The 71,323-nt window shown below is 41.8% G+C and overlaps 2 protein-coding genes, 2 long non-coding RNA genes and 1 other non-coding gene across 8 annotated transcripts; 2 read left to right on the forward strand and 3 right to left on the reverse strand.

The window, feature by feature from the left end:
- The first annotated feature begins 458 nt into the window (after positions 1-458).
- LOC125325931 lies at positions 459-11,290 on the forward strand. Its single transcript, XR_007203619.1, has 6 exons — positions 459-1,247; positions 1,515-1,609; positions 5,341-5,515; positions 5,620-5,717; positions 8,931-9,075; positions 10,784-11,290. It is a non-coding gene; the product is annotated as an uncharacterized LOC125325931 (long non-coding RNA).
- Positions 11,291-14,188: 2,898 nt separating this feature from the next.
- On the reverse strand, positions 14,189-23,684 carry LOC125325929. Of its 4 annotated transcripts, none has more exons than XR_007203616.1 (4): positions 23,393-23,684; positions 22,404-22,480; positions 18,092-18,127; positions 14,189-16,460 (listed from the first exon to the last, which is right to left on the reverse strand). It is a non-coding gene; the product is annotated as an uncharacterized LOC125325929 (long non-coding RNA). The 4 variants fall into 4 exon arrangements; XR_007203617.1 differs by having other exon boundaries at positions 14,189-16,543; XR_007203615.1 differs by having other exon boundaries at positions 14,189-17,616.
- On the reverse strand, positions 17,755-17,842 carry LOC125335655. The gene has a single exon (XR_007207511.1). It is a non-coding gene; the product is annotated as a small nucleolar RNA SNORD93 (small nucleolar RNA).
- TOMM7 (translocase of outer mitochondrial membrane 7) lies at positions 23,664-28,986 on the forward strand. Its single transcript, XM_048303565.1, has 3 exons — positions 23,664-23,859; positions 27,524-27,572; positions 28,768-28,986. Exons 1-3 carry the CDS (start codon positions 23,757-23,759, stop codon positions 28,781-28,783), a joined length of 168 nt encoding a protein of 55 aa, XP_048159522.1. The 5' UTR covers positions 23,664-23,756; the 3' UTR covers positions 28,784-28,986.
- Positions 28,987-36,646: 7,660 nt separating this feature from the next.
- Positions 36,647-40,385, reverse strand: IL6 (interleukin 6). The gene is made up of 4 exons (XM_048303552.1): positions 39,967-40,385; positions 39,750-39,863; positions 39,391-39,537; positions 36,647-37,228 (listed from the first exon to the last, which is right to left on the reverse strand). The coding sequence occupies exons 1-4, from the start codon at positions 40,228-40,230 to the stop codon at positions 37,037-37,039; spliced, it is 717 nt and encodes a 238-aa protein (XP_048159509.1). The 5' UTR covers positions 40,231-40,385; the 3' UTR covers positions 36,647-37,036.
- Positions 40,386-71,323: the final 30,938 nt, after the last annotated feature.

The following is a 71,323-nucleotide window of genomic DNA, read 5'->3' on the forward strand; positions in this document are numbered from 1 at the left end:
AAAATAAAACGTGCTTATGGATGAATAGGAAATTACTGAGCAATGGATTTCTCCAAGATCCACACTGTATGACCCACCTTTTTCATAAAACCTGGCATGTGTGATACGTACTGCAGCACGGTATGTGTGCCCCATTCTCGATGAATGTCAGGGTGTTACTGTACCTTAGGAGCAGTACTGGGTAAAAAAGGGTGATGGTTTGGAGCACAAAGAGTTTTGACGCATTCTGGTAATGGTGAGATGAGCAACTTCTTAAATACACCAACAAAATTAGTTACTAGGTAGATCTACTTATAAGGTACTCGATGCCGTAATTCAATTTCAGGCAGAAAAGCAGCCCCTTGGAAGAATCTTGATTTGCTCTTGAGATATTGAACAGTTTTAATAAGCCTTGACATTCAGTACCACGTTCATAATCCCTGTAATTATTCCTTCCTACTCCAATAAGAGTAGGCAGTGTACAGCACAAGTGCTGAGGGATAGTTCTGTTTCATGCTTGAAAGGAGGAATGTGTCATACAAAGCACACTTTGTACTGAGCTGTGGGAAAAGAGGTGAATGGGAGGCGAAACCAGAAGCTTTAAGAGCAGTTCAAAATGTCGCTTCCTCTCTGCCTGTCTCTGGGGGCACTTCTGAATGAATGAAGAAACTGCACAAAATGAGACACACACAAAGCTGGGAGAGCTTTTGGAAGAAATCTCTTCTCCTGTGGCTCCCACCTCACTGCAAGGGCAGGTATCTTCCCATCAGGCAGAGCTTGTGCTAGGCATTCTGCCCCTTCCCTGCCTCTGCTTCCTTCTTGGAGAGGAAGCGAAGTGCTGGAACTACCACAGTAACAAATACAGGGAATTTAGTCCTGAAAACAACCTACCACAGGACTAGGAGAACATTTGTGGGCAGCACTGGTGGCTGCACTCTTCTACATAGGTGTAAGTGCTGATGATTTTCTTCTTGTGCTTTGCTGTCAAGAAATGCGTAACTGGTACCTTTTGGAAAGCAAAAAATGAAATGCTCAAAGAAAAAGGACACAGTCTGTAGCATTTGCCACCTTAAGAAGGAGAGGAATCTTGTATGGAAAGTTGGCACTGAACATAAAATTAATTTAAGGAATATACTTGAGCACCCGTAAGGAACTGAATGAAGAGGGAGCAGAAGAGAAGGTCCAGTCTAGTGGGGTCAGAAAGTCTTTGTGGTGAACTACTGCTAGAAGAAAAAGCGGAATTCAACTTCTGTAAAGGAAATTAAAACGTAAGTACAGACTCCTTCACTATAATAAGAGAACAAGGGAAAAAACACGAAGTGGGAGGAGCAGGAAGCAAATGTAAGAAAGTATTTTCCAGAAGATTGACATTGCCACCCCGTGGCCTGTCAGTACAAGGATGGAGTGATGCACATCCAAAGGCCAAAGGTGTTCCTGCGGTCAGTGTCACTCACCGCTGCCTCTCGGAAATGCCAGTGGGAGGTTGGGCAGCCCGGGCAGTGCCCAGCCTGAGCTGTGCATCATTCCCTCCGCAGGCACCACGGTGACCCCACAGCTTCCCTTACGTGGCACCACGCTCTGAACAGAGGGGACTCCTTATGCCAGGAAGAACAATCTGGTGACTCACAAGGTCAGTGCTGGTCTGCTCTCAGTTATCACAGCACATAACATTTCCTTGAGGTTTAAGCAAATGTAATAGAAATCTCTATGTGGTTTGTGGGACTGTGCTACACAAAGTACTTGCATTAACCTTTTTCTGTGTGGCTTTCATTGCCTGAATGGATGACATGAAGCTCAGCAGGGTTACAGTCCTGAAGGCACTTTGTGGGTCCTTTTGTCAGAAGCCTGATCTGACTTGACCACTTTTGCTTTAGTTTCAGTATCTGCTCAGTAGGCAAATTAATAGCTAGCATAAACTCCTCTCCAGCCTTGCCAGTCACCTCCTCTAACCTCTACACTATTCTGGCAGCCAAATCAAAATGCAAGTCAAAAAAACCACCCTATTAGGGAATGTGAGCAGACCACCATATGGAAAACAGAAGAAAGTAAAAAAGGAGGTTCAGGGTGCCTTGGCATATATATGCAGTGCAAAGAAAAGGAAACAGCATGAGAGAAAATACTGACTTGTTCAACAGCAAATGTGAGACACCTGGATCATTTTTCACACAGGTACACATCTTCGTAGGTGTGCACATGACTGTCATCAACTGAACTCATCCCAACCATATTTCTTGGGAAAATTTTCTGCAGAGAAAGTTATCTAAAAGTTGACTGAATTATCTGAAAAACTACATGGAATTCTATGAGAACATGTGATAGAAGAGAAATACTGGTTAGCTAAATAATAAAACAGATAAACCCTAACTTTTTATAAGCTACTGCATTGTATAGATGAAATGAGAGTTTTGCTGTCATAGTTGATCTGTGCTAATTACAGCAATTATAATACTTGCAGAGAAGGAAATTTGTGAAAAGTATATTAAATGTTCAGCACTCAGCTGCTTGTCAGCTGAAAGGAAGGCAAGTTAATTGGATGTAACAGTCAATCCTCTTTCTGTTGTTAATCAGTGGTTAATTATAATGTGCAGCTACATGGCCATATGTCACTTGCTGTGGCACAAGAGTAATGTGTCACATTATTGATCACTGCACTGGAGGAGCTGAGAGCTGCTATACCCCTGTGCTAAATGCCTTACAGAGAGGTGAGTGCTTTCAATGTTGCATAAAATCAATCTTCATTCAAAGTGTAGGAATTAAAATTAGGCCATATATCCTACCAGAATCTAACATACATTCAGTACATTGTATTAGTCTGATTTTTGAATGGTAAATAGTTGTAAAAAAGTCATTTTTTTATCATTGAGGTTGGAAAGAACCTTTCAGATCATCGAATCCAACCACTGACCTAACACTGCCAAGCCCATCACCGAACCGCGTTCCCAGGTGCCACATCTACGTGTCTTAAGTACTTCCAGGGATAGTGACTCCAGCCCTTCCCTGGACAGCCTGTTCCAATGCTTGACAACCCTTTCAGGGAAGAAATTTTTTCTAATATCTGATCTAAACCTCCCCTGACACAACTTGAGGCCATTTCCTCTTGTCTTGTCACTTGTCACCTGAGAGAAGAGACTGGCCTCCACCTTTGCTCTGGAGAGCAATGAAGTTCCCTCTGAGCTTCATTTTCTCCAGGCTAAACACCCCAATGTTGCTCAGCTGCCCCTTCTAAGATTTGTGTTTTAGACCTCTTACCAGCTTCATTACCCTTCTTTGGACTGAAAACCAAAATAAAATAGATGAAGTGGCAGAAAGATCTAGGAGTAGGCACAATTACTGAGAAGAGAGCTATTGCCAAGTGCAATTTTTCTGTAGGCTTCTTGAAACTAGCACAGCTGTCCCAAACTGATTTAATGTTCCTGGGTATCTGGAAATTGACTACTTTTAATCTGTAACAGCTTTGTCCACTAAAAAATGCAGAGTTGTCTGAAGGACTGCTTTTCTTAAAAGTTTGTTGTCCATTTGATAGTTTACTTGTGCCTGCTCTAAAATACCGCTTAGAAACCAAGCATGGTTTTCAAATTAGCGTCCCATAGAAATCGATCCTCTGTCTCTCCTGTCCTGATGGATTTTCAGGCTCCAGGGCTGGCCTGTGTAGGTGCAGATACCACAAATGAGCGTGGGAATGAAGACAAAGCCTTAAACCTCAGAGGCCGAGTGTTGGGTACAGCAGAGTCCAAAACCATAACCTGCAGCTCCTGGAACTGGAGATAACGGCATAGTTATCACAATTAAAAAAAGATAGTAAGGAATATGCACTAGAATATACTGCCAGATATTACTCTAACTTTCCCCTGAGTAAGCACTTTTAATCTGTGAGGATCAAGCAGAATCCAACAATGTGTATGAGGTAAGAAGAGCAGTACAGCATGGGAGAGAAGGTGGCTTACTGAAGCTGGTCAGGCTAACAGTGAAAGGGAGGCACTTTCCAACACAGATCCATTATGTCTTCCATTCTGCTTCAGGTAGCTCAGTGCTGGACATGGGATGCAAAAATGTCATGTTTTCTGATGGCAGGAAAACCATTATTAGTCCAGTTCACTAGACCGTGCAGACTGTAGCCAGTGTGTTTAATCTTTCTCCTGTAATAACTAAATAAAAAAGTGAGAAACATGGTGAAAAGGGGAGTTGAGTATTTACAACATTTAATTGTTTGAAGGTGAGGAAGTATCCACCTACCCTTATTTATAGGAGAAAGGATGCTACTTAAACATTTATCTATCCACCTGTGTCTGGAAAACAGGGAGTTGGGTATCTACCTGAATATCTGCATGCACTTACACTGAGGACTCCGAAGCAGGGATAAAAAATTAAAGGAAGATTAAAGGGTAATTATTGCTTTGCCCATTTAGACTAGAGCCTTTGATGTCACATCCTCCTCATGACAGCTGCAGCCAGAAAGGCTTGCTCCAAAAGGAGAGCACAGCATTGTTCTGATTTCAATAGATCAGATACAGTGTTGCTTTCTTCTATCACTATTCACAGCACTTCATGGGAGGCTCCAGCATCCTTTCAAAATATTTCCACTTGCCTGGAATGAAGGTGGATGTTCTGTATTCTATCAGCAAACATCTTGACTTCTGAATTCAGTAAGAGTGGCAGTGTTGATGCCAGTGAGAGCAGAATGTCCTCCTTCATCTTAGACTGTTTTTTTATTGCACCCACTTTAAACTTCCTTTTTTAGGTCCACAGTTTCCTAAAAGAACATCACTTGCATGCAGATTATTATTTGAAAGTCAATGTCTTCCAAATTTGTTTTTTTCAGGCCAACATTGAGCTACCTCATGGAACCAGAGCTTTCGACACACAAGCTCTGAGCTTCTGTAGTGGCCTGCTGTTTGGTCCTACATCTTTAGTGCTGTGGCTCTGGTTTTGGAGCATCTCTGGAGGTCACCTTTCAGCCATATGATGTCTGCTCAAAAGGTGTATCAGTCATGTGTGCCTCTATGGTGTAAGAGCCCTCTCTAATTTGACTGAACTTTAGGTTGCTCCCCCTCACCTTGGGCCTCTTAGGAACACACGAGCAGAAAAGCAGAAAATTCTGGGCCTCTCTGCTCCAAACGGCCAAGGTGAATGGCATTTCTGAGAGGCACTTTTACTTCTCAAAGTGCAGAAATCTCTCCAAGAGCTGGGATTTACTCAAACACCAGACTGTCTGGGGCAGCATGCCCAGAAATGTTGGCATTTGAGTTGAAAATGTAAGTGTTTATACATCCCACTTCCTGCATTTGTCTGTGTAGTTATGGTATGGATCTGCTTTTTCAGGCAGAAACAAAAATACCATTCCACCTTTTCCCTTTTACTCAGATGGTGTTCTGCAATGTACGAAATAAGGAGTCCCTCTGCATAAGGAACCATAAACTACCATTTATGATGCCTGTGAAGGAGGGAAATGGAATATCTCTGTAGAAGAGTCAAAAAAGACACGACAGCACTGATACCACTGGCAGCCAACACAGACATCACAGTGTTACAGCTTGAGGTAAATGGAATTTGTCCTCTTTGCATGATGCACTGCATCTTTTCAGATAAGAGAGTCTTCTAACAGTGTTTATCAGACTTTTCACCTTTCCTCTGTCTTAACAGAAACTCAGCTGCCCTGAGGTGAGTGAGAACAAACCAGAGTTTCTGACAGTAGTGCAAACCTGCCTCTGGAGGAAGGGAACCTATCCCACTAATTAAAGGTATTCCATAGTTCAGGTGTCAAGGCATTTATTCCATAATTTCAGTTTCTTCTCACTGGGTTGGTCAGGGCAGATAGTGTTGCTTACTGAACAGCATTGTGTTTTTTCTAATGGTTTGTATTTCACCTGCCAGACCTAATCATGACCTTGCAATCAGAGAAACACTTGCCATCTATACAGGGCTGGGAGGAAGCATGATGTTTTCTTACACAGAAATGCCAGAATTTTAAAATGATCTGTTCCTAAATGGGACTCCTACAAGGAAAGCATGTCAGAAACCCTAGTATGTGCCTTTTTCATTGTTTGTCTATGTGTTGTATATAAAATATATAGAAGGAAATTATCTCAGGTTGGATGGGACTTTGAGGAGCCTGGTCTAGTGGAAGGTGTCCCTGCCTATGGCAGAGGGGTTGGAACTAGGAAATCTATAAAGTTCCTTCCAACCCAAACCGTTCTATGATTCTATGATCCTATTCCATCTCCTGTCCACTCCTGACAGCTTCCAAAGACTGTGCATGCACCTGCATTCTGCCCTCATGGTCAAAGATCTGCCCATGACTGTTTTTGTATCACCGTCACACAAACTTCACAAGACAGCTGTTAGAGGTGCCAGTCTCTTTCAGTCAGCTCCCTTCAGATTCCTCTCTTGCAATTAGTCAACAAAAGCAGTATTTAACATGTACCTATATCAGCAGATGATAGAGCACCCTTTCCCTCCATAGCCAGAATAACACACCAAACCTTTTCCTTGGCTTGTGCCTTATCTGGGAGATTTGATAGTCTGAGCTTCACTTGCAAGTGATGCCTGGGCCAGCCTCTTTGCATCGTACTTCTATGCAGGCAGGTTCACGGGGCTTTTTTTTAGGGTTTTCCAATGAGCTTCCTTATTTTTTAATGAAAATGTTTATGTGATGGCTTCAAAACAGCTGTTACACAGCTGAATGAGAGCTCAGTACATTTTGGCAGTGGCTCATGCACCTCTTTTTTCGAGCTCCTGGTTATTGCCTTGCTGCCTACTATGGAGCTGCAGCAGAACTGAGACTGAGCACTTGTGGTGTGGCTGAATTACTGTCAGTACCCAGTGCCCGGCTGCTTTCACTTATGAAACTTCTTAATCTTCACTTATGAAACAGCTTAATGAAACTTCAGCAGTGTAATTTTGAAGCTCTGTAATTTAGTAATGCCTGCATTAAGACTCTTTATCCTTGAAGATGATCTAGAAAGTGGATAATTCATTTGTGCTGGGTTCCTGTGACCTGTCTTGCCTGGCAAGTCAGAAGTTGATGTTGTTGGCTATGAGCATGGAAGTCCTGAGCACCTCCAGTGGAGCAGCTTTTGTTGTCACCACAGGCTAGGCTGGACATCTTCCAGTCAGGTCATTTCCTTCCTCCAGCAGGTCTTGGTAGTCAACATGACTGAGAGTATCCCTCAGGTCACCTACCCTGGTCCAGCTGTGTGAGGGAGCAAATTGGGTTTAAACCTATTTTTGCACATCACTTTTTTTACGCCCCAAATACATAACTTATTGCCTGGCAGATAAAATTCTTAGCAAACCAGGCTTTCCCCCTCTCCAGTGCTCATTTTTTGATTTGAGTGCCAAATATACATGAAGGCAGAAGCTTGGCAAGCCTTCTAGCATTGATTGTAAGAGAAAAAAAATACAGAGCGAATTTCTGTTCTTGAGCTCTATAAATCTAGAGGCACTCCAGAGAAGACACTTATGAGATTGTGCTGGATTGAAGACATTTTAGATAGAAAATCCAGTTCGTGATGTCAAAAATGATAAAACATTTGCATGTTTGGACACAAACTTAGTGTCTCAAAGACTTCACACTAATCAGGCCTTTGGTTAGCATTGCCAGGCACTGATCTCTAAGTACCATCAATTCCTTACAGCACCTGCTCTCTTTCCCTTCAGTTGCTGGGAGGGAGCAGCTCTGTTATTCAGTGCTGAGCATGTCACCAGTCCCTGCTAAATTAGCAAGTGTAACATTCTCAAGACATTTAGAAAGACTGGCTCAAGGTTACAGCAGAGGCCAACTGGTTGGGGAGCTACCAGTAGACATTCTGCAAAAGTCTGATCTGAATTTGAAAGAATAAATATATAATTGTGTCAGAACAAATGTGATACATGTCTAAGATTAAATACAGCCAGCTCCCAGGTAACATCTGATTAGAAAAGGCTTTTGCAGTACTTAACACAAGGACTTTGAGCCTCACTGGCATCTGTCTGACAAGGTAAATGGACATACATATTACAGCTTATTTTAGTGTTACTATGGTGAGGGAGAAGGACAAAGATATTTATTTCTCCATGAGGTTTTTACTGGGAAGTGCAAAGGGCCATACAGTCTGCTGCCCTAATCTCATCATTAATAGAAGTTGATATGTGAACCCTATCAAAGCTTGTGAAAGAAAACACATCCAAATCTCCCTTTCTGCATGCTACAGCCCAGCCTCATTGTAACTGAGCCCTTCTAGAAGTCTCCTTCTCTGGCACTACAGATCCAGAATAGTGCGGGGTGTTGGAAGGCATTATTCAAGTGTCCCACCAACTCTGACTCATACTGTGACTCTGGCTAAGTCCATATTGTCCTTGTATCAGGCTGACACATAATTTCCTCATTTTTATTGTTCCAGGACTTACAGCAGACTTTTTCAGCCTTCCTCCTTAATTTTCTTTCCAACCCTTTGTTTTTCATGTGGCTTTCCATGGAGTAATTTCTTTCTTATCAATAACTAATCAACTATGATTCGATAATTGCTTTAGTGCATGGGTTTCCTCAAAGATGTTTAAATTCCATGTCAAGAAATGCTGTACAAACTCCCTCTGTGTTGGGCAAACCAGCCATTTGGAAAAGCTATAGGAGGAAATGATCATCTATATACTCGTAGATAAATTGCCACAGAGTTTGTTACTACGCCACATCTAGGAAGGAATGCAAGAGTTAGAGCAAGTCATGAGCATCTCTGTCCCTCTGTCTGTGGGGGAGTTAAGATATGGTCCTCAACAAGAATGACTGTTCATTTGTGTAACAGTGGGAAATTGATGTAACAGAGGAATCAGGGTGAGAAAGCTCAGTGTGAGATCTTATGAAAGGGGAGAAGGTATTTATTTACAGAATCTTTAAGCAACTTGATTTCATGCACTCACACTCATTTTGCTGTAGTTAATTCTCTGACACTCGTATATTCTTAATCACCAAATTGTAGAGTTCCAGAGGCCTGACCAGGATTCCTTGAGCTTGACAGAAAGGAACAGGGATGCTGCTGCCACGCCCTCACTACAAGCCCTTGACTAGGGACAACAAAATGGTTTCTGGACCAATCTGTCATTTCCCTTAGGAGGCATCAGCTGGTATGTGGTCACCTTTTACCACAGAATCCTGTTTACTTTGTTCTCCATATACGATTGGAGAATGCTGCCCATTGCTTGTTTTTCCCTGTTTTCAACACATGTGTTTTCCAGGCAGGATAACAGGAAAGGCAAGGCATGCCTGACGCTGCAGCCTTGGTACCATCCTCCTGGGATCAGGATCCTGGGTCTGTTGCTGACAGGTCATCTGTGTCATGGCTGTTTTCAAAGTGCAGATCTTTGGCCTTGACATAAGCAGAGCAATTCCTTAATTTTTCCGCTGGGAATGGTTTTCTGTGTTAACAAGTGTCCATCCTGTTAACCCTCTGTTCTGCTGTTCCTGCTGGTGCTTTCACACATTTTCATTCATTCTTAATTCACATCATCCTTCGCTTTGCTGTTACAAATCTCTACAACTGCTGTAGACATTCCTGATGCCCTTTTATTAGAATTCATAATCTCTCTAAAATACCTAATTTAATGCCCCTCCCCAGTCTTTGACAGCACACAGATGAATGCTCTGCTGAAATGTAAATGGAGCTTGTAAATGTAATATATCATACTTGGTGAAAGAAACTCTAAAATTTGGGGACACACACACTATATGTGCTGAAGCACAGACTTCTTGAAATGCTGAAATATGTGTGAAATAATGAAAACACTGAGGTGGCCAATATAAACAGCTTTAAAAATAACAAAATTATGCCTGCCAAAATAGTAATGGAAAACTGATAGTCTGTATTTCCCATGACATGCTGGAAGATTTGAACACACTGCTCCCACTGATGTCATGAAGTTACTGCTCTAAATTTACTGTTAGTAGGAGAAAACCAAGCTGTTCCTGGTTTAATACCTTTTCGCTTGTTCCCAGCAATAGAAGGGTTATTGCTGACAGGAGGCAAAATGCTGACTCTACTTAAAACCTTGAAGCTGAGGTTTGCTACTCCTGACCAGTGCTGCGTATGAAGTTGAGTTAGCAGTCAGTGTTTGGCGTGCATGAGACCTTTTGAAATGTGGGATAGCACAGTGAAGTCACTAATTAGTCTTTTGCAGGTGGTTATTAAAAGCCAGTGCTAATCAACTGCAAACTGACCAGTAGGAGCTTGCATGCTCCTGGCTTTCAGCATTTTTTTAGCTACTCACTATTATTTGAAAGTAGAATCTTAAAGCCCGTTCTGTTAGTAACCTTGTTCTTCTTTCGTAACTCATTTAATTTGTGACACCGAGGCTAAAATGTGTTTCTGGTGTCAGTGACTTGTGACACGGATGCAGGTAAATGGGACAGCCTGAGAACTCCAGCTGCATTAAGGGGAGAACAAAATTGCAGATGTATGATACCGTACCTTAGAGAGAACAGAACTTTACTGATCTAGCAGTTTACTCTATGAGTTCTAATGCAGAGGAATGTTTTCTAGGGACAGGTATTTGGTCACCCGAGAGCACTGGAAGTTGCAATGCTGGATTTATTAGAGTTGGAGATAAACCAAATTTTGCACAAGCTGGAACTTGCAGGTTTTTTCCTAACGCTGCGATCCAATAAAAAAATGGAAGTTAAATGTCGTTAAGATGCCACAGAAGAATGCAGTAAGAGATGCCACACACTGTCCTATGTACAATCTTAATGCAGAATCCTTGTTCTTGATTTAGCATGCAAACATACAGCCACGGTCTGTGTCAGTTTTTGTAACCACACACTTTCTGTCTTTTTCAGAGCTTGGACTGGACTCTGGTACAGCACTCACCACAACTGTACATTGTACAGAATTACATAAAAACCATTTTTAAAAAAAATTTGTTGGGGAAATCGGAATCAGAAAATTCAGGACTATCTGTTCCTGCCTCTACTATAGAACTCCTATGTATCAACCTAATTACTCCAATCAAAGTGCTCCTAATTTTCTAATGTCAAATATTTGCTAGGTCATTCTAGGGAGCTGAAACACTGAGGACTTCCATGTGGCAGCTGAAGTTTGACTATATGTGTCTATACGTACTTCCTCAGAAATGGTGCTGGTATTGACATCCAAGCTGGCTCATTTTCAACTGATTCTGATAAACCTGCAGTGTTATGTACATTTATGTACAAATAATGTGTAAGTGTCTATACACATGTACATTGAATCATAGAATTGCCTGGGTAGAAAGGAACCTTAAAAGACCATCTCGTTCCAACCCCCTGCCATGTGCAGGGACACTTTTCACTAAACCAGGTTACTCAGAGCCCCATCCAACCTGGCCTTGAACACTTCCAGGGATGGGGCATCCACAACTTCTCTGGGCAAACTACTCCAGTGCCTCACCACCCTCACAGCAAAGAATTTTTTCCTAATATCTGATATATGCTGTCAGTTTGAATCCATTCCCTCTTGTTCTGTCACTACATGCTCATGTATTAAGTCCCTCTCCATCTTTCCTGTAGGCTCCCTTCAGGTGCTGAAAGGCCACCATTAGGTCACCCTGAAGCTTTCTCTTCTCCAGGCTGAACAATCCCAATTCTCTCAATCTTTCCTTGTAAGAGATGTGTTATATCCCTCTAAATTATCTTGGTGGACTCCCCTGGACTTGCTCCAACAGGTTCATGTCCTTCCTGCACTGATGACCCCAGAGCTGGATGCTGTACACATATGTGTGTGAGCTGCAGGATTTTCAGAATGAAAACAAGCTAGTTTGGGTACCAATAGCATTCCTGTGGTAAGCACAATCTTCCTTGTCAGTTATAAACCAATTCTTTCATGACAGGGGCACTAGAACTTGCCAGGTAGCTAGTGAGAAATATTTATGCCTTAGTGTTTTCTTCAGCCTTCAGAAGTGCTGGTTACTATGCAAGTGCTGAAGGCTTCCTCTGTCAACTGAGTATGACCTACTGAGAAGGAAGAATACAACCTTATCAGAAAATTGATTAAATGTGTTTGCCTAGGACTCCTATGTTACAGTAAGATGCCCATGAAATGACCATGGAAAAACAGTTTTATTCAGTGCACTTAAAGTGAAACAAACAGTAGTTTAGAAAAGGCACTGTAGCCATTGGGCCATTACACAGCAAACATGGCAAGTACTGAATTTAGTATAAAAGCATCCACCAACCAGAGAAGCAGAAAGAAGAAAAATATGAACAGCCCTCCCCACCAGCCCCCAGTGTGAACAAGGTTAAGAAGCATTTGTGCAAATGGATATATTTCTGGCTTGGAGCCAACTGGGGAGAGAAAGCAATTGCTATAGATAGAATCCCAGAAAGTGTAACAGAAGTTGCAGCAGGCTGTTGGAGGCTGAAGTATGTCAAGAATGAGATTAGCAATTAGTAATTCCAGGGACCTTTAAGTGCAGTCTGCTCACAGGTAGCAGACTTCACAGAATTCTAAACATGGAAGCAATTGCTGGTGTTCTTCTACTACTTGTAAGTAAGTAAGTATAAACATTTTTGATTTATTAAGAGAAGGATACTTCAACACACATTTAAGGGTCCTGGCCACTTGAGAGCAGCAGGCTTTAAATTCCACAGATGTAGAAGTATCTTTTCCCTGTCATTAGAACTCTTGCCTCTGAAGGAACATTACCAGAGGAACTGATCTTGATCAAATACAAATTTTATACATGGCATATTCCAATTTTTTTAATCCAGAACTAAGTTCACTTTTCCAATAAAATACTATTGTATTTTTTTTTTTTTTTTGCACAGGCACACAACAGCATCATGTTCTCTATTCAGACAGTACATACATCTATCTCTTTGTTTCCATGTAAAGAAATATAGGGACAGGCTTTTGGCCAATCTGCCTATAGCAACAGCTGCTGCTCTAATACAGTTATTTTGCGTTATCTGTAACGCCCTCTGTAACTCAGTTGGGCCTGCTCAGCACAACAAACACAACTGTACATAACAATGATGTGTTTCTGAGGTAGTAATATCTTCACTGCTCTTAAATCACTAATTTTTTGAACATTTCACACATCTATTACAAATAAAAGGGGAAGTTGGGTACAAACAAAATATACACCATCTAGGATTAGTTAAAGAGAAGATCATTACGGAGGTAGAGGTGTAAATCTGTGAAGCTAACAGGAGGCCAAACCTATCATACCCCCAAACCTCAGATTTATTTGCCCCTAATAATGGTTAACAGTTTTCAGCAATGTATAATTAGGGATGAATAAAATAAGTTTGACACTGGAAACCACATTTCTCAAAGCAGCAGTTTCAGTTAATTGAATCGTTATCTTTCTTGCTTCGTCTTGAGCTAAGGCTATAGTGGTTTACTATAAAATGAGCCTGTATACGAATGCCTTCAATTAGTGGAGAGGAGAGTTAATGTTCTGCAAAAAAGCAAATAACCCTTTTCCCTTTTGAGATAATTGCATATTCAGGCCTCTGTGAATTATGAAAAGTGATGACTATTTGGAAGTGACAACTTTTTGTGAGGTGTACAATTACACGAGGTATAAAGAGAAATCACCAAGAAGCTTCAAGTGGCCTTTTGTATAATATATTCTTACAAACCTTCACGCTGCACTTAAAAATGTGTGAAGACAACACATTACACATAACAAGAGTCAGACACAGGCTATCACAAAGGTTTTGGAAAGACTACAACCTAACTTAATGACTAACAAGTGTACCTAAAACTGCAGAGTACTTGTTTTAATAATCAAAAACTTTAATAATCAAAAATAATCAAAAATCAATAATCAAAAATTAAAAATCAAAAATTAAAGCAGATCTTCAGGCATTTGATCTGACTGCCACTCATCTTCTTGGGAAGAATATTCTTCTAAAGATCTACAACCTGACTGTCATGTTGCCAGCTATTTCATCAGTGTAAGCTCCTCAGTCTCCACAATTTGGGCCGCTAGCAATCATTTCCATAATGTTTGCAAGAGTTCAAATAGTTTATGTGTGCAAAGCACTGGATTAGATCTCAGAAATCTGGATTTTGTTTCTGTAAATCACCCAGATGGGTAGTCTGCAAGGTTACCACTTTATTCCTCAGTTTCTTCATCTGTAAAATGGGGATAATTATATTCCCTAGCTTTCAAAAAACATTTCAAGATATACATGGTTAATGATTAAGCAGTGTGGATAATCCCTGATGAGTAACACACAGCTGCTCATACACACTTATTCACTTTCGTATTAACGTCTTTATTTAAATTTTCGCAAAACACTCATTTTGTCAAACAGTAACTGCAAAGAAGCTTTTATCCAGCACAAGTGTAATTAGAATAGTAAAGTAGTGATGAGACTTTGAGCTCAAGGGACTATCTGGTATTTTAAGTTCAAGTAACTGCAGTAGCAAAAAGGGTTTCCAATTCAAGTCTGCCCTCTGCTGGCTTTAGCAGAACACTCCTAATAAATTTTGGATCAATAGTGTCTTTCTGTAATGAAGTGAAGGAACTAAATTAATAGAGGCTGAAACATTTATTAATTGACACCCTTATTCAGCATTTATAAAATTTTTGTAATAGTAGTTGAATGATTTGTAATTTTTTTTTTAAGTCCCACCTAGGCTCCCTGTCAGATTCATGTTCTTCAGGATTTCAGAAGTCCATCACCATATCATCCATGTTAGAGTTGCTGGAACTAAAATACAACATGGGAAGTAACATCCTGCATGTGGCTTTAAAGAAATTTAATAAAAAAACTGCAGAAAAAATATTTTGCTTGATACAATTAATGACTCTAATAGATAGTGCTGTATGTATTAGTCAAGTACTAATGCCCTAAAAGAGACCAGGATCAGTCCAGTCTAGTACTCCGTCACTAAAAGCAACCTGTCCCCTTAAAATATGAGAGGAAAAAAGCAGACCATTTACTACTGTGTTTATTTTAGAAAGAATCTTCCATCACAAATACCACACACAAACAACTCATGTCTTAACTCAGGACGACTCATTTTCCTTTCTATTTTTAAAATAGGAAGGTAATTGGGGTGTGGGGAGCTATCTTACTCATACTTACTCACACAGATTCATCTAGAGTGATTTCAACCCCAAGGTGACACTGGTGTCTGAAATACAAAATCTGCATCATTACATGCTGGATGATGTGATGGAGCTGAAAAGCCCCAGGTTTATGTATCTTGTCATCTTCATGCTTTGTTACACGTAACGGCATTTAATCTCTTGTGACTGCTACCTAAATCTAAAATAAAGGAGTACAATATTGCTTCCTCAGATGTGTACTTAATATACACTTGAAAAAAAGGGAAAAAATAAAATTATTACAGAATGGCATTTTATTTGGACCCTTTAAATGCTTGGAAATCAGGGTTAGATTCACAGCCTGTGCCAAATTTGCCTAACAGACTTTATAAAGCAGAACATAAGGAACTTTCACAAGTTCCTTGAATGTCCTCTGCATCTGCTAAAATTCTTGCTTAGATGGTTCTCATTCAAAAACGAAACCTTTAGGAGGCCATTAACATTTTACAAGAAGCAGTGAAAGGCACACAACTAATCTGCCATTATGGGTTTGAAGTCGGTTTGTTTGTTTGTTGATTTTTCTTTCTTTTTTTTTTTTTTCTCCCTCTAGGCAGGAAGCTATGGAAAAAACTACTGAAATCTCATTAATCACTCTAGTACCTACTGCTACAAATCACCCTCTTAAACTGGACTCCAAAAAAACCAGCATCTAAAATGCAGTTGTTCTGCAGTTCTAGGAGATTAAGGTTTGAGATTTTTAATAATCCTAACTGAAAAGCAGCAGCATTGATTGAAACACTGATAGGTATTTCCCTGAAAGGTCATTTCTTTTCTGTGCAATAGTGGAAAGAGTCTTAGATGAACTTAGAGGCATGTGAATCAGGCTGTCAATATATAGAGAAGACACACTTGTGTGTCTACTTGACAATGTTTTGAAGTTAGTAAAATCTAAAAACATTTGTCTGGGCTAAATATGGCATACGAATACACTAAAATAGACAAAGTATGGACAGAAATTATGCATGAAAGGCAAAAGGGAAGCATTTTAAGAGACTAAATTTTATTTTAATAGAAGAGTAAAAACTTCATTAACCATGAGTTGCACTTCATTTAATCTTGATAGCACCAGATGAGACTTGGAAAGGAAGAAAAGAGCTTTGCTTGATCGCCTTCTGGTATCTAGGAAAGGCCTTAATTACTCCTCGTTATAATACTAAATTACTGATTCTAATCTTCCATGTGCTGAAGATCTCAAAGAATTTTCAGTGAAATCTGAACTACTGAAATGCAAAAACTAAAGACAGACATAAATGTTAATACTTTTGTCCATACTGGCTGAATTTCCAAATTCTGAAAGGCAGCTCTTGCTGCAGTGTCACCTTCAGCAGGAACCTCAGGCAGCACAGCCTGAAGGGGCTTGGCCGGAGGAGGTGTGAACTGCTCCTCACCTTGTTGGTCGTGGTTAGGCCGTGCTGAATTAGGAACGTGACAAAGGTTTGTCCTTAAGTTTCTGAAGTCAGTTCACCCAAAGTGAACAATGAAGATAAATTCATACCTATGTCCAGTTAAACTAAATAATTAGTTCTACGTTTAGATATACTACGAATTATTCAGTTTGTACATATACACGACACATTTCCTTTGTTGACTGGGCAATCCTATTCAAGATCTGAAAATACACATATTTTTACCTTTCCTTTTATGCTCTGGACTCTATAGTTTGTATTACAAATTGTTAAGAACTATTATAATTACAACACTAAAACCTAGACTATGCTATGCTTCAAATTCTATTGAAATGAAAGCTATACTAAATTAAAATTTATTTTACACGTTGAAAAAAATCTTAAGTTTCAACAAACACACTTCTTGTTTTGGAAGGTACAACAAAAAAGAATACTTAAGGATATACACAATAACTGAAACTACATATAATTTATTTAACTGGGACTGAAGTCAAAACTGGCAAACTGGCAAAAAACCCACATAGACCTGTTTCACATCCACCTGGCATATTTCAGCTCAGAGGTTCTTCTTTTTGCTTTACTACATGTTTTCTCTTAGCTTATAACCAGAGTTAATTAGTAACTTGTTGTATACATTTATCTTGCAAAATCTGAGAGTGCATCCAAAAGCTCAATTGTAAATCAGTGAAGCGAGTACTGTGCATCAATCAGTTCTATTTTCAAGTATTTCATTGTCAGAAAAAATTGTTTCAGCAGCATGTTTATTTTTTGTAGTTGGATGCTAAGGAAGACTATTACAACACTCATTGAAGAGAGAAAGAGGAATATGACTTATAGTTACAATTATAATTTTTCAAATGCTGCAATTCTATGTTCTGTATCAGAGAGAAGTATTTCATTTTCACATGCAATGCTGTCAACTGATTGCAAATACTTACATTATCAGTTTCACAGTTGTTTCACCACAATATAATTTACTAAGGTCAGAATTGGTATAAAGGCAAGTATACAAGCTTTTGAAAATTCAGAACATATTGTTTTCCTCATCTTGTTTAAATCATAGTAAAAATTTGCCTAAAATAAGCATCTTTTAAGTCCTTTAAAATCTTTATAGATGTGTGCTGTTAAAACAACATATTCTTCAGCAACAAAAATCTGAGATCTGTTGACAAAGGAAAGGTTTACATTAAAATATATTTAGAGGAATATCCTCCTAGAGTTACCAAAACTTTTGCTGCTCAGCTGCTAAAAAAAGAGCTTAATTTAAAAACAACAAATGAGTAAATATGGGTATTAGTTTTGGCCTCAGAAAATCCTTTTATCCATCAGATTTTTGCGTATCACTGAAAGTTTGTAAGGAATCAGATTATTGTTTTCATCCTTGGCCAAGTACTGCAATCATAAAAACATGAAGAACTGTTGTGTCTGTAGAAAAACTATCTAAGGTAAAAAGTAGCAGTATCTCTAAGTGTAGCACTTAATTTTCATTATTAAGTAAAGATGGGTAGAATGGGAAAGTCATGCTTCAAACAACACTACAGTTGTGAAGCAGGTAATATTCAATTTTTAAGCATCTCAACAGTTCTTCTCAGAGGTCTCTAAAAGCATTTAATGAGGTTCTTTCAATGCTGTCTCACCTCAGACTGCTGTTCCTCCTCCCCTGGCCTCAGAAGCTGTAATGAAAAATAATGAGATTATAACTTCATGTTACCACTCAGTTTTGGTTTATTTTAAAATAAATTGTACAGTTACTGTATTGAATATACAAAATTACTACACTTTGCTTTTTGTTCCTGCCACTCTGATCATTCCACTAATTTTCTAGACAGGCATCTGTTGTGGTTTAACCCCGGCCAGCACTCAAACCCCACACAGCTGCCTGCTCACTATGCCTCACAAACACTGGGATCAGGGAGAGAATCGGAAAGGTAAAAGCCAGAAAACTCGAGGGTTGAGATAAAGACAGTTTAATAGGGAAAGTAAAAGCTGTGCATGCAAGCAAAGCCAAACAAGGAATTCATTCACTGCTGCCCATGGGCAGGCAGGTGTTCAGCCACTTCCAGGAGAGCAGAGCCCCATCACATCTAACAGTTACTTGGGAAGACAAATACCATCACTCCATACATCCCTCCCTTCCTGCTTCTTCCCCCCACTTTATATACTGAGCATGATGCCACATGGTCTGGAATATCCCTTTGGTCAGTTGGGGTCACCTGTCCTGGCTGTGTCTCCTCCCAGCCTCTCATGCACCCCCAGTCCCCTCACCAGCGTTACAGTATGAAAAGCAGAAAAGGCCTGGGCCCTGTGCAAGCTCTGCTCAGCAATAACAAACACATCTCTGTGTCCTCAACCCTGTGTTCAGCACAAATCCAAAACACAGCCCCATACCAGCCACTGGGAAGAAAATTACTATTACCGCAGGCCTGGGCCCTAGGGTCTATCACCGTGTCCCGCAGCCATAGGGAGGAGGAGAGAGGATCCAGCAGGCAGGAATTGTGCAGCAAGATTGATCTATTTAATTATTTTACAAACTCTTTTATAGACTTTTTTCTTCATAGTCTAATTGGACAAAGGATCAGCCACCCCTTGGGGGTGATTGGCTAAAATCCTGAAACATCCATTGTCAAAATATTTTTCTACTATACCATAAACAAGACTTTTCAAGGTTGCAGGTATTTGGTTGTTTACATAACTCTGCTACCTCTTCTGTGAGAGAGAAAAGTCTCTCACGGACTTAGAAAATAGCAAGAAAATCCTTGCTAGCAGCATTTTTGTATCTACAAATTACCTCAGCTGAAACAAGCACAGCATCTGGCAATATCACTTTTCTTGGAAATATCCCGTATCAGACAGTGACCAGAATACATCCAACAAGTATCATACAGAAATTCATATGAAGAAGATTCTAATTTGGACAGAATTTTTTTATATGTATTACAACTCTGCATTCCAAGCATGTTTTGAAACTATGCTAAATGCAAGAACTCAAATATACTCACCCCCAAGGAATCTAGGTCTCAGTAACATTCAGGTGATATTTTCTAATTCTGGTTATTTTGCACATGACCTAATTGGATAGCCTAAGTCTTTTCTATTTTGAAAAGTTTCCATTTCTAGTAGTAGTTTCCATTTATCTTTGTCTCTTCTTGTCTTTGTGAAATGAAAAGGAGCATTTCCCAAATCAGTGGTACTGCAGAGGAGCAGGGATTTATTAGACTAAATGAATAGGAATACTAAAATGGAATGGAAGGATCATCATTATTAGGCGACAATAAAAATTGGAAGTTTAGTCGTAACAATGAAGTGAAATAGAATGCCTAGTCATAATATACTACCGTTTTTACTGACATTGTAAAGATACAGCCTGCAGTGGAAATCTGCTGAAGAGCTCTTCCTTATGTTCTTGTGCTATTTATACTGATTTATGGTATAATCCTAAAGTATGAAACTTCAATAAAGCTTTAGAGCTATGGAATTCTTTAACCTGAAAGGTACCCTTTGCACTCAAAAAGACAAATTAAAGCCATCTGACCAAGTGACATTATTTCCCTGAACCTGACACTTCAGTGATTCAGTCATGTCTATAAGAATTTCAGTTCTCTCATTTACCCATAAAAATGGAAATATTTTGCCATTGTACAATGAGTATTAGTGATATTTATTTGCTGTGAAAACACTTGTAGAATTACTGCTAATCGAGTTAACAGAACAGTAGGGATTCATGTTCTTGTTGTCCCGGTTGAAACCTCTGCAATTTTGTTTCTGATTTTATTGTTATTGCTGATCACATGAAGCTACAAGGCAAAAGAAATTCAAAGAGATTTGGTTTTTTGCAACAAAAGACTTTCAGCATCTATGGTATCACTAAATTTCTTTTGTCACTCCAGCAACTGCAGCTCTTGCTCTTCTTATTTAATGGATACACCATTCCAAGTGGTTTTGTCTTCATTATCAGCCACAAGAAAAAAATCAAATAAAATCAAAATCCTTCATGGAAGTGTTACCACAATAAATTGCAAACATGAATACTCATACCACACCCATAAAATCCCACTTCTGTTTCCTCCAGGCAGTCTCTACGCCATCTTACGGTACCCATTTCTTTGGGTATTAGGTTTTCTCCCTTCACGACAGCTCATTGTTTCATGCCCCATCACAGGCATCTTTGCTTTTAGGGGCTAGTTGTCAATATTTAAATTATGTGAATAGTGCTGTCCCATGAACTTCCAGGAAGGATGACTACTGCTCTCCTTCCCCCTTTGTCAGAGTCAGTAGATCACCAAAGGACTGCTAAGCTCTCAGACCCTCTAACATCCTAGGTGACACAGGAGCCAAATAAAGGCATGGAAAACTTCTGGAGTCAGTACAACCATTTACTGTTTTATGTTTTGTTGTGGAGGTTTTGTGGGTTTGTTGGTTGGTTGGTTGGTTGGTTAGTTGGGGTCTTCTGGTGCAAATATGATATGTTGGACAGTATGAGACTATGGATGTGTGTTACGATGAAATAAGTGCTCTTCTCCAGTCACTTTTCTTAGTTTACAGACATCCTTTCACAGCTTCAGTATGTAAGATAATGTAAATCTAGACCAGCAACTACACAGAATCAACACTGGTTTATCTGCATACCAAACACACACCTTTGGGCTCTTCTAGCACTGATTTTGTTTGTGAGAAAACAGGCAAAGAAATATTAACTTTCTTGCTATTAATTTCCTGGCTTCTGTAGTTAAATCAATGAAATAACCTACAAGCTTTTAGTCAAACATTCAAATTGGCAGACGTGAGAAAAAAAGGCTAATGTTCTGTGCTCTGAAAATTATTCATTGACTCAATGTGTGAAGGGAAGAAGAGAAAGATCTGGTACATGTGGCACACTTTGGTGAGTATCCTTTCTCAGGAACATCCACAATAATTATACGCAATGTGTCACACGTGATACTGCTAAACCAATTTTCAAAGGAGACAGAGCTGTTCAATCCTTCGGATCAGGCAATTTGTACATTTGACCTTCTGAATCCCACTACAATTACAGGAAGGAAAATACCTTTTGAATTTAATTCCACTACAGTGGGTCATTATTTTACTGCAATATTTTTGAGAGATTATTAACAAGCTGTGTGCTGTAATGAACAGTTGGCTTTGTATGTTTAGAAAGAACAAGCTGTAACAGAAACCACAGTGTGGAAACAGATCCTACATGGCCTCATCTACAAAAAAAACCAAAACAATTTAATACAAACTGCTAGAAAATAGGTTCTTTACTGCAAGTAAAAAAAGCAGGTTCAGTGGTTTGAGTTCTCTTCTGAGTATGACAAGCCATTACTGATTAATGAATGTGCCTCTTGCACTACACTGGCTCAGAGCAAGAGTAAATTTGTTATGTTGAATGTTTGTACAATTCTACTTATATGTACTAATTTGAAAACTTTGACAACAGTGATATACCAAAAAAATTGAAATCCATCACAAACTTGTGGATAGAAAGACTTGTTTTCTCAATTTCCAATTAGAATTCCCAGAATTTCCCCCCAAAAGGCATATTCCTTTGGGAAAGGTATAGGCTCAGAGTCCTGTGAACTTCATACTGATGTTCATGATTAATACAGACAGCACTGGTGCCTAACCTTTCCTCAGGGATAAGCTATTCAGTTTATAAAGGAGACACTCACAAACTCTATGCCTCTACTTTACTTGTCAGATATCACTAAATATGTGTCAGTCATATGACAAGAAATACTGGTGTACCCCACATTTAATGTGTACAGAAGCACAGGGCACTTGGAGTGGTGTACAACAGGAAAGGCTGTGCACTCTGTGACATGACTGCACGTTTGTGCCATGACATCACCAAAATATTCTTCCACCCCCTCCACTTTATTCACAGACTATGGCAAAAGCAAGCCATTGGGCTGCCAGAACGCCTCATGTTGCCTGCAGTTTGCTACCCACCTGTACCTGGAGAGCAAGCAGTGAGCTAAAAGCTCCATTTTTTATCATGCTGGAATGGCAGAGCAGGCATCCATACACTGGAAGAGGAAATAGGATATCTGCATAAGTGATATTTATTGTATCCCTGAATTCTTTCTCATCTCTAAAAAGCACAGACCTGCTGTTATTCTTAATGTGACAAAACGGCTACAGAACTTCAAGTAAATGCTGCAGGCAAACCAATATATAACATGCAGAACCTTGCTACAGGTAGCAGACATGATGTAGCCTGATGGTGTTAAATGCTGCAGCTGCATTAGTAAACCTGAAGACCTGCACATGGCCTGGATCTGGCATTACAGCAAAAGGCAGGAGGCTACCTAAGAAAGAATGAAAACATGGTAATAACTTGTTGAGTCAATGGCACAGAAACTATGCAGCAAGATGTCATGTAAGTTGTGTGAAACAAATAGTAGCTTGGTGGTTAGGGCTCTGCAAGGACAGAGACCACTCATTTATTAGTCAAAAAAGAAAGTGCCTCAGTGCTTATCCGGGCTCTGAGGTTTGTAAGGACAACAAGCTCCAAGCACTGTACTGGCAGTTTCTAGGTATCAGCTCTCTCCCCATATTTCTAGTCAAGTTTCCACTCCCTGAACTCCTTGTTTCCATGGACTGAATACATCACACAGCCTGGTATCAAAGATCAAAGAATATTCTGAGTTGAAAGGGACCCACAAGGATCATCGAAGTCCAACTCCTGGCCCTGCACAGGACACCCCAAGACTCACACCATGTGCCTGAGAGCATTGTCCAAACACTTCTTGAACTCTGTCAGGCTGGTGCTGTGACCACTTCCCTGGGGAGCCTGTTCCAGTGCCCAACCACCCTCTGGGTGAAGAACCTTTTCCTGATACCTAAACCTAAACCTTCCCTGACACGGCCTCATGGAGAGCTTCATTTAGAGGCATTTCCAGTTTCCTCCAGAAACACCATCTCTACCCTTCACTTACCAAAGGCACTTCCCACCCTCCAGAGGCGGCGTGCGCGCAACACCTCGAGAGCTCCGGGGAAGAAACAAGCACAAGAGTGCGGCAGAACCCAAGGCGGGCGAGGAAGACCCACAGCATTTGTAGCCCCCGCGCCCCCTCACAGCCCCGCTGGGCCGATCCCGCTGCCGACCCCTCAGCCTGCGGCGCTGGCAGGCGGGCGCAGGTCACCCCACGGCCGCCATTTCTCCGCCCGCCCGAGGGCACAGCCAGCCCGGGTCCCCGCCCCGCAGCCCAGCGATGGGTCCCGCCCAGCGCACGGCGCTGTTACGAGAGAGGCTGGGCTCCTCCTCCTTCTCCTCCTCTTCCTCTCTGCCCCGCCGCCGGGATGCCGAAGCTTAGCAAGGAGGCCAAGCAGCGGCTACAGCAGCTCTTCAAGGGCGGCCAGTTCGCCATCCGCTGGGGCTTCATCCCCGTAGTGCTCTATCTCGGTCAGTGCCGGGCGGGGGACGCGCGGGGGTCCTCGGCGGCCATTGCCGAGGCCGGGTCCGGGGCGGCCGGGTCCCATGGCCGCTCTCCGCCCCCCCGGCCCGTCCGGGCGCTGCCGGGGAGCGGGGGGGCCGAGGGAAGGGCCCGGGCGAGCAGGGCCGCCCCGCCGCGCTCCCCCCGCCGCCCGGCCCCCGCGGCCATCGCCGCGCATGTGCGGAAGGGAGGGCGCGGTTGCCCTTGGCAGAACTGCGAGACGGGGAGGCTTTTTGTTATTGTTGGGGTTTTTGTTTGTGTGTTTGTATGTTTTTGTTTGTTTGTTTGTTTTCCTTTCTTTGTAAGAAAGTAGCATGTGACCCTCCCACTCGGCCCTAGCGAGGCCACATCTGGAGTCGAGTTCTGGGCTCGTCAGTACAGGAAAGGCGAGGAGCTGCTGGAGAGGGTCCAGCACAGGGCCACGAAGATGATTAAGGGACTGAAGCATCTCTCTTATGGGGAGAGACTGCGGAAGCTGGGCCGGTTTAGTCCAGAGAAGAGTAGAGAAGACTGGGAGGGGATCTCATCAAAGCATACAAATAACTCAAACGCAGGTGCCAGCCAAGAGGTTGGTGCCAGCCTCTTAAGTGGTGCCCAGCAACAGGATGGGGAGCAGTGGCTATAAACCATAGCACAAGAAGTTTCACCTCAACATGAGGAAGAACTACTTTGCGTTGAGAGTGGCAGAGCACTGGAACAGGCTGCCCAGGGAGGTCGTGGAGTTTCCCTCTTTGGAGACATTCCAAACCCACCTGGATGAATTCCTGTGTAACCTGCTGTAGGTGATCCTTCCTTGGCAGGGGGGTTGGATTAAAGGATCTCCAGATGTCCCTTTCAACCTAACAATTCTGTCGTTCTGTAATAAAGAGTTTTTTGCCCTTTTTCTTGCCTGGAGGCCAATCTTGTGTGAGGGCCCCTCTGGGGAGTGGGCAGAGCACCGAAGTGGCCGAACAGCAAATGGGGCTGCGATTTCACCCTGTGTCAGGGACTGCCTGCTGTAGAAGTCAGGGCTGTGCTTTTTGCACCAGGGAGTCTGTGGTGAGGAGAACGCTGAGAGCATTGCTTTGTGGCACCGAGGGCATTGCCATCCTCTAGAGGGCTGAGGTTGAATTTGCAGCAACGTACAGGTCACAGTCTCTCTCCCACCAAAAATGATGTGGCTCCTGTTTCCAAGCTGCGTTGGAACGTTAAGGGGATGCCTTGGTGTTTTGCCTGGTGCCTGGGATATATTTTGCTTTCTGTCACTGGGCTGGCCAGGCATCACTACTACACGGTAGTTCTCCTGCTGAGTTAGAGCTGGATGCCATCAGCTGTCCTTGTTAAAGAGCTTGGCCCACTTAAAACAGGCACATGTGCCACAGGCCTGACACTTTCATTCACTTCTTTTATGGTGGGGGGCCCAGGAAGGCTGATCCCTGCAATTCATCTTACTTTGTGCCCAAGCTGTCGGGCCTTTTGGGAAAAGCACCTAAACCAGGCAGGCATCTCTGCATTGCATGCAAACATGAAGGAGGGCTGGGAGCTTGATGTGTTTATGGTCAAATCTGACAGGTTGTTTTGATTAATTGAGGGGAATGCAGTGTCCAGTTTGAAGGGCTTTGGCTGTTTATAGACAGCAACCAGGGAAACGTTTGTCTCTTCAGCTGTTACAGAAGTGCTTTAACAACAACTACAAGCAAAAGAAGTAACTTCAAAAACTATGGAAAAAACTAATTAGCATTATTAGGTCTGAACTTTAATTGCATTTCCATTTTTAGTTTATCAGTTATTTTAAATTAATAAGTTTTGGGTGGGAATTTCAGCAGTGTTTTGTGACCTAATTTGTTGTTGAAATTTTGTTTTGATTTTACTTCCGTGGCAGTGTCTGTGGATGTGGGAAAGATGCTCTTTGTTCTTAGTGACATCAGAGGACATGAAATAAGTTACTTCAAATTGTATAAAGCCGCCTTACTATATTTACAGTGGTACTAACACCAGGGTGCCTAGTATATTTTTGTTATGTAGCAGTGAGAAATTTTAGTAACTAAACTAAAGTAGTTTAGGTTCCTATCTTTAGAAAATAAATGTGCTGTTCCACATCTGCATTGCCTTCTTAATAAATTTATCTGCAGTAATGAAAGTATAAGCAGATGGGAAGGGGATGTGCAGATGCTACCTCGTTTGCCATAGACATTTATTTGGAGGTGGCATGTACCCAGAGTCTGCAGGATTGGAAGAACCTCTTCTCTACTGGGATTACTTTTGAATCTGGGAGGGACGGTGTGACCCCTGTGTGTATAAAATACATGCTAAACTAAACATAGGCAAGGAAATGGTCAGAAAATTTGAGCCTGTAACTTTCTCTGAAAGGCTTTCTAGCTCGGGGCATGTACAAGGAGCCCGGTATGTGAACGTGCAATTATAGGTCATTGGTGGGGTTTTGTTGTACTTTTTTAAGCTTGCTTTGAAGTGGCTACCCTGCTTTTAAGTCAGTAAATTAGACCAATGCAGTTTTGTTAAACCTGGTTTGCTTATTTAAAAATACTGAGGGTGAGGGGAGGAGCCAGAAACATTCACATGCATAGTGTGACTGCAATTTTAAGCTGTGTTGCTGGGCAGTATGGCAGCTAAAGAACTCAGGTCGGGATGTCTAATAGCATCAAATCAGTCAAGGTTATCTTCAAAGAGCTTTTCCAGTGCATGTGAAATTAATGGAAGTTTTTCCATTAACCTTTGTGGCCTGTGTTTCAGGCAAGATGACATTAATTATTTATTTTCTGTAAATGAGGGAAATAATATATTTTTCATGAAACATTCACTTCTAGATAGCCAGTAGTGTTGAATAGTGCCTGAATTGCATGATTCTGTTTCAAGACTTTTATTTTACAGTCCAGAGAGCAAAGATACTTCATACACTAAACCTTCATTTGCTTCCCTAGCATACATATACTTAATCGATTGGTTTATTTGAGTCATTGGCTGGAAATGAGCTCTTTGTAGTTAACTTTCATTTCATTTCCCTGGGCATTAGAAAACATCTTGTTTGTTTGCAAGCTTTAGTACTAAGTAACTTTTTCAAAAAAGTGCCAGTCAGAATAGAAGATTTGAGGTTTAATTGATTTAACATTTACCATTCTGCCGTGCTAAATTGAGTGAACTGTTACTGAAATACTGCTTTTAAGTTCTGTGTCAGATGTCATTGGAGAATTGCCTGTTAGGCCTCGAGGTGCTCACTCTACACCAGTTACAGGCTCTCTCTTGGTAGAGCCCTGCCAGGTTGTGTTCCGAAAAACATTTAAAATCTGTGGGTTTGTGTGTGTAAAGTTATGTGTGTATTGATCTCTGGGACAGATGACTTCCTTGATCTCACACAGTTAGTAGACCCTGAATATTAAGTCAGGTAAAGATGCAGGTAAGACTTCTTGAAAAAAGAAAAGTGTACACTTGTATTTATTTTCTTTGCTTTCTAACCCTCATAAGAATGGCAGTTTTTGTTCAGGTTAGTGCACAGCTTCACAAATCACAATTCTCTGTTCAGTAGTTTTCTTTTTTATTGCAATTTAATGGGCTGGAATATTTTGATAGAGATTTAACTATGTAGGAGTCTGCACATATTTATTTTTATGTATGTTTGTAATGTATGTTTCACTTCAGGTTTTAAAAGAGGTGCAGATCCTGGAATGCCTGAGCCAACTATCTGGAGGTATGTATTGGTTCCAGATGTACATAGAAACCCAGTGCAGATAGTTACTGGTGTGAGTGTTGTCTCCAGCCAGCAACAGTTGTGAATGATGCTTCCATCCCTTGTTTTTAATTGTTGTGGTTCTTGTTTCTTCAGAAATTCAAATGACAAGTCAGCAAAGTTCTAGTTCTTGGGAAGGCCTTTCTCTTAATCTGGCATGGTTTTTAAGATACGGAGCTTCCTGTGTCTTTTGCGTGCTAGCTGCTCTTCTAATCTGTTGTAGAGCTAGTTTGTGCAAGTTTCGGCACTGAAGAATAACTTCTCAGCTTTCTAGAACAATTTAAACCAAAACCCAGTCTCCTTCTGCCTTTGCAAGTGAAGGAATAGCACTTCATAACAGTTGCATGAAATAAAGGGTTATATCCTTCAATATTAGTCACTGACATGAAGCAAAGTGCATTTGGCTCATGTTGCCTCTTTCTTGTGGGGCTCTTTGTTATGCTGCAGTGTTATGGCATTAGTAATGCTTAAGTCATAGTGATATTTGAGTTTTATTGAAGGGCTTCCTTGGGTCAAACTAATTAAAGTTTTGAAGAAAGGGTGGGTCTTCTGTTTTTCAAGAAATACCTTTGATTACTGTGCAGGACCAGATATTCCTGAAACAAATAATTGATGGGCTGTATTGTTTGCAGTCATAGATTAATTCTTCTAGCTTCACATAGTTACAGTGTCTAGAAATCCCACTTTTAGGATTCAGTGATTCAGTAGAAAATATGGGAAAAGAAGTAGTAAGATCATATTACAATTTCAGTTGAATCTTCTGTTGTCTTAGTAACCAAATTGCTGCAGTTGTTTGCTTGTTCACAGTGTTTCTGTGATTAGCTTCACTAGTAGTTTGAGACTGCTTTTTTTGGTGTGTATCTGTACCGTGTAAAATACATGTTTTGTACCAGAAAATATATATATACATAGATACCCCAAGCAGATGTTTGGTCTAATCCAGAGCTTACAGATGCTCATTTTTGTGAGTGCATGTTGGTGCTCTGTAGGCTTAAATTTTACTTTAAAGTTGGCATTATTTCAGTATTTTGGGAGCTAGCATTTATTCTGTATGTTTATAGAGCTGTTCCTCCAGACTTGTGTTTTACAAATACCAATTTAAAGACAAGTACATGCTGCAAATCTGACTTTCATTTCCTCCCCCCTCCCCTTTCAGTCTACTTTGGGGATGAAGGCTGTGGTGGTCCTGTTCTAGATGCAGCTGATGGACAGAGTGTCAGAAGATGCGTACATTCCAGAGGATGAGGCCGACACTTAGACCAGCTGGCTCAATCAGCTTGCTAATGACATAGGTTGTACATACAACAAAATGAAGTTTATATGGACCTAACTTATTTGCATTACGGTGTAATTAAATAAATACAATTTGAATGGATGCACATTGTTTTTAAGTCTTTACATAAGTATCACGTAATAATTTATTTATTACAGAGACCCATGGTGGGCGTTTTGGATTTTTTGTGTTTTTTTCAAAATATGGTGGTATTCAACCCCCATGCTTATCTTTGTTAATGATTGTGTTTTGGGTAAAGATTCCTTTTTATCTTCACAGTAACCAGAAAATTGAGCTAAAGTTTTAAATACTTCAGTATTCTTCAAAGGTTCCTTGCCCAAGTGTTGGTAAGCCTCTGTGGCTGGTTACTGTGCTGATCCACTTGGGGTTTTTTTCCTCCTTGTTGGATTCTTTTATCTGTGGATACAGTAAGGATTGAGGGATGTGTATGTTTGTGTTTTCTAGCACAGTCACATACTAAAAAGTATAATTTTCTGCTAAACTGACCTTTAAATACTATCTATTTTTTCTGGGATATAGGATGGGGTGGGAGGACACAGCAGTTGAGTGCTCTGGGTCTGTGTGTATACATTGCTCTAACTGTAAGAGGAAGTTTCTAATGTATAACTGAAGGAAGAAAACAAGTACTCTAAACAAGGTATATGCTTCATTTTTATGCTGAAGTCTTGCTCTTTGGACCATGGTTGTTTTGGTTTCAGTTGGTTTTCTCTCTTCTAACACTGAAGTTCAAGCGCTAAAAAGGTGACTCCTTGGTTTCTGTTAAATAGAAGCTGTGTTGGGTAGTTTGCTCTCTCCCTTCCAGAACTGTGCAGGGTGGTTTGTATCTGTGGTGATTTTTAAAAAATAATGTTTATTGGCCCTGAATTGTCATTGCAACAAAGTTATTCTAGATTTTGGCATGGCCTTTTTTTTTTAACCCCACAGATTTTCAGGCAGTTTTTATATAAATTAAATGTTTAAGAATAGGAGATTCCTCAGTTTTTAATCTGCCATGAAAATTCATGATAAAATGTTACTATGTTTAAGGGCTGTGATTGGAAAAATAGAGAGAAATGAGCCAAGGGAGAAAACTTAAATTGAAAGACAAGAATTTGAAAGAAAAAAGTGAAAACATTTATGAGAGCTAGTGCAAACCAGCATGTTCCTTAAAATGCCATTAATCATGATAATCAAATGCCATGAAATACTGGCATGGCTAATGCTGATAGACTGCTTACAGTGGAACAGAGCAAGGACTGAACGCAGAACATTTTCTCATGACCGTATTTCCTTTTGTTAGTGCAGCCTTTTTAGTGCCTTTTCTCTTCTGGTAATTTAAGATTAATGTAACTGCTCATGTGTCTTAAATTATGAAGGGAATTAAAATTTTGATTCTTTTTCTTGACTGATACTAATGATAATAGTAATGAAATAATCTGTTGGTACTTGATAGTGGCTTTAATCATGATTAGGAACATTTTTCTTCTGTTGAATTTCATGCAGTAACCTGAAATACTCAGTACTAAGGGATACAGTATTCAGTGTGAAGTAACTTGTATTTCTCTGTCAGATTTTGCATTTCACAAGGGTGTACAATACCCAAAATGCAGCAGTGGGTAGATGGACCCAAACACCTGCAGAAGTGTATTTCATGTGCTCTGTTGTGTGTCTGACATTTGGGGATGTGGTTTGTGGGTCATAACCGCCACATGGTTGCTCTGGCTGCTTTCCAAGAATGATAAATTTGGCAAGAGGTAGAGAAATAGGGAAACGTTTCCTCTTTCATTAAAAGTTTTACAAAAGCATGGCTATGTCAAGCACAGGCCACATTCTGTGACGTCTCCATGCTGAAAGTTTGTCTTAAAAATAGTTGCATTTCAGTTTTTTTTGCAACTTGGAATTACAATTATGGGATAAATATTGCTTATGCAATTCTTAAGCATATTGGGTAGGAAATTTTTGGTAATTCACTGCTACTCAAGTGTGTTTCAGGAAAGTCATTAGCATGGAACTCTTGGGTTTTCGAATTGAGGAGGAAAAAGTCTTTCATAGTACCTTCAAATCAGGTTAAATTGAATGCCAGTATGTAGTATAATGTTTGTATAATGTTTTATTTGTATGTCCAGACTTTCATTCCATATAATGCTCTTTCTGTAATTAAAAGGTGAGTGAAACTTCTCCTTAAATAAACATTTATATTCTTCCCTGGGGAAAAAAGAATAGGTATTAATCATTAAGTCTTGGTAATTAATTGTAAGATAGCAAAAAAAAAATTGGAGATATTTTTTTCTTCAGGTTTAAAAATGAAGAAATCTTTGGTATGAGTGTTTTGAAGTTACTTCGCAGTTTTTGTCATTTTCACAAAACTTGGATGTGCTTGTAAGAGCAGATCAGTGGTTTGTGAAGTTGTACATTAAACAGATTCCTGTGTAAAATCTTAGTTCCCTTAAATATGGTCAGGAAGTATGCTAGTTTTAGCAAGACTGGTATTTTTTGGTGGTGCAAGGGAAAAGAGGGCAGGTCTGTGGAGTGAGGTGGAAGGACTCTCATGTTTGTCAAGGCTGGGGACTTAAATTGAGTGTTATTAATTTCAAGTGTTTTAATCTATGATTTTTTCCTTTCCATTTTTCTCCCAGTAGAACTTGAGAAAGTTTTATTTTACTGTCGGATGGGAGATGCTTAGAAAAGAACATATATGAGTTCCCTGCTTGACTGTATTGAGCTCTGTCACTGAATCAGTGCCTTCTGCAGCCAAGTGCAGATTCTTTTCTGTGGTGGGTTTGTGATGCAGTCCTGTGAACTCTCAGTGTTGGAATAAAGTCAGTGAGTATAGTTTACTGAAAAATGAGCTGTGACTTCTACAGCTGAGCTCAAGGCTACAGTCTAGATGGGTTAAATAAAATCATTGGTGCCTTCTTGTGTTTGATGGCGGTTGTACTGACTTTTAAGGTATCCCGTTGATCTTAACCTGGAGATAAGTAAGGATTGTTTGGCTTTGTACTTTGGTGTCTTCAAAGTGGAGGTGGATCGTGCCTGTGATTGCCTTAGTGTCAGGGAAATGCCAGCTGTCACTGGAGCTTGTTGTACCTGGTGACAACCAATTATGCAAGGGACCAAGGGGGAGTCTTGAGAGTTCGGTGGTTTTCTTGGTCTTGGTGTATGGGCTGTGGATCTCCTGGTAGCAGGGTATAAAAAGAATGGTCAGTTTAGTGTCATCACTAAAGGGAAAAAAGTCTGGCTTTCAGTATAATTTTGTTCTTAATAATTTAATCTACAAAGAAACCTACTTGTGTGCTCCATAAGCTCTTCAAGGCCTGGCCAGTTGTGAGGCAAAATTAAGGTGATAGGGAGTTTGTAACAGGTTTTTAATTCTGCTACAAATTCCTGGTGTAGACACGGCTGGTACAAAGTAACTGTGCTGTATCTCACCACAGTTATAAAACAGAGGCTGTGTGATTTTATTTTTTCCTTGGATGAATTCATCAGCAAAGCTCCTATTAGCTGAACTATAACATTTAAACACGTAAACTGTGCAGATCAAATCAATGTTCAGAATTTTGTTGCAACAGGCCCATGTTGGTGAAGTATAAAAGCTGTCCTTTGCTACTTTGTACAGCTGTCTTCCAAAATGGCTGTAGGTGACAAAGAGCTGCTTAAGATCTCATCTTCTTGCATTGTGTGGTAAATGAAACAGAGACCTGACATAATGGTTTTTTATCAGAAAAATTGCTACATCAAAGTATATATACCTTGGATATTTTTGGAAGTATTTTGTTACAGGCTTGGAATTTAAGCTATGATGATACTGATGATATTTGGAAATTAAAGCTCATTACATCTGTTTTCACCACAGGAGGAGAGACCACATCCTGTTAAATGTCATATGAGTAATTTAATTTTTACAAATAACCACTTAATTGCAATTTCTAAATACTTTTCCATGATGATGTGTGATGCAATAGCCATTTCTTGGTTAAGCTTGTGGGATACGTACATTGTTTCTTGGTTATGCTTAAGTTAATTCAGGATTAGAGGATGAGTTAGATGGAGGGAATGTTTATCTGCTAAGTGGAAAATTACATTGAAGGGCAAATCAAATCTCAGTGTTTTGATTCTGAAGGTGAATGTTTGTTTTTTTAAAACAGATTTTCTCAGGAAAGATTGAATCTTAAATTCTGGTCACCGAATAGAAATCCAGACTGCAGAATTTCTGTGGAGTGTTTTCTGATGACTGCCAAAGTCAGTCTTGAAAATATACCAGGACTCGGTTAAATATGTTTAGATTACAGAAATTGGTTGATAGTAATTCATGGAAGAAGTAGCACTTCAGGGTTGAAGCCTGCAGAGGTTGCATTTTTTTGGGAACAAGGGGATGGGTGGGTTTTGGTTTTCCTCTTATGAAGAAGAGGAAAGAAATTCACTGAGAGAGATCAGAAATTGTTATCTAATCATTTGACTTGAAAAGCAAGGACTTAGTCACAAAGTTTACTGTTATATAAATATATACATATAAATATATATTTATATATATTTGCCAGCACTTCTTGACTGTGGTGTCTTTGATGGATACTACTGCATACTTACCTGTCCATCATTTTATCTTTTAAATTGAAATTAGAAAAGATTATTATTTACAAATAACAGTGGCAAACATAGGGGAAGTTTCCCATCAAGCTAAGCCAACCTAATGGCTCATTACTGCTGAAAAGTGATGCTGCTCCCATGCTTTACTGGTGGTGTAACTCTTCCATATCTTGTAGCATCGGTGTGGTTTTGCTAATCTCACCATCAGCTGTTATAAAATCTGTGGAGGCACTAGAGATGCAGGCAGTCTCTTTCGAGTAGCTGTTGTTCTTTCTAAATTTTTTCCAAACTTAGTGTTTACACCAGTGCAGTTTTAGTGTTTACACCAGTGCTGGGTAGGGGATGGTACTGCAACCTGGGAAGTCAGTCAGGCTGAAATGTTTTCCACTTTTTTTTTTTTTTTAGAAGTTTCTTACACAATAAAGTGTGGTTAAAAAATAGAAAAATGGTACTTCAGAGACTATCACTTAAAAAAACCCCTCCTACTTTTTTATTAGATTACTTTAATACTAGCTTGCATTCTGTCTTTTTGGTTTTTTGGGGGGTTGTTTGGTTTTTTTTCTCTCTTGTCCAGCATTCTGGTATTATGGCAGCTGCTCTTAGGGATATTTTGTTTCTCATCTTAAACACTTTCTGAATACTGTGGGCTTTTCTTGCATACTGTGTAATGTATGCATGCTTTTCAACATAGCTTTACCTTCTTCCTTCTTTGGGAATTCAAAAGCAGGATGAAGGCAGCTGGTTATCTGTTAAGCATTCCAAAATCTCAGTGTGGTGTTAACAACTAAGGATGAATGGAAATGTGGAGAAAGGCTAGCTGGGATGTGCAGGGCGAGGCTGGTCCTGTACAGCAGCAGCCAAAATGCTGCTTTGGTGGGTAATTTCCTATTAGGTAATTATTAGCAGGTCTTTTTTTGTTTGGGTTGTGTTAGGGGGGGTTTTTTGTTGTTGTTTTGGTTTTTTGAGTTTTCTTTGCTCAGTGAGTTGGCTGTTAGTTAGGAAGAGCTCTCTTCAATGGAAGTGTTGAGGTATTGTTGCTGAGTGTAGTTAGGACTGCTCACTTTTAATATTGTTCTGGTTTTTTTATGTGTTTGTGCTGGTCTGCCAACTAAAATAAATGCCTTTGTGTGTTTACTGGTGTAAAATGCTTTCTACACAGCAAACTGGAAAAAGGATGATAAATTGATTCATTTGAGAGGCCCTGTATCATGCTCAGCAGTGTTTAGGTCTCCTCTGACTTCATCTGAATTCCCCACTGCAAATATTTGTGTGCCAGAAGCACCAGTGAGTGTTGGTTTCAGCAAGTGGTGCTGATCCTGGGAGCAGTCCCTGAAGTTGCCACTGTGACAGGAGATTGATGGCCAGCAAGGCAGCTGCTGCATTGAAGGACCCTGAGAACTGTGGGTGGCTGTGGAGGACACACAGGTGAAATAATGGCAGCTCAGTGGCACCATCAGCGATAACTTTGTTCCAGGAAGGACTTGAAAGTTGACCTCCCTACCCAACAAATGGTAGTCTTTGCTCATCTTCTGCACCCTAAAATGTAGCAGCATTTACATGTTTACTAGAATTGCAGACAGCCTGGGGCAGCTATCAGCTAAAGGGTGCTGGTGGAACTGTCAGTGCTTGTCTGTCAGTTGCAAGGGATTTCAGCACTCCAATTCTTACACGATTTTTGGCATTTCAGGAGATCAGTGTGAGTTTGTTTAGTTGCAGTGTACATAGTAACTAATGGTGATCTCAGGCAGCCACTCTACTGGGAGAAGTGAAACCAGGAGATGCTTTTCCTTTTGGTCAGTCTTTTTTTTTTTTTTCCCCCGCTCTGTGTTCTCACATAGTAATTAGGTCCAGTGTGGGATCTACTTTGGGTCTTATAGCTGTTATTGGCATAATAAAGAAAGTTCTCTAACCAAATGGTCACTAAAAGAAAATCCCTGTGAATGTGAGCAGTGAAAAAGCTAAACCAGGCTTTCCTATGTTTCCTGGAGCATGTGCCAGCACAGTTAAAGTAGGATCTTATGTGCTCTTAGAAAACACATTCACCACAGCCATCTTTAAAGGTCTCCTTGAGATCTCCTCATTCCTTCTCCAGATGTTGCTCAGCTTGAGATGGCAGTTTTACCATATTGGGCAAAGCAGTGGTTTGGTTTGTTTTGAGCATCTGAGATGTGAGCAGTGGGTGGACTGGTCACTCTTTTGGCATCCCCAGTGGTGGAATGCATATGTGGACAATCAGATCAGTCAGAGGAAGAGGAGAGTTTACTGACATCCACATTCCAAGGCCTGCCTTTCATCTCCGCATCTTCCCCACTGTGCCAGAAGAAAAAGTGAGGATAATTAATATTTTACCAATTTTAGGGACAAAGCTTGAGGGACTTCTGCTGCCTGCATCCCCGGTGTGGTCTGTGAATTCCTCTGAGTTTGGGTTTATGAGGTACCTGCACAGCTACAGTGCTGCAAATGATGCAGCCAAGGAAAGTTTCAGTGGTTTGGTACTCAGTCTTAAGTCCTGTTCTGGTTGTTTTGTTTTTTTTTTTTTTAATACAGTACTCAAGAATATGCATTCATGGTATGTTGCTTGTCCATACTAGTGAAATATAAAAGACAAATGCATGTTGCTGCATTGCTCAGCAGCCATATGTTGATTTTTATTGCTTAAGGAAATAACCTAGATTTTATTTTTCTGCTTCTTGGGGTAGGGGCCAGAAATGTTTAAGGAAACTTGGAAAATTCCCCTGGATGATACCAAAAAAACTAATCAAAAGATAGTATTCAGGTCAGAGTGGTTAATGTGGTTGTCTCACCCCTTTATTTGTTTAAAAAAGATTATTTGAGTTGTAAGAAGATCCTTTCAAACAGTTTTATAGGGTGTTCCTTATTAAGTATAAGGGACATGTCCGTTTGTTTCTCAGGAGCATTGATGGATTTGTTTCTCAGGAACTTGTTCATTCTTAAGTGTCATTTTCAGTGCATCTGGTTCCTTCATATCCCATTTTAAGAATTATGTGGTAATCAAGTTGTCTGTATGTGTGTGCATATGTGCTATATAGATACCTCGCCTAATTATACAGATCAATTCTTGAAAGTGCTTATTCTGATAATTGCAGGTATTAAAAACTGGATATAATAGAGTGCCTTAGTCTTATTTAAAGTTCACACAGGTTATACAAGCTTTTTTTAAAAATCAGCTTTTATTTGCTCTAAAAATACAAGTAAATCATAAATACCATCTCTCAAATTTATAAAAACATAAGTTATACAGCAATTTTTCTGGGTTCTGAAAATGTTTTTTTGTTGAATACATATTAAATAAGTTTATATTCTGAACAGTACCATTAGGAAATAAAATACGTCCTATGTTTAAATTTTTTCTAAATATTGAAAATATAAATAAGAAATATTAAAAACTAATAAATATTTTAAATACAATAAATAAGTTCCTAGGAGGAAATGGGAATGTATATAGATGCAAACCATTGTTACTATTTCTGGTTCTTAAAACAGAACAACACTGTTGTCTGCCACATGGCAGATTTGTAACAAAAGGATTGTGCCTGAACTAAAACATTCAAGCACGGAAACTCCTGGTGTTTTGCAAATAGCGCACAGCCCTCACTGTCTTCTCCATAAATGAAGTAAAATCTCGGAGGATGAGCTGGATGGTGATTTTCTCTGTCCAGGCCTTAATGGACTTCAGCTTTGTGTGAAGGGATTCCTGGGTAGCTGCATCTGGGATGATCACTTCTTTGGGATTGATCACCTGTGAGAAAGACAATATTGGGGGGCCTTGGTTAAAACACTGTAACTGAGCCTGTTGGAGAGCATTGATTTGTATGTTCCCAGCCTGCTGCATATCCAGCCTTTCTGTACTGCAGACAGCAGCCCTGCCTGGGACCTGTGCTTCCCTCCAGCCCTGCTTCTGTGGAGAGGTGTGAGTAGTGCTGATGCCTGCTATAATTGCTGTGTAGGTGTCCCTGGGCTATACTGTTTGTTCTGGGCGTCTCGGTCCAACAGGCTCTGAGCAGATCAGTACACCCCTCCTGCTCTCTGGCAGTCACGTGGTTGGTTAGGTGGGGACGTGCTGATCGTGGTTTGTCCTAACCTGTACCTGCTCCATCCTGAGTCATAAGGTGTTCGGCTGACACTGGAGTACTCTCACATTTTGTAGTAGATTAACAGTTTCCGAAGATGTCAGACTTGTTTAGCTGCCTCATTCTTACTTTCCAGGCATTTAGTCACATGTGAGACTAAGTGCCACCAACTTTCACTGATACGTGAGAGCGTAACTAAAAGATGAGTAAAAGGAGTTATTTATCTAATGCTGACTCACAGAACTGTGCACCCAGTACCTAAAGGCCTTTGGAGAACTTGTCCCAAGAAGTGGGACTTCTGAAAATAGGAGTTACACACCCAAATCATAGAGCTGTTTTAGGTGATTTGGAGTCCAAAGTTCTACCAAGTATCTGCTTAATCCTGTATTTAGGATCTCTCCTGCCCTTTAACAAGTGACAAAAACATGCAAACCTCCTTCTGGAACATCTTTTTAGTGAAATATAAGAGATAAATATTCTTTCTATCGATACTACTTGGGAGTGGGTTCTGGTCACACCCCCTATTACTTGTATGCCCAGCTTCTTGTTGTGCTCTGTAAAAGTCTATCTGGATATCTAGACTGCTGGTGGATCTATCTAACCATAAGTGATGGATTCTGGCTTTGGTGTCCTTGCCTTAAATAGCAGATTTTTCTCTCACAAAGAAAAATTTCCAGCCTGAAGATCAAGGCTTTCTCTCAAAAACTCCATAGTTTCTACAAGTACAGGTTTTGCTTTTCATCACTGTGTTTAATTCTGCCTGTTTGGATTACCTTGATTAAAAAAAAAAATCTAAACCCCCACAAAAAACCCACAAACTTAACCCAAAGAACCTAGTCTCAGTTATGAAGCAAACTTTCTGCAAACTTATGTATCAAGCTGGAAGCCAGTAATCAGTTGCTGTCTTAGGACTATTATTCTCAGCTGGCAGAGTGTGAAAAAAAGCGGTTCAGCTTCCTTTCACATGAAGAATGATGGGCATAAGTAAATATGTTAGGAAAGGTATGGCAAACACAATAGTCTTTTCACATGCCAAAAACTACCTTGAAGGAAATAATGCTGAAGACTTCTGCAGTCCTTACCTGGGTGGTTTTTAATCAGGCAAATGGTTTACCCAAAGACAAAAGGGAGTGTTCATATTAAGGATTATTAATATGGGCAAATACTATAGGGATTGAGTGAATTTTTGAACTGTGATCTTTCAAAGCTCTCCAGAACATGAAAAATGTTTGTCAGAAATTAATAGCATTTTAGTTTACCAAATCAAAAGAGAAATGGGTATTTTTATGACAGATTTTTTACAAGCAAAATACGTGTTTTTCAGTAGGGAGCTGTCTGGTGTATTGACAGCAATACTGATATCTCAATATACCATACAGCTTGGCTTATGTGTTAGAGAGTTTTAAAGATCATTAATATTGTAAAAATATACATGTTTTTTAAATGTGGGCTTTTAAAAAAATTTACTGACTTCTACTTCTCACTGGGTTCCAACATTAGGAGGTACAGGCTGAATGGCAGTTCCACAATTAGAAACAAGCACCCTGAGAAATCTTATTTCTATCAGCCAGTTTAATATATTTATTGTTAAAACAATGATGCATTTGGTCGGTTTGGAAATTAGAAGAAGCAACAGAAAGTAGGAAGAAGAGTTGTTTCTCTAAGAGAAGGAAACAAAACTTTGTAAAATCTCTGAGTCATGAGGGTAAGATCTGAGCATAAGGAACTGTCACCTGGTTTTTTTAAGGAACTGAAGCATAGCATCCTCTATTTGACTTCACATCAGTATTAAGCCCCCAAAATTATCAGAATGAATTTAAAACCAACTCACCATCTGCCTTATGGTACGTGCCAGGCGCTCTGTACTATAGGATAGCGATTCAACATTTTGGTTTTCACTAATAAAAGTTTCTTGTACGTATTTGAGGTATGTCTGAAATGTATAAAGCCCGCTGGAGATTGTTCTCAAGCATTTATCCTGCAATGAGAGAAAGGTGAGAAAGTCACTTAGAATTCGAAGTGCCTTGATCTCAATGCTGTGTGCAGGTTAGAAGATGATGCTTATGTAGTGTGGAGGTCTGGCCAACGCCAGCCGGAGCCGGCACAGATCTTTAGGTCAACTTCCACAGTTCTTTTGAGCAAGCAAAACCTGCCCCAAGAATACAGGATTAGACCAGAAAGGTTCCTTGCCTCATCGAAGCCGGCGAGCAGACACCCATCTTCCTTCGTCACCTTGGGGAGGCTGAGGTTGTTGTGGAGGAGCATTTCCATGCTGTTCGGGCAGATGGTGAACTTCTCGCACACCTGGGGAGAGACACGGAGAGGTTTGGTCGCACCTTGGCAGGAGGCAGCCGCGGCCGGGCCGGGCGTGTGAGCGTGTGCGAGCCCGCGGTGCGGCCGTACCCACCTCGTCCTGCAGCTGTGCCGCCCGGGCGTGCAGCAGCCGAGCCAGCAGCAGGCTCTGGGGCAGCGGCGCCCGCCGCGCCGCCGCCTCGTCCAGCTCGGCCTCCCCCGAGGAGTCTGCGCTGGGCAGCGGGGCGGCGGCGGCCCGCGGCACCAGCAGCAGCAGCAGCAGCAGCAGCGGCGGCGGCAGCAGCGCGGCGCGGAGGGCGGGCGGCCGGCGGCGGCCGGCGCGGGCACGGTCGCAGCCACAGTCCCGGGGAAACTTCATCGTGCGGCTTCTTCTGGGCTCCGGCCCCGGCCCCTTCTCGTCGGCGAGGCTGGCGGGTTGAGTGAGCTCTGGGCATCCCTGAACGTGTATTTATCGAGGGGGCTTCAAGATTATTCATGGCCTGGGAAACTCCGGCGTGAGAACACGGGGGGGTGTGTGCACGGAGCGCGCCCGGTTTGACAGAGCTGCTCGAGAGCCGGGATTGTGAAACGGGCCGGAGGGGGCAGCCGAAAGCGGTCGGTGGGAACATGAAGTAATCGTGCTCCGTAACTCCTTGAGGGCCGGGCTGCCCCCTGCACCCACCGCCGGCTCACCTGCCCCGCGGGGTCCCGGCCGGGGCTGGAGCCCCCCGGTCCAGCGGCCTCCGAGCCTGCCAGCTCCACAGAAACTCCTGGAAATCATACATACATACCTACCCATATACGCACATACCTTATATATGCTATATACTTCCGTGTATTTTAATATTTTAATGTGGTTTAATGTTTTATGAATTTTGTATTATGTATATCTTGGTATTTTAACTATTTTTATTATTTGTATGTGTGAAACTAAACACCCCTGTTTAGGTGCTGGGTGGTACAAGTCCTAAGTTGCCTCTTTCCCGGTGAGCTACTTGTGGGTAGAATTAAATACACCAAATGCTTTAAATGGACCAAAGCCAGTTCCTACGGGAGGGTAGCTGCAGGAAATGCCACGAAGTTCCCTGTTATCTGCTGCCTTATCTCTTTCTGCCTAGCTGGTAGGTGTTGGAGGAATTTTAACCTTTCAGAGGGACTCTTCACCCAGGGCAAGTGTGCCTGTTGGGGTCAATCTTGTAGAATGCAGACTGAGTCAAACTGTGTAAGGCATGCTGACATTGAACTTGTGGAATGTGTTGAACTGATTTTGGCCAAACTGCCTTTTTTCTTTTTTTTTTTTTTTTTTTTTTTTTTTGGTAGTATTAAATCGGTTATGTTTTCTCACATAAGGAAGACCAGAGTCTGCATTGGAAAGTGCTAACAGGAGGGTACAGAGTGGGGAGAACAAGAACATGGGGCATAAGAGAAGTGTTAGAGACAATACAGAAACTGAAAAAAGCCCCAGATACTTCTTCATTTTCTAAGAACAGCCTGGAAAGAGAGCCTCAGGAAGGAAGCAGGGTACTACTGTTTTTTATTTAATGTCTCTTTCTGCCAGTAGCAGAAAAGCAGCTGCAGTAATTTTGCCCAGTGGAGAGATATTAGAGCTGGAACGCAAGTGTGAGAGAGCGGTTTTCAACAGCAGCAATCCGTCTCTGCCCAGGTCCCTGAGTGCAGCAGAGGGGATATTGCCAGAACAGTATCTGCTGTAACGTCAGCTCTGCCTTACCAGGTCTGTGGTGTTAGGCATAGAAGAAAGCATGCCACTAGCAGTACGTTTGACTAGTATCAGTGAAAAGATCCAGTTGAAATCTGCTAAAGGATTAAAACAGCCAGACCAGATGAGCTCAAAGTCTGGTGTTTGCTTTTGGATAACCATCAGAGGCAGATACATCAGGGAGGGAACTCCTGCCTACCTCTTTTTCCACTTGCGATAGCACAGGGATGTACATGTCTCGGGGATTTCCTTCCGCTGCTGGGCGACTCATTGGCTGTTTTCCTGCAGACAAACTTTTCCTTTACCTAACCCAAGTGAAAATACTGTTCTTAAAATGACAAAAATTTGGTGGAAGGCTGTGTTTCCTTAATAATACCTTTCAGCAAGCATTCTGTAATTTAGTCTTGTCTGTAGCTCTGTAATTCGTAATTTTGTAAATTTACTTTATGAGTTGTCATTTTCTTATTGTGTCATAAAACTTTCTGTTCCTTAGCAATTTTCAGAGAATCTTTTTGTGCTGATCACTGTTACACAGCCTTGCTGATGTGTGTAGTTACATCTGCAGAGTGAAATAAAAGCAAATTCCCACTGTTCCCCATCTAAAAGTCTCTAAGCCTTCAGTTACTATTTTCTCATTTTGGAGTTTTGTTTACTTTTTTTTATGTGAATGTCCATGTGACTTTTCAGAAGTACAAAGTATACTTACATGCTCCAGTGAAAGGTGCTCATTAATGCCTTAGAAACTCTGTTTGATAATCTAGGACAAAGCATAGCATTCAAGGGAAGAAGGAACTGGAATTTACACAATAGCATTAAAATAATTCTTCTATTGCTCTGGACAATTTCTTATGGAAAATCACTTATTTAATTGGTACTGTACTTAGAAGAAATACTTTTGCACTGATCTATCTACAATAATGGTTAGATTTTGGGGAGGACTTAAAGGAGGTCCTCACTGTATTACTAATTAATCCGCGCTGTACTACACTGAATTACACTGATTCATCAGTAGTCACGTTGTTCAAAATTTAGTAAGCCCCGAACAAACAGCACTTGCTTATGAGTTACCTACAGATCAGGAGATCTGCCTGGTATTTAAAATGTAGGAGTAGTATTACTGACAGTCTAAGGCATAGTTTCTTGATACCAAGGAATTTCTTTCCCGCATAGCATCTTTAATACTACAGATTACTGTTCTTGCATCCTTTTATTTCTATTGCACTTCGTTTCACTGTACAAGTTATTTATTTTTCTTTTCATTTCTACTGTCAGCAAGATGGCTGCATCCGGGCATGTAAAAATTTCCTAAGGTGGGATTTCAGAAATTCCCAATGTTCAACAAACTTTTTCTTCTTCTGGTACTACTACTGCACATTTCTGTAGGAGCAGAGGGACGAGTTCTAAATGTTGTAAAAGATCTCTCAGATTGTCACACGTGAAAATTGTTCCTGGTTCCACTCAAGGGTTGGTTTATAGCCAGTCCAGGATCATCCCAAGTGTGTTTTCTAGGATCAATGTGCAACTCACTGACCCATTCTGGAAAAGGTTCTCTTTCTTCTAGAATTGCTCTGCCTGGGAGCAAGCCCATGCCAGTTTTGCTCCTGATAAACCTGGGAGATTTGCAGAGAGGAGCCTGTTTTCAGGAGAGGTGGGTGACACCAGCATGGAAATGCTGTTGCCACTGAAGAATTCAACAAACTGCAGAGCTGTCATGGTAAAAGCTTGTCTCCCCTCTTCTGTCAGCCATCAGGCACGTCTGAAAGGAGCCCACCATGTGCCAAGGCAAAACCCAGTGCCACTGGCAGCAGCAGCAGACCTTGCTTGCTGAGTGCTGTGAGTCAACATAAATTGCATTCCTAGATGGAAGAGTAAGGTCTGTCAATAAAGTAGAATTACTAGGGTTGCAGTAAGTTCCACGCCGATTTGTGTGTTTGATTTAACTGTCTTTTTCTTCCTAATAATCGCCACTATTTTACAGTAGTAAGAAAACCTGTAATGTTTATATGGGGATTGTGACTTAAAATAGTACTGTTGGTAGTAAGGGAAGAAATACAACTGAAAATGTGGTGTTCTTCTATAGAAGTGTTAGATCGTTTGTGGAAGATAATGCCAATTGTCAGAAGACCATTCAAGTGGGATCATGACAATCACTAAGCAAATAGCTTCCAAATATTTTGAATGAGGAGGAAAGCTGATGTCTGGTTCCCCTGACATATTTTTGTTCCCTGACATATTTTTGTAATGAAGGAACTTGAATTCCTACAGATCTTGTAAAGAGTGTCGGAGTTCTTTGTAATGTTAAACCAAGTTGCCCTGTGCTGTATTTGAAGTGAACAGGTCGAACAGGTCAGTAATACCCTGTGTGTTCATGTTTCTCATAAGCAAACATTGCTTTGACAAGCTGCATGTCACCAAAGAGTGCTGGTGCACTTGACTAATGACCTGTCACTTTTGTGGCTTTGCAAGTTCTTTGCTTCTCTGTTGGTTGTTTGCGAGGTAACTGCAGAGTTGTTTGGGGATTTTTTGGTGAAAAACTTTGGGGATTGCTCATTTTTCTTTCTTAAAGGAAGACTTGCATCATTTTTAAACAAGATTAAGATGTGTAGTAAGACTTGAATTTTTTTTCTTGAGTGCATCATATGCAAATACTATTAATTTCCTTGCCTTAAGCTAATCAGAGGTTTAGAGGAAAAGTTTTTACTTACCTTTAAATTATGTCCTGGTTTTCAGCTTTATCTGCCTAATTGCAAGAAGATAAATAATGCCATGATCTTCTCTAGTCACCTTCCAGCAGACAACAACTTCCAGCTGTGCAGTCTTAGGTGAAAGAGGTCCTAAACATAACTATTCTTGGGGAATATCTGAATGCTACAAGACACATCTAATGGTAAATAGACACATGTCCTTCAAGTCAAAATGATTGCAGGCATTTCAGTGCTGGAATGGGAACATTGAGACACTTGAGGGTGAAACCAGATTTGCACTAGGAGCACTTTGCTGCTGTGGCTGCACTGATAAGGAGGGAAGCAATTCGATAGACTTTTCTCATGGAAGGAAGGTAGCTGTTGCTTTGTCTCCATCACGGCATACTGTGCCTGGTAGGTTGGGTGGTGCCCCTTACAGGGCTGCATGACACACCAGAGCAGAGAGCTGGCCAAGTTAGAAATACACTGATGGCCTTGGGTCTTTCATAAGCAGCATGCTGTTATCTGGCTTGTTTGTGAGCATCACCCATGAGGGCAACACACAGTTTTGACAGGGATCCCATTTTGTCAGTATTGTATTTTGAATTATTGTAGGGCTGTACTTCTAAAGAAGGTCTCAGTCTGTTTTTAAAAATTAATTGACTATCAGTTCCACTTGTGTTTAAGGAACTTCTCAGTTCCCTTTGAGCTCGCTTTCTAAGGATGAAAGATGAAAATTCAGAGAAATTGTATGATGAAGGAGAAGAGTGAGGTACTTCAGTCACCAGGGAAAATGATGGAGCTGAAAAGAGAACACAGTGAGGAGCCTGAGTGTATGGGACGTACTGAATTATGTAAGTATTTATCTTTATTGTTTGCCATTTTTAGCATGGTGCATTAGATGTAGATTGTGTTTTACAAAGGATTCAAAAGGGGGGTTTTCCCTCCAAGGAACTTGCTCAATGCCAAAGGAAACTGAAGGATATCAATGTTTATAATCCCACTCATGAACGCATGCCAGTCTGGTTCACCTCAGTAAAGAGGATCTATTTCACTCTTAGATAAAAAAAGTTCATGTGTTGTTCCATGAGACATCCGTAAACCTAACTGTGTTTACCTTGTTCATGCCCAATGTTTTTGTGCCCATAATCTCATTATCAGACTATTGTCTTGCTTGGTTTGACATTTAGCTGTGTGCTCTCTTGCATTCTCATTCTGCTTTTCCTGGTGATTGCCTTTCTGTGACATTGTAAATTACCTACACATAAGTCACTTAACGAAATTTTTATGTTTTTTCCTGGATAGCAGCAGTTTCTTTCTGTACTGAGAACAGAAGTTGGGTGGTGTCAGTGGTAAAAGTATTGTAACTCCATTGTCAGAATGAGATGCAAGGCTTCAGTACATTCCTTTTGGGAGATAACTTTTCAATAGCACTTTATGTGTGTTGGAAGTTTCTCTTAGCAGATGGGTAACTGCAAAACCAAAATGCATTGTGTACATTCAATAAGTGTGTGCTTTCTTAAAGGTTTTCTAGCTCAAGGGTCCTGTAGTGACACAGTGAAGCTGCTGTGGAGTTTGCCACTTTGGTCATACAATTTTGTTGAGAAATGTATCACTACTCAGAAAGTGCCTTACACATTGGGGGATTTGAGTCTTTCTTCCTTTCTGGGTGGGTTCTAGCAAACTCCTTTATTGTTCTAAACTGAATTTGTGAAAGGGAACCTACTTACCATAGCAGGAGCACTTTCTAACTGCATGTAGCACACTATAATAGGATTAATAGGTTGTGCTGGATCTGTAATAGTCACTCTTCCCACACTGCTGTTCTTGAAGAAAAAGCGTCCTGGGGACCAGGTTAGCTATAAAGACTTTGATCCCATCACCAGAGGATTTGAGTGGTCTAGGTCCAACTAATTTTTTCCTTCAGATGGCTGGTTAGATGGTCTGATGCTTTTTGTTTAGATTGCTCAACCAGGATGTGGGAGATGTTGAATCATATCCCTTCCTTATTTAAAGGGATTATGAGCCCAGATTTACTCCATTACAGGAAAGTCTCCCAACTCCTAAGAAGAATATTGGCCAAGATGTTTTTCTATCCCTCCTCTTAAAGTGAACCATTTTTTTTGTCAGAAAGAGAAGATCAGGAGCCTGTGCCACCTCAGTGGGTTGACCTAGATTCCAAGGGAAGTTTGCTCAAATATGTAGTACAAGAAATTCAGACCTTGGGCAGAAATAGAAAGTGATTTCCAGGGACATGCTGACCTCAGAGCTATTGAGTAAGCCTAGGCAGAGGTGAAGGCTTCACTTCCTCCATGGGCTGCTTTTTGGAAGGAAGAGCTGGTTCCGATGGTGAAACCCAGGAGGATTGGGTGGATCCTCCCTGGGAAAGGGTCCTGGCTACCCAGGAGTCACACCTGCTTCCTGGGGGGGAAAAGCTCCTCTGCCTGGAGTTTCTTTTGTACTGGTGCAAGAGCTTCTCATGCAACACACCAGCTCTCACATACTCCTTCCTTGGCAGGGGCTCTGCGCACGCCTGGCAGGGGAACACCACAGCTCTGCCCGCTCTGGTCAGGCGCTCCTCGCTGTGAAGTCCCCTGGTATTGCTTGTCGAAAATGCAGAATGTACTCTGTTTCCCCTGCTGATGTTAAAATTACGTGCGAGACCAGAAGTTAAAAATAAAAACCAGAAGCAGTCAAGCTGAACCGCTGTGATAGGAAACCATCCCCGTTGCTCCAGCCCTTCCCTAGAGCTGACACTACGCCCAGCCCTTCCCTACGGCTGCAGCTATGTGTGACAATGGCGGTTTTGGTGTGGAGAGGCAACTGTTGGGAATCTCCTTTCGTACTTTAGCTCAGCATCATCAGCACTCCCTGCTTTTACTTAGATCTTCATTGTTACTTACAAAGGCTCAAATCTTGAGATTCCTATGGTCTACTTTTTTCTGATACTCTTGTCTGGACTTGTCAGTATTTTGAAAGTGCCTAGACTTTCAAAACATGCCTACGTGAAGGCAACATGGGGTATTGTCTTTCTTCTCTGTTAGTACAGGAACAATTGGCAAACATGAACAGAGAGCAGAGGCCTTGGTCAGAATTACAGGCATTTTTAAGGAAGAGTGAATTAGACTTTTATGTTTCATTTCACGCTATTTTCATGATCTGTTTGCAATAGTCTGTGCAATTTTTCTCGTGAAAAGTTGCGTATTTTATACATTTTGCAAATTACTACTTTCTAAAATTTGATTTTCTGCTATTTTTTTTAAAGTTGTATAGGAGACACCCCATGGAGACTGCTATGCTGTTACCAGCTGCATGCTAAATCTCCCATTTAGCCTGGGTACCACACAACAATTTAGTGAAATCTGTTGCTTTCTGCATAACATTTAGCATGTAGTTCCACAACTGTTACAAGCTGACATAGAAACATAGAATCATGCATTAGTGTGCTGCCCCTAGGCTTGTTTATTATTCAAGTTTAGTTTAAAGCTCTTTCAGTGAGCCCTGGTAACTCCTGGGAAGTGGAGACATGCTACCAAATGGGTACAAATGTGCAAAGGATGCTACCAAAAAAGAGTATCACTGCTAGTCTGCAGTCTGACTTCTGCCGCGAGTCACTTTTTCTCACCACCTCCCATGTGTGTCAGCACTGGTGTTTGGGACGTTATGTCAGACTGGGGAGGGGATCTAGTTGGAAAATGAACTACCAAAGGAATTTAATAGCCTTCACTAGGATCCGGTCTGTGATCTGAGTGACTCTCTGCCTGCCTGAACACTTGTGTCAGTATGACAGAGCAAGCTGCAATGCCTGACTCCTTGGACAGTATCACTAATAAATAATAAAAATCATTGTGGTTTTCTGGTGAACATGAAAAATATAATACCTCATTTCAAAATAACTTTCACCTCTCACACCTCCAAAGCAGTGCACACTCTTGAAAACAGATGAAAAAAAGAGAAAGTTTTAAGACATTGATGTGATCATCACTTTTTATTAACAAACCGAAACTACTAGCTAAAGTCAATTTGAATTCATGACGACTTTTGTCTCCTCACCTGCTTTCAATTCCAGACAATATTTAGGACAAATTATTATTATTATTATTAGTCCCTGAGTGGTCTTTTTGGTCAGCTCTACCCCCTTGCCCATGGAAAGCCATTGCACGTTTTAAACTGTTGTAACTCCACTGATTTTGATAGAACTTCTCTTGCCTGATGAAAGAGCAAAGAGAGTCATGCAGCCACATGACCACTGTCAGTGCATGCTTTGCCATCTGAATGGGTAAGTCCATAGCTGTCAATTTTTTCTGCTAAGCAATGTGATGGGGTTGCAAGACCCTTTAGACGGCAAATTTAATGAGCTGCTAACCCCTGGAAACAGCTGTTGGAAGGAGCATTGATGTGTGGACATATGATTCAACCAGAGCTCCCAGTGCTCTTGGGGCTACAGAGAACATCTGCAGAATAAAAAGCCTGCAAACAGTCTGGAAAACAAAGCTGGCCTTCCTAGCTTCTGATGATGATGGAAAAAATGGTTGGAAGGCTCCTTTGACATTTCTGGAATTCCATTACTTTTTGTTCCATGTTTCATATCTTCCTTATTGTGTCCCTATTGAGAAAATTTTTGTAAATCATTTCAAGGAATCGGTCACAGGGGTAATGAAAATGTCTGCTTCTCAAAAGAGTAAGATTGGTGTCACAGAGAGGGAAAGTTGTTTTAAAACTTTCTCAAAGACAAGGTAAAATTACTGTAAGAGGGTGAACTCAATGGCAGCATTTCTATTGAATTCATTATGAAGCTGGCACTGTCTTGTATGCAAAAGGAAAGACAAAGTGGAAAATGGCTTCTACCATTCCTCCTAATATCTGTATAATTTGTTCACTCTCTTCTGAGCCTGAGCTCCTTCTCATGAGGCTTTGAGGAAACTCTTTTAAAAGCAGTACCATCAAAACCAAGGCTAGCACAGTAAGAAATATACTAATTTTTTTACATACCACAAGGAGGAAAATAAGTCAGATGATATCAGAAAAGGAGGAATTACTAGTTGCAAATATTAGATGACATCTGTTTGAAACCCTTTGCTTGCCATTGACGTAGGACACTTCTTTGCCAGGGGACAAAGTCTCTCTGCCTGTTCTGCCACTTCTTCCTTCAAGTTGGTTCCTTAAGCACTAGTAATCTTGATGTAGCCTGGAGTAACTCTTCTTGGAGTGCGAAGATTAAATGTAACAAAGTACATGATGGAATCACGATATTTCCTAATTCCAAGATGAAGTCACAGGTTTTCTGTAGTAATAATCTTTTTATTTTGAAATAGATTTTCTGTGGCCACTTGCCAGAGGTGATACTTACTGTTAAAGATTTTGAAATAGATTTTTTGTTAATTTGAAAAAAGGTTGTAACACTTCTAATTTGCTCAGTAAAGGCCTTTTCCTGAATAGCTGCCTCTGACATCTGTAGGAATCTGTAGCAATCCCACAGTCCCTTGATACTTCTGAAGTTTGCTGTTAGTTCCCTACTGATAAGTATATTTTTTGTATCGTCAACCCTCTCCCCTGCACCTAGGTTCAGCTTCACCAAATGTGTTTTCCCCAAAGTCTCCTTTTGCCTAGGATGTTCCTTTTTGTGGTATTGCATGTGGTAGGCATTAAAACAGCATCACACTACAAAGTACAGACAGTTTTAGCCTTTGACCTGGACTGACAAAGCCATGGAGTATCATTTCTTCCGATAGAATCAGATGATATTTGTTTTCCTGATAAAGCACCAGCAAAGTCCTTTGGGGCAGCTCATGCACATATTTAGTCTACTTTCTGCTCCGTCCTGTTGTATTTTTTACTTTTGCTTCTTGCTTTAGCATTTGCAGCCTGACATTCTCACCAAGAGTTTATCAGGAAGAAAAAGGTCACATGAAAACCATCCTTACACTACTGCAAGCCAAGCCTTTCAAAGGAAATATCAGCAAGAGTTTTCATCACTTTCATTTTCTTCCCTTCAGTAATCTGGAATGGTTTTAGTAAATCATAAGTTTTTTACATGAAACAGAAAATATTTCTTTTTTTCTGTGAATGCTCTAAAAAATCAGGAGTGGCTCCTGGCATGTCCAAATTGTGGGAAAGCTGTGATAGCTGCTCAGAGTTTTTGTCTTGACCACAAAGTGAATTAGGAATGAGAGTCTAGAATGGGGTTTTTTGGTGCTAAAATGGGGCATATTTAATGAGGTGGCTATTTACAAATTGAATGCATATTAGGTGATGTGTAAGTGATCACTGCAGGGGACCATTGGCTCATGATGTCCCTTGCTCTGGAGCTTGGGGATGATGGCTGTAGTGGGTGGAACCTGAGTTGATGAACAGTCTTTTAGACTAATGACGCTTCTCACAATTTACATATTTAAACCGCATGGAAAGGCGGGAATTGTCTTTTGTCTGAGCTCGCCTGCTGGAAGGTGGGGGGGCTCCGAGCCTCCCGGCCCCGCTGGGCCGGGCCGGGGCCACTGCCCCTTTCCCCCTTTCCCAACGCTGCGGCACGGACCCTGGGTCACTGAGGGGGACTGTCCCAGAGCCGCAGGCAGCTAAAACCAGCCATGGACTGCCACAGCTAAAACCAGCCATGGACTGCTCACAGCTAAACCCAGCCATGGACTGCTCACAGCTAAACCCAGCCATGGACTGCTCACAGCTCAAACCAGCCATGGACTGCCACAGCTAAACCCATCCAGCGCGGCTTCTGGGGACAGGCGGGTCCCTCTCCTCTCCATGCGGAGCCGGCGGAGCCAGCGGGAGCCGGCAGAGCCTCCTGTCTGCAGCCAGCACACTCCGTGCTGAACTGAAGAGGACACCACGCAGCCAGCAGCACAGAGGGAGCGAGGCTTTCCCCACCGTAAAGCCTGAACAAGAACACTCTTCAACATGGCGGCTTCAGAGTCAGAGAGAAAGAGAAGTGAGTCCCGTGGGACGGAGCTGAGCATGGCGACGGGAGAAAAGAGGGCGGTGCCGCGATTCTGGCGCGCAGCTTAAAAGAAACCTTCTTGCATGCCGTGGTAAGAAACTGTAATACCACAAACTGTTTGTCTCTTTAATCCATTTGAAGTACATGGGGGGATGAAGAATTCACGTGTGGCCTGTGAAGATTGTGAAGAGTGACTATGCTAGGCTATATAGAAGCAGTGAGAGGCTGTTAGAGACTTGTGGCGAAGAAAAGCCTCTGTGTGCAGGCCAAAATAACTTATCTTTAAAAAGATTAATAGCCACATGTGATGGCCCATGTCTTGCAGTGTGAAGGAACCGTGAGATTTTTCATGGGAGAGATGTTTTACACCACAGCAGATTGATTGTTTCCAGGCGGGTCTGCTGTTAGTAGCAGTTTGGGAACCACGTGCAACTGAAGAAAACCATTTTTTCCTTAAGCATATGAAAGAGACTTTTCAAGAACTGCAACACCGACTAACATCCCATGTTCTGTTATCCTTTGTGCGAGCTGGGTAAAAGGAGAGAAGTGCTGGAAAGGGAGGGGGGGGGGATTTTCTTTAATTTCTTGTTATTTTCTCTTTACTTTTAATTCTATTAGTAATAAAACTCTTCCATTGTACTGCAACTGTTTAAGGTTTGTGCCTGCTTTGCTTTCTCCTAATTCTTATCTCACAGAAGGAAAATAAGTAAGTAATGAATATTTTGAACCAAAACCACTACACTTAATTGGTGTTTCTGCCCGATTTCGAACTCAACCCGCTACAATGGCACACCTCAAACACAGATGTCTGGGGTGAGGGACTGCTGTCGTTGCCACAGGGCCTAGTTGGCACCAAGTGCTGCCACAAAGGAGATGATTCAGAAGCCACAGGGATAGACTTTCTGAACCACAGCTCCTGACATCTGTAATGTCATCCTCAGTGACACAGCTGTTCTCTTCCTGATGTAAAAAAGGAACATGATTTCTTCAGCTATGTCCCATACCTCCACTGTAGACAGCGCTGTGCTGCACTGTGGTGTAGTGAGATGTACAGTATGTCAGCTATACTGAGTAACAGGAAGGAGCAGATGCTGGAGGGGGTTCCCTCTCTGGGAGGGGAGAGCATTCCCACTCCTTGGGTTCAAGCTTCCTCGAGCTGATTCACAGCAAAGCTGCTGAAAACTCCACATGGTGTTTTACAGATGCAAACTGAGGAGAAGTAGCTCCTCTCCCTGCTGTGGGACCGAGAGCATGGTGATGACACTCCTCTCTGTAGTGGGGAAACTGGCAGAGGGATGGTCTCTAGTGTAAGTGTTAGCATTGGCTCTGAAAGGAGCCAGAGGATGGCCTCGGGCACTTCACATGGCCTGGAATTCTTCCTGATTGTTTAAGGGTCCCTGTTTGCATATCGATTTCCCCAGCTCTTTTCACAGGGTAGCCTTAGATGTGGAAGGAGAGCAAACAGGTACTTCGGCCCATGTTTCTGAGTCAGCCTGTGTGCACGGCTGGTGGCTGCGGGGCCGAACAGCAGTGGGACAGGTGAGGGTGTCTGCTGGGCCTTTGTCCTACAACAAAGGTTTTTTTTAGGGAATGCTGTCTGGAGCCTTTAGCTTCAGCACACTTTTCTCAGCACACATGGAGCTGGCAGATGTAATTACCTTATTCTCAGGCAGAATTTTGTGCAACATGGCAGGAATATGTTAAATGTTTCCTGAAAATAAATGAAAGCTTCACAGACTAAGCAAGAGAGCACCAGGAGAAAAAACCATGCAATATCCTGGCACAAAGCAACATGTTTAGATATGGTAAATAGTCAGTTTTACATAAATAATGTAGTTCATTCCCATTACAAATAACCTTTCACATATGCATTGTTTGTGTCATTTCTCTCTGCTGACATCCAGCTTTCCAGTCTTTTGCAGTTTACTCATTACAGTGAGTTTACAGTTCTGATAAATTTAATTTTTGAAAATTCGTGTGATATAGATACCATTTTTTTCCTAAACAAATAGCAGTACCTACAAAATTTAGCTTTTAAGACAAGTGTTGTTACCACTGACCTGCAACAGAAGTTGAGGTTATTGTTGTTGGCAATTTTTCTCATGTTTTAGGTGTTTTTTTTAATAAAGGTTTTGTAAAGGACTAAACAGATGAAAGAGTTGGGTCTGGTTTAAATTACTAGGATGGAATTTCAGAATTAGGATGCTTATAGTATGTTTCAAGCAGAAGATCAGGGTATTCATTCACAACTGTATTTGAATTTAGAAAGTGAAACTATTTAAATGTGGAATATCATATTACAATTTGTTTAAAAATCTATTTCTACATGGAGATTCTTTAAATATTACAGGGTAGAGTTTTGCCACTTCTGGAAGTGTTCAATAAAATTGAGGGGATGCCAACAAAATGCATCTTGTTGATATTCCCGATATTGCAAAACTATTTTAGCTATGGGTATTGTAAAAGCAGTGCTTGTAATTGTCTTGCTGGGAATTGTGATCGAAAAGGATAATACAGTGGGAATTATCAGACATGTCTCAGCGAAGAAAGGGATTAGAAGGAAAATGAAATCTCTCCTATTGGTGGTTAACTCCTCATTAATTATTTCACCTCATCTCATCATTGTTTTTCCAGCTAGTAACTCCAGAAATGAAACTGCAGAGCTATTGAAACATTTTGGATCTCTATAACCTAACAGAGAAGCTCTTTTAATAGAAATACAGTTGAAGAAATTTTTGCCTTCACAGCTATGAACATAGTGCCAACTACTGCACAATTTGTGTCTTGTTGCATGCTTTTGGGATAATTATAAGTAAATTTGGGTCTCAGTCATTTCATTATCAGTCATAGCCGTCACAGCTTCATGAGAGGGAAGTCCTTATCAAACCTGATTTCCTTTATGACAAGGTAACCCACCTAGCTGATTAAAGGAAGCCAGTTGATGTAATCCTTTTGGATTTCAGTAAAGCTTTCCATACTGTCTCTCACAGCATCCTTCTGGACACAATGTCCAGCACACAGCTGGATAAATACATCATCAGATGGGTGAGCAGCTGGCTCACGGGTCAGGCACAAAGGGTTATAGGGAATGGGGTCACATCAGATGTGACCCACATCAGATGTCACATCAGATCACCCTGTCACTAGTAGGGTTCCACAGGGGTCCATCCTTGGCCCTGTGCTCTTCAACATCTTCCTAAATGACCTGGATGCACGACTGCAGGTTCACAGATTATACAAAACTGGGAAGAGCTTCAAAGGCAGGGAGGCTGGCAGAGAGACCTTGAAAAATGAGAGGCCTGGGAAATCACCAACCACATGAAGTTCAACAAGGGAAAGTTCTGGATTCTGCACCTGGGATGGGGCAGTCCTGGATGTATGGACAGACTGGGGAAGGAGAAGCTGGAGAGCAGTGCCATGGAAAGGGCCCTGGGAGTCCTGGTTGATGACAAATTGAATATGGTCAGCAGTGCCCTGGCAGCCAGGAGGGCCAAATGTGTCCTGGGGGGAGCAGGCACAGCATCGCCAGCCAGGCAAGGGAGGCAACGCTCTGCTCTGCACTGGGGCGGCCTCACCTTGAGTGCTGGGGGCAGTTTTGGGTGCCACAAGAAAGATACTAAACTGTTAGAGAGGCAAAGGAGGGCAACAAAGATGGTGAAGGGCCTTGAGGGGAACCTGTATGAGGAGCAGCTGAGGTCACTTGGTCTGTTCAGCCTGGAGGAGACTGAGGGGAAACCTCATTGCAGTAACAACTTCATTGTGAGGGGAAGAGGAGGGGCAGATGCTGATCTCTTCTCTTTGGTGACTAGCAACAGGGAATGGCCTGAAGTTGTGTCAGGGAAGGTTTAGGTTGGATATCAGGAAAAGGTTCTTCACCCAGAGGGTGGTTGGGCACTGGAACAGGCTCCCCAGGGAAGTGGTCACAGCACCAAGCCTGACAGAGCTCAAGAAGTGTTTGGACAACACTTATGGACACATGGTGTCATGTCTTGAGGATGGTGCTGTGCAGGGACAGGATTTGAACTCAGTGATCCTTGTGAGTCCCTTCCGAGCTCAGCTGATTCTGTGATTCTGTGATTTTCTTTCTGGCACTTCTGTTGTTCAAGATGCCGTGAATGTATCGTTTTCTTCCAGAAAACTCCTGGATTATTGTGAGGCAAAGTGTGCCTCTGGATTCGGCAGGGACTGGAACGTGAACACACAGGTCTGGTAGCAAGTATTCCTGGTTTCAGACCTCTTAGGTAAGGACAGTAACACACATATGAAGAAAAGCAAACTCGAGCCTCTTTGTTAAAAATGTGGGGAGAGGAGGTGACCCAGGGAGTCTTAAGTGGATGGCTGCAATATTATGCAAAGCTCTTAGGAAAAGTTTGAATGAAAGTCAAGTGGAGGTTGGGAGGTGAACTGGATAAAATGAAACATGACTTTGCAATGTTGGATTGTGTCAGCCCAAGATACTCATTGAGAAACTATTTCCTACACAAAGGAAGCATGTTTCCTTCCTGGGAATGTCAATTAAGCCTTTTCATGGAGTCTTGTGGAATGCAGTGATTAGGGAGCTGGGAGAAACAGACATTAGGTGTGCATGGAGCTGGCTAAAAGGGAGAGCACTGCTGAGTGTTAATAAGCAGATGGTGAGCAAGGAATTCATGAGCTGGGTGCTGTAATGGCAGCAAATATGCTGCATGGAAATATCTGTGGAAGGGAAGGGTGCTGATGTCTATGCAGGTGTGCTGATGAGGTGATCTTAGAGCAGTCTGGTGAGGTATATCCACCAGAAAAGGGACAATCTATCTCAGTGCTCTAATTCAAAGATATTGGTGAGATTTCCCTTCAATTTTGCATATGCTTGTGATTGTTGTGTGTGAAACATAGAGCAATGAACTTTCAAACGTGAACTTTAACTGAAGGGTGCCCATAGTAGTCAGCAGGATGGAGGGCTTTGTGCTGGGAAGGAAATGGGAAGTGGACACTGTGTTTAGTCTAGCGAAACAAAGCCTCAGAGGGGACCAAGACAGCTTCTTATTAGCCGTGTAAGTACCAGAGGGGATGCCAACAAACAGATGGGACTAATCTAGCCTTGAATGGAAATGTGTTTTTCAAGTGGGAAAGTGCTTCCTAACCATGGAACAAATTTTCTAACCAGAAAGGTGTTATACAGTGGTACTAGTCAAGCACTGGCACAAATGCGCAGAGGCTGCTGAATCTCCATCCTTGGAGGTGTATGAAACTGGACTGGATAAGACATTTAGCATCTTGATCCTACTTCAGAATGAATATTTTAGTAAGCGGATGGCCTAGGTGGCCTCCAGGGGTGCCTCCTCCCTGAATGATCCCGTGCTCCATTAGAAAAAAAAGTTCCCAGATACCTTCCTCAGCACACGAGTAAGAAGCAAACGGAAAGAAAGGAAAAGTCCTTAAAACCCAAAATGCTATTAAGGCAGACCTTTGGAACAGGATTGCTTTGTACATGTAGGTGCTGGGCAGGAAAGAGACCTGAGGACTGAGTGTTCTTTCCAGGCTGTGAGCCTTACAGGGAAGACATGCAGGGACAAGACAGAACATGTCTTGCCATCCCCTTTGGGTCACACAGCTTAGCAGCAGCAATGAGAGTTTTTTGATAAAGAAGAACTTGGCTAATTATTTATTGCTTGTCTTTATCACTCACGTCCTCAATATAGTTTCCACAAGATTCAGGGTATTTTACTGGAGAGCAGAGAATGGCCAAATAATGAAAAAAAAAGAGGTGATGAGAGCTGCAAAAAAATCTAATTCTTCACTAAATAAGAGCACAAGCTGAAGCAGAATTCAGATAGAGAAAAGGAGTGGGTGGAAAAGCAGAATTAGGATATGGAAAAAGAGTGGAGGGAAAAGGAAAAAATCAAAAGAGAATTAAAGTGAAGAAGGAGAGAGATGAGGTCAGATGTCCATATTTGTTAAAGAGTTCTGCAAAATTGATTTTCCTTTGTAGGTCCAATAGTTCAGCCTCTCCTAAATCATTTAGAAAGTGAAATTAAGTGGGGAAACAAATTGGCCTGGATTTTATTTTTGCATAGTGGAATTATAGAGCTTACAAAAGATGGGACTCTAGCCTAGACAGAGTAAGCAACAACATTTTGACTCAGGCCTCTCTCCCTAACTCCTCATCTTCCCCAGTAAACCTATGTGAGCTGGTAGGACCATCTCTAGGAGAAGGAGGCAATTTTTTCTTCAGGCCTATCCATCCCTGACACCAGCAGGAAAGATCCATTTCTTGTTTGTAACTCAGTTTTCTACCAGTGTCATTCCAGTGAAATAAATGCAGGCAATTTGGCTTTTAGTCCATTAGACGTGCTATTAACACAGAAACACATGTGCAAGGACTGGGCTGATACTTTTCTGAACTAAATGGAAATATTATAATTGGATGCCCAGGAAAATATTTTTTAATGACTTTTTTTTTGCATTGAAGTAGCAAGCAAAAAATAAACAAACAAAGGGAAATATGAGTAATTTAAAAGATATTTTCATGTGAAATGATATCTTATTCACGGTTTATTTTTTAATCTGAAAGGGAACATTTCTTATGCTTTTGGTAATTGGATTGAGCTACAACTGTTGTTTCTGATGCTAAAGGTGTACTAAGGCTCAGCTTACCCTAAGCTCTGGACCCAAAAGATAAGTATAAACCTTCACTGACTCATGAGGCAGTTCTCCTTTTATGGGCATGCAAGTCTTGGCCTCTGTGAGGTGCAGGACAGCTGTATATGCAAGATATGTATGGTTCTGCATCCTCTCCTCACAGCTTTTCTCTGATTTTGCAGTTTCAGCCTCGCACTGAGAGCCAGGGCATGGCTTTCCATCTTCTGGTGCCCTGCAGTGTGCTGCTCTCAGGTGCCCATCCTCCGGGCCCGGGTGGCTCAGCAGGCTGCTGGCAGCACACACACCAGTAGCACTGCTCTCAGCCTGCCCTGGGAGCTCTGCATGCATCACCTGTGTGTGAGCATGTACAGGGGCTGCTTGCTAGGGTGGCAGACACCCTGCTCTCCCAGCACAGCCATGGGCAGGGACACAGGTCTGAGAATTGAAATCAAAACCTCCCCAGGGAAAAAAGATCCATTTCTAATTGTTTGGAAGTGCCTTGTATTCACTGCCCAGAGGCAGACAACAGTGGATGAGCAGGCTTCTCCCCAGTGACTCAAGGGCTGCAGTTGCTCGTTTGCTGAAGGAAGATGTGTCATTCTGGGGAAAGCATCACGTCATTCTGCGGAAAACACCACCCACTTTTGGTTGTATTACCTGGCACCCAAGGATGTGACAACAGAGAAATGTTGGCAAGATAGCTTGGCAAGAGAGGCCAAGTGAAAACCGAAATGTGTCTCTGCTTGTATGGAAGAGGGATTCTCAGATACTTTCTTTCACTTCTCTCACTCTCAAGTTTCCCTTTTCCACTATAGTGAAAAAGGAGTGACTGTCTCACAAGCAATAACTTCAATCAGCTGCAGATCTTTGCCTCTGATAATGTCTTTATATTGCACATGTTTCCTCTCAGGACACACTGTCATTCTCACCACAGCTATAGTTAGTAGGATTGATACTCTGAGTGGCTGAAAATTTGCTCTGCATCCTGTTCTGAGCTCTCTGGTCTGTGAGAATCATCTCTTGAATACATCCTTGCTACTATGCCTTCTAATATCTCCTTTCAGCTTTAGGAGCACTCAGTCACTCAGTTCTTTGGATTTATCTCCTGCAATGTGGTTTCTGTGCCTATCTCCTGTTTCAGATCCCAAAGGCTTTCCCTTATTGGATCCACCTTTTCTGAGGGACAATCTGGCTGTGGCTTGTCTGTCTTAGTGGAGGATGCAATGTAATTTGAAGGCAGTGCTACTGCAGCACGCCCAAAAAACAGTGAAAGGAAAGCTGTACTATCTCCAGGATGCCAAGGACTCCTCTGCAGGATCTTGAATCCAATGCTGGACCTGACTACCTGTGCCTTGCAAAGACCAGTCCCACCTCAGGAGGTAAGGGTCGTGGCTGGTGCGCTACAGAGAAGAAGAGAGAGGGAAGTGTTTGGTTTAACTTAGTGTGTGTGGAGGCAGCAAAGGACAGGAAGTGACTGGGTCGGTTTGGAAGAGAGGCCATAGGGACAGGGAGAGGTCTTGTTCAAGGACTATATGAAGAATCAGTCACTGGCAGCATCACCAACCTCTTGCGGGCTGCATGGTGGATCAGTCTCAGGGACGTCAGACACATCTGACAAGCAGGGATAATTTCTACAGATGGCAATTGTATTCCTGATGTTCATTCACTGTTGGGAGAGGCCAATGTTGCTCAGGAGAAGGAGACATTTAAATACTGAGGGAAAAAAAATGAATGAAATGATTCAATGGCAGTCTGTGTCTCTACTAGTGAAGACGGTGGAGGCTGTCAGAGGGTGTCCCTGGACAAGGACACTCAGACCTTAGTGTTATCAGAATATACATGTCCCCACTTCAGGCTAAGACAATTATCACTCTCCAGAACAGTTTTTGGGCACGGTTTGGGGGTTAAGACCAATCCATGGCCACTCCTAAGAGGCAGTTTGTGAGCACCCAATCTAGATTGGAAGGTGAGATAGTTTAATAGTGTGAATATGAGCTTCAGTGCCTGAGAATGGTTTTACACTCACAATTCACTAGCAAAGTTGAAGCATTAGATATTTAGTAAAGTTTCTGGCACATAAATTAGACCATGAAAATCCTGGTCAAACTGCCTCAGAAATAGGAAATCCTGGGCATGAAATTATTACAGGCTGGGGGCAGAGTGGTTGGAAGGTGGCCCAGCAGAAGAGGACCTGGTGGTGCTGGTTGACAGCAGCTGAACATGAGCCAGCAGTGCTCAGGTAGCCAGCAATAATGTGGCCAGCAGGACCAGGGCAGTGATTGTCCCTCTGCACTGGGCATTGATGGGGCCACACCTCGAATCCTGTGTCCAGTTCTGAGCCCTTCAACTCAGGAAGGACATTGAGATGCTGGAGCATGTCCAGAGAAGGGCAACAGAGCTGATGAAGGGTCTAGAATGTTAAGTCCTGTGAGGAGCATCTGATGGAGCTGGAGTTGTTTAGCGTGGAGAAAAGGAGGCTCAGGGGAGCCTTACTGCTCTCTACAAGTGCCTGAAAGGAGGGTGTAACCAGGTGGGGATTGGCCCCTTTTCCCAGGCAACCAGTGACAGGAGGAAGGGACACAGTCTTAAACTGCACCAGGAAAGGTTTAGGTTGGGAATTAGGAAGAATTTCTTCACAGAAGGAGTGATTGGGCATTGGAATGGGCTGCCCAGGGAGGTAGTGGAGTCACTGTTGTTGGGGTTCCTCCCCCCTGCCATTGGGTCCTGGGAGAGGGGACCCTGGGGTAGAGGCATGGGGTCTCCCTGCTCCCTGGTCACATGTACGCTAATTCTGTTCCCCGATGGTTATTTTGTGTTCCCCTGCCAGGGGAGGACCCTGCTTGTCCAGTGATTGCTCAGTTCTTCGGCGGTCCCCCGGCCATGTGGCTGGAGAATAAAGATCTCTGAAACTTCTGTCAAGAATCACTCCCTATTTCTTTCCACGGGCCTTGCTCTCTAACGCATGTTGCAAGAGACCCCACTGCAACACACTGTCCCTGAAGGTGTTAAAGGAAAGACTGGGTATGGCACTTAATGTCATGGTCTAGTTGACACAGTGGTGTTTGGTCGTAGGTTGAACTTGATCTGAAAGGTCTTTTCCAACCGAATTGATTCTGTGATTCTCTGATTCTATTGAGCCAATCTACTGCACTGACTAATGACTTGTTTGGCGCCTACCTTGTAATTACCTGCAGCAAGATCTCTATTTACCACCTTTGCATCTCTGTTTACCACCTTTGCCATGCACTGCCACAGCCTTTCTTTGTTTTTCTGACCAGTTGTGCCAAATACAGCTGGTACTCACAGCTTCCCATGGGCACAGTGTAGCAAGGACCCATAGCCTAGGCACACCACTGGAATGCACAACCTCTGTTTGGAACACAGGCTGGGACCTGCCCTTCTCATGCACCCCAGCAGACATGGTTACATCAAGTGCCAGATGAATCCTCCAATGTGTCATCTCATGCTTCTGTTGTGTTGCCTCATGCTTACCTTGGAGAAATTGACATTGTTGGAAAACACCAGTGGTGTCTGGCAGGTTGGTCCTTTCTTTTCCCTTGGAAAGGGAAGCACTTCTCAGGGGAAGCACTGTCAGTCATGATGGATGCAGGACACTCTCCCTTCACAAGAAGGCAGGGGACAGTGTAGATCTTGGAACTTGGCTGCACAGGCCCTTTTCAGGACAGCCAGGTCTGAGATGGCACAGAGTGAAAAAGTTCTTTACCAAAATCCCCTTGTAGAAGGGGCCCAATTGAGGATGCCATTTCCAGGTGCGGAAGGTTGAATGAGTGTTACAGCTACTTGGTCAGATTTGCTGCTCTGATTTCTGGTGGACAGGGGTTACAATAGAAGCACCAGTCATTTCAATGTAGTTACCTGGGTTGTAAGCTTATGCTCATGGTCAGGGAAACTTCTGCTTCAGTCAGCCTTTGTTCAAGACAGCAATTAAATGCACACAAGTAGTTGAAATACATGCCTAAGATTCATTGAAATTGAATCCATGCTTTAAATGTTTTCTTGATACTGCTTAATCCAGTAGCCATTTAATTTATTACCTCATGAACTCCTTTTTTTCTGGATTTAGCTAGATTTACAGCCCTGTAATTTAAGGACCAAACTTTACACCTGAGTATCTAAAAATATCAAATTAGCTATTATAAACCCAAATTATACAACCTGGCTTTGCACTGCTGCTGCACACAGTGAAGGAACAGCAGAAAAAAAAAAAGAAAGAAAAATCATTAGGAGATATATTTGGCCTCCAGCTGGACTATGTTCTTGTAAAAGCAATAATCTGCGTCAAAGTGATCTAAACTGAGCAACCAGCAAAGGAAGTGAAACTGTCATTCTTTGACACAGAATACTGCTTGATAAGAATGCAGAGCAGCTGTAAGCTAAATGAGCCACACAATACTGCATTTTTCACGGTGTCCTTTATACAGACTTCACAATAGTGTTACCAGCCTATGGCTCTTGTCTGGCAATTAATGGTTTGTGCTGGTTACTTATTTTTGCCATTTAAACATATATTTTTCATATTTCATTGGAAAAGAAACTGGATAAGCTGTAACTTGTAACTGCTTTTGGAATGTGAATTGCTTTCTAAGTCTTCTGAGAAAAGAAAACAAAATTTCCAGGCCTAAGTCCTAAAAAAGCAAAAAACTGAAACAGACCTACTAGTTTTTTACATGCATGGTTTTAGAGAACAAGTTTTGCTTATTTTATATATATATACACACACACATATACATACATAAAATATAAGTTAATACATATTTTAAAAATGAAATTTAAAGGGAAGATAAAACTCCATCAAACAATTCAGTCAAACCCTATTCTCATTTTACCCTGGCTGTTTACATAATTTTAGAAGAGAAGATCTTGGCAAGTGGAGAAGCTAAAGGTTTCCCATTTTGAACTGCTTTATCTCTCATCAATTTTCAGTCATTTCAGGCAAGCTTACAGGAACTATTTCCTGGGATTTCTTAGAGTTGCAAAAACAACCTCTGACCCTCACTCTGCAAAAAAGACCCTCTTGAGGCCTGGCACTGAATGGGTCCTTCCTTGAAAAAGAATTTCATTGCTTTCTCCTTTGGACTTGAAGATGCAAATAACATACAGGGACTACTGTGCAAGTTAGATGAAGAAATGCTCTTTTTACTACTGTTCCAAGATGGGAAGAAAATTCCCCCCCGCCATGTCTTAGGACAGAACGGCAGTGGAAGTGCAGGCTGCTGCAGCAGCCTGGGTGCTGGGGTGTGCGGTGCTACCAAAGGGGCTGTCAGGGGTGATTCTGCCTAGAGATGGGACGAGCGAGAGGATCCTCACCTCTGTTCTTCCCTCTCCACTGGAGCCTCCTCAGGCAAACTCACCACCTTTTTACTTTAATTCTCAGCCTCTGAAAGAGGGGAACTCAATCAGCTAATCCCATTTGTCCACTTCTGTTGTGTACTGTAGGTGGTTTCACAGCATGAGCCTTATCAGGAGGATACAATAACAGTATTGCCACAATCACACCGTGCATTAACCAAACATCCCAGGGAGCAAGGACCCTAAATATATAATATAGTTTTCATTTCCTGCATTTGCTTTACTGGGTACATATTTTGCTTTACTGGGGCATATTTAGCTGTTATTCAAACTCCTATCTATGAACACAAGGCTTGACAATTGCTTCTTTATTATAATTATCAGTGGTATTACTATTAGTAAAAGTCCAGTCCACCTTAAAGACTCCGAAGATGTTAAAGCTTTAATAACACATATTGCAACCCTTAATAAAGTCGTGGGAGTTCATGAGGCTCTCAAATGAGTGAGACTGTAAATAAATGCTTGGCCTCAGCATGTTTGCAGTCATTTTCCCTGAAGATAACTTGGCTAAGGAGGAAAACACAAGGCAGTTAGAAATGGTGGTTTATTTCAGAATAAAATTGCAGGGAACATTACTGTCACAGCAAAATTAAACATCCTGTCAAGCACGTGTAAGGCCTCAGGTCCCACTTCAACTGAAGAAACATCTTTGCTGGCATTAGTCTACTATAGCTGGGTTTTGCTCTGTAAAATGTCAAATGTTTCTCTTCTCTTTCTGCCATTCACAGTACTAATACATGGTAAGGATAAATGAAAGTTACATAACATTCAAGATTTGAAAATATCCCAAGAAAAGTATAATTCTTCTTGGCTGCATTCAGAGTCTTTGGTTGGGATTCTCTGTTCAGTAATGTTCCTTGTGTGTGTGAGAATTAGTAAACTAGTAGGGAGAGATTTTCAAAAGCATAAATTACAGCCATGGGGCCATCTGCCATGGTTTTTACAACTGGTCTTGATTGGATTTCCAAAGACAAGGAGCTTCCTTTGCTCTTCTCCATGCTGATGCCCAGGTTGATGTGGTGGCTCTGATAGTAAGAGCCCCAGTCTCCTTAGAGCACTCTCCTTGGCACAGTCTCACAAACCTCACAGATGAGGAGGTGAGGCTCTTGCCCAGGGGTGTGGGTGATCTGCCCTCAGGGCAAGATCAGGAGCTGACTGGGAGCCTGAACTCACCGCTGTCATTTTACACCTGAGCATTATGAGCTGCTGCTTTTCTGTTGTGCCCTTTTGCTGGTGTCCTGCCCCAACTGGACCACAAACTCATTCTTACAGGTGTTGCTGTCATGCTTAGGAAAGACCTCAAAGATTTGACCCTGACATCAAATTGTGAAATAAAAGACTAGAGCTATTCAGGACAACTGGTATATGCTCACCTCCGTGTCACCCTACAGAAGCCTCTGAGTTGGCTTGTCAGTCTTCCCATCTGCATGTTTTTCAGGGTCTATGAATAGCCAATTCCATCAGTGAGCCTGTGATGATATAAGACATACATCAGCCTTGGGTGACAGAGAGGAACTACACAGGGACATGAATTTCAAGCTACCTATCAGACCAAAGTCTGTGTAGAGTTGTTCAGGGCTTTTTTGTTTCCTTGGTATTTTCTTGCAGTTAGTTTTGAAGTTTTGGGGAGCAATGTTGTACCTTTGGATCAAAGCAAAGGAATGGCAGTGCAAGTAAGTCAGTAGACTGGTGAATAGTCTATTAAATTTTTCTTAGACTGATTTTTGATGTGTGGTTAACCAACAGTAAGACCCCAACAAAGAGAAACACATGGTGAGGTATGGATTTCAGATGAAACACTTTCCAGGTCTGGTTCGTGCCTGTGCTGCTGCTGGAGAGGAGACAAAAGAGCGGGGGAAGAAGATGAAGAGGGAATAAGCCGTGTGGTACTGGAAGGATTATTGCCATGTTTTTTGGTTTTGGCATAGATCTTTCCTTAACACATGACCTGTGTTGTAACAAGTGCTGAAGAGGGGGTTACTTTTCGGAGAGGATTCATAGGAGAACCTACGTGCAGCTTTGAGCTTGCGTGCACAGCTGTCCCCAGGAGAGACATCAGTGAAGTCACGGTGGTCCTTGGATGACCTCTGGCAGTCTCGGTTGGAAACTGTGTTGCTCAGGCAGATTAGAAACCAGGGCCTGAGCCAGGAGCCTGACTTAGCTACATCTGTGAGTATGCATGCCTCATGCTTGCAAAGTTGGATTTAACTCACTCCTGTAATTTCATCTGTAAGGACTGGTGACGCTTCCCACAGACAGTTTCTTGGCTCATCGTCTGTCAGAGGCCCAACACCAACAGGGTGTTCTAAGATATCGCCAGGGTTTGTCAGCAGAAATTTTGAGGAGAAAAACCCGCCAGCATTGCCCATTTTAATTTCAGAAAATGCCAGAGTGCTGAGCAATGAGGCTTGAAAGAGAAATACAGCAACAAGGAAAGTGGTTGTTCACCATGACTGATGAAAATAACATTGCAGATCTCAGCTTGAGTTTCATGGACTTGCAATAAATCCATGAATACATCCAGTAAATAGGAGACTTCGCAGTTTTTGCATATTACACTATTTCAAGTTCAATGACAGCATCATTTTGTCTTTACCAAATCCTACCTTTTCATGCTGCCTGTCACACGAAGGATCCAGAAACAGTGTGCAATTAGCCAGGTCTCTGCTGTGACAGGGTCATGTAATCACACCTGCCTCAATGTCAGTGTGTGTCACCTTTCACTTTTCTGATATTTAGTTATATTTAGGTTTTATTTAGGCTGCTTATTTTACTTAGGTTCCCTTTCCTATTTACCTGCTGCCTATTTTCTGTATCTTGGGTTATAAAATCAGGGTGGGGAGTAGCAGGGTGGAAGTTCTGGTGAGTTATGTAACTTCACAGTGAGTTAGAGATGTGATGTTTGCTTCTGGTTGGGGTGTTCAGACTGCTGTGCAACATCAAACAATGAAAACAAAAACACTCTGTAGGTTCATCTGAAGGGTTTAGAGAAAATTAACATTTCCTAAAACATGAGCAGGACAGGCTAGAAGTCTGAAAACCTCCTTTAACTCATGTTGTGAGTTGGTACTCAGGTACCATTCATTGCTTCTCAGCACCACTTAAGGGAATCACATGGGAGAGAGCATTTGGAGAGCATCCTAGCCTCAAAATGTCTTTCTTGGGGATGAATCTTATTCCTATAATTTTTTTAACTTGGTGAGATGAAAGGTCAAAATAGGCAATCATCTTGGAACACACTCCATTGCTCCAGTGGCTTTGCTCGATTTCTCAGAAAAGATAACAAATGATTTATTAAAGGGTATATCATCTTTTTGGAGAGATCTTCCCCTAAAAACACCACAGACTATAAAGCTGTGGTGGCAGATGTTCTTCCTCACATTTTCTTTTTTTCCTGTGGAAAAGCTGGTGATCCAGGTCTGTGTTATCGTGAATTTAAACTGTGGTACATAGCAATCTTTATAAGCAGTCACTGTAAACCTAGATCCTCAGATTGCTAAATGAAGGCTGGAAGGAGGGGTGAGGGAAGCAGCCCAAAGCCCAGACTTTCCTGACTCACTGCTGTGTCCTGGCTGTGTCCTCCAGCTGCTTCCACGCAAGTAAAGTTTTCTGCTGAGTCACAGTATGACAAGGCATTTTCTCCTTGTGATTAATCCCTCTTCTAAGAGCAAACCTGCTTCTGATTTCTGCTCTCTCCTGCTCTGAGGAAAGTGCCTGGGTCATGGAAAAAGTGGATCTTCCTACTTTTTATATCACTTTCCCCTTTTTCCTGGCTACTGTGCACACCTCGCTTTATCTCTGGAGTATGGGAATAACCACATCTGTCTTAGGGAATCGCCACTTATCCCATTTACTATGCATCCTGTTAACCAACCTCTGCCAGACAATGTCTGTAAATGCTCTTTATGGGGATTTTCTTTGGCACAAACTGCTGTGGTAGCACAGTGCTTGTAATACTCCTGCTGCCTTTGCAGCTCTTACTGTATGTTGCAACAGCTTGCACAGCCAGTTTCCACACACTGTCACTGGCTAAATAATTCTTGGCACTAGTGGATAAGCTTTCCAGAACCTGTAGCCCAGCCCTGACTGAGCCAGGACAGGAATCCGGGTCCTGAGCTGTGTTTTTTCTCTCAAGTGTTTTGAAACATTTTGGACTTGACATCTCTGGGCTGACCTCACTTGGGCCACTGAGGAGCACACTGACCTCCCAAGTCACGGAGCTGGAGGCACCTGTTTTCAGCAACAGCAAACAGCGTGTGCCGGAGCAGGCTGGGTCCAAAAGCAAACTGTGAGGTTCAAATCCTGCTTTTAGTAAGCCAGGTGCTGATATGGGTCGGTGATTTATTTTTCTATTTATCACGTGTTTCAGAGAGCAAAGTGTCGGGTTTTTATATTTTTTTGATAAGATTCTGTGGAAAGTCCATCCAGTGAAATCTGTGAGCTCTCCTGTAATAAGATAACATAGCTAAAGCCAGAGAACATCAGTATTTATGAGGCACACACCACAGCTTGGCCAGATGCTTCGGACTGGAGGCCTGTGTTTGTGGAAGGTGTTGTCATTTCTGACACTGGAGAGAGAAGGCAAAGTTGCTTTCAGCTGGAGACCCGTAGCCAGGGCTTGATTAAAAATTTTAAAAATGCAGAGCAGTACAAGTAGGAAATCATAGGGAAAAATGTTTGTATGCAAGTTGGAGAGCTGTCACATATTTGAACCATATTCCTTAATTTCCCTTGTACAAACTCAGATTCACAATGGCCCTTTTGTCATATCCCCCTGCTCTCCCCAGCTGGTCAGTCCTGACATAAGGAACAGCTGTCACAACACTGCTACCAACAGAAGGTTAAGATGAATGGGTATCTGGATATGAGCTGAATCTGCTGTATCTGAGGTCTGCAGTAAGGTTAGCAGGACAGGAAATGTGGGGTTACTAGGGGAAATGTGAATGAAATTTGGCAATTGTGAAATTTCCAAGTATCTTAAATATGAACAGAAGAAGAAACAGATGGGATTTTTTTTTTTCATTTCAGACTACCTTGCCAAACATTGGATGTCAGAGCATCAGAGACATATAGAATTATTTAGGTTGGAAAAGACCTTTAAGTTCATCCAGTCCAAGGCTTAACCCAGCTGCCAAGTCCACCACTAAACCATGTCCCCAAGTGCCACATCTACACATTTTTTAAATACCTCTAGGTATGGTGATTCAATGACTTCCTTGAGCAACCTGTTCCAATGCCTCACAACCATTTTGGTGAATAAATATTTCCTAATGTCCAATCTAAACCTCCCCTGGTGCAACTTGAGGCAATTTCCTCTTGTCTTGTCACTTGTTACTTGGGGGAAGAGACCAACACCTACCTCACTTCAACCTCCTTTCAGGCAGTTGTAGAGAGTAATAAGGTCACCCCGAGTCTCTGAGTCTCCAGGCTAAACAACCCCAGCTCCCTCAGTCATTCCTTGTAAGACTTGTGCTCCAGACCCTTCACCAGCTTGGTTGCCCTTCTCTGGACATGCTCCAGTCCCTCAATGTCTTTCTTGTAAAAAGGAGTCCAAAACTGGACACAGTATTAGAGATGTGGCCTCACCAGTGCCCAGTACAGAGGGAAAATCACAACCCTGGTCCTGTTTGCCACACTGTTGCTGATACAGGCCAGGCTGCCACTGGCCTTCTTGGTCACTTGGGCACAGTGACAGCGCTTGTTCAGCCACTGTCAACCAGCACCACCAGGTCCTTTTCTGCCAGGCAGCTTTCCAGTCACTCTTCCCCCAGCCTGTAGAGCTGTCTGGGGTTGCTGTCACCTAAGTTCAGGACTCAGCACTTCACCCTGTTACATGTCATACTATTGGCCTTGGCCCATTGATCTAGCCTGTCCAGATTCCCCTGCAGAGCCTTCCTACTCTCCAGTAGATCAGCACTTCCACCCACCCTGGTGTCACTTGCGAGCTGAGGGTACACTCAATCCCCTCATCCAGATCACTGATAAAGATATGGAACAGGGCTTGTCCCAGCACTGAGCCCTGGGAAACTCTTGTGATTGGCCACTCAATAAACCTCAAGAAGCAACAACTCCAAAGCAATGAACTAGTGTAAGGTGTCACTGGAAGAGATGTGTTACATGAACAGAAGTTCCCCAGGCAGCCTGGTACTTCAGCAAGATGTGCTGCTGCTGCTGCTGCAGAGGCTTGCATTGTTCTGCTGAAAGTGCTGCTGCTGCTTTCACATCCTGTTAGATTTCAGGAAACTTTGCTCAATCTCCCTGAAAGTGATTGACGTGGTTTCAATCTCATTACTTGGCATATACTTTGTTCCGTTTCAGAGGAAAAAGTGAATGGGAATGTCTGTCCCTTGACCAGAAACCAGAAGTACCTGCTGAGAGTGAAATAGTGAAAATGAAACGTCTTGCAGCTGGCTGAAATGCTGGAGGCACTCACTGTATTTCCTGGGGAGCCAGTGAAGAGAAAAAAGGGAATATTATCCCCTTAAATCCCCTCCCCGTTTCCTAAGCTCTATGATCTGATTTTCTACAGGCTGAAGATGACTCACCAAATAACTCACCCAAAGGCGTTCGGTGCCTCTTGAGAGCTGCGGCTAGAGAATATAAAATTGAGCCTGCTAAAGGGAAAATGCCAAGAGAATACAGCAGTGACTGCTCCCAGACCAAGGGCAAGAGCCATTGCTCACAGCTTTCCAGGATTGTGCAGGGTCGTCTTCCACTTCCTTCTTCTGTGGAGGAGACGGTGATGGTCTTCCCCTGTGTGAAGAAACAGTGATGCCTGGCTGACTGCTAGCTGTAGTGATATTACAATAATTAATCAAACTGGCAGACCCTAGTAGGTTAACTACAGCTGGTCCCTTCACTGTACAGGCAGTGAATTGAAAATGCAAGCTCTTATGCAAACACAAAATGAATTAGTGTCAAAGCCCGCATGAAAATTCTTCAGGCCAAATGCTAATTTCAAATGCCCACATTATCAGTTAGATGCATCATCAAAAGTATTTAACTGATGTTTCACAGGCACATGTCTTTACTGATAATTCAGACCAATTAAAATTGATGATTTAAATTCCTATGTCTAACGTTAGAATTAAAGGTAAGAAAACCTTATGTCTGGAGGTTATTAATAAAATGCAATGACCAATGACCCTGAACCCAAGGGTAATTCACTGCCTGTTTTCTAGAGATGGCATTTCAATGACCAGGATTTCTTAAAGAAATAACCATACCCTTGATGAATCTGCTGAATGCAAATATGCAGATTTTGCTCTGGCAGCATAGGCTAAAAAAGAGCCCAGATAGCTCTAATCAGAAAAGCAGCAGAGCACATTGCAATTACATAGCAGGCTTTTCTCGGCATCACCCAGAGCAGGACTCATTAAAATTGGTCTCTTTACAAAAAAACTCTTCTTACTGTTCATAGCACTCTGGTACAATTGACCAACAGGTGTTTGGAGTTTAAACACATGAGAACTGTGATGGGTATTTTGTCATAGCAGTAAACATTATGCTCCATTCTCCCAGCTTCAGGGCTTGCTACGAGACACACTTGTTCCCTACAGCTTTTAAAAGATCCTAAGCTTTGTGAATTTTCTCTGGTAACATAGACTGTATCTGAAGCTAGTGGGATTTTAATAAGCTTCCAGGTCTTGCAGGCTAGAACAGAAGTGTAGATGGCACTCTCTGAAAGAAGTTATACAAATTACAGTTGAAAAATATTTAGCCTGTATGGCAGCTCACAAGCACATTCCTCTCTATAGCTCTGCATTCAGATGTCTATCACCACAAGTCTAATCTTTCTTCTATTTTGTTTTTAATAATGGTTATTTTTGCTGCAATGTAACAGGGTTATAGACACCAGGCAAAACTGGACAAGACCCTGCAAGTGTTTTGGGTTTGTCTGGAAGAATGGAACATGGTTGTTTCCCATGAGTGTGGGTGATTGCTTCATCCCAGAATCACTTCTTCCAGCTTCCCTCTTATCTAATTACCATGTACCATACAATGTAACCACAGCTTTTTGGATTGGTTTTGGGGCTTTGGGCCTTTCAGCTAGGAAAGTCTTTTTATTTCTTCATATTTTCCCCGAAGCTGTTATCTTTCCTAATTTCCTTGTACATATAGGAGTGCTGGG

This window comes from Corvus hawaiiensis, chromosome 1, assembly GCF_020740725.1.
Source record: "Corvus hawaiiensis isolate bCorHaw1 chromosome 1, bCorHaw1.pri.cur, whole genome shotgun sequence".
Taxonomy (NCBI): Eukaryota; Metazoa; Chordata; class Aves; order Passeriformes; family Corvidae; genus Corvus; species Corvus hawaiiensis.

What these genes read in the sequence shown, in the direction of transcription:
- IL6 (XM_048303552.1), bottom strand. Translation starts at nt 40,230, where the DNA reads ATGAAGTTTCCCCGGGACTGTGGCTGCGACCGTGCCCGCGCCGGCCGC. An exon ending in TGCTCGCCGGCTTCGATGAG is followed by an intron (nt 39,538 to 39,749) that starts GCAAGGAACCTT and finishes CTCTCATTGCAG; the next exon opens with GATAAATGCTTGAGAACAAT. An exon ending in CACGTACCATAAGGCAGATG is followed by an intron (nt 37,229 to 39,390) that starts GTGAGTTGGTTT and finishes TCTTTCTCACAG; the next exon opens with GTGATCAATCCCAAAGAAGT.
- TOMM7 (XM_048303565.1), top strand. Translation starts at nt 23,757, where the DNA reads ATGCCGAAGCTTAGCAAGGAGGCCAAGCAGCGGCTACAGCAGCTCTTC. An exon ending in CCCCGTAGTGCTCTATCTCG is followed by an intron (nt 23,860 to 27,523) that starts GTCAGTGCCGGG and finishes GTTTCACTTCAG; the next exon opens with GTTTTAAAAGAGGTGCAGAT.